Below are 72,089 nucleotides of genomic sequence, written 5' to 3'. Positions count from 1 at the left end.
TCAACTTCTCAAAACTAGTCTGACACTTGTCATTCCAGTCAAATCTGACATTCTTGTGTAACAACTTGGTCATTGGAGCAGCTATTAAGGAAAATCCCTTCACAAATCTTCTGTAATACCTAGCTAGCCCCAAGAAACTTCTGACCTCAGTTGTATTCCTGGGAGGCTTCCATTCCATCATTGCTTCTATTTTCTTGGGATCCACTCTAACCCATCAGCTGACACTACATGTCCAAGGAATGCAATCTCATTCAATCAGAAGTCACACTTGGACAACTTAGCATACAGCTTTTTTTCTCTCAGGGTTTGCAGAACAATTCTCAAATGCTCGTAATGTGCTTCCCTGGTCTTGGAATACACCAAAATATCATCAATAAAGACCACTACGAACCGATCGAGGTATGGATGGAAGATACAGTTCATAAGGTCCATGAATGCTGCTGGTGCATTTGTTAGGCCAAAGAGCATCACTAGGAACTCATAATGCCCATATCGGGTCCTGAATGCAGTCTTTGGCACATCTACATCCTTCACCCTCAACTGATGATACCCTGATTTGAGATCAATTTTAGAAAATACTCCTACTCCCTTCAACTGATCAAACAGATCATCAATTCCAAGCAACGGATACTTATTCTTCACTGTCACTTTATTTAACTGCCGGTAATCAATGCATAACCTCAAAGTCCCATCTTTCTTCTTTACAAACAGCACTGGAGCTCCCCATGGTGATACACTGGGGCGTATGAACCCCTTATCCAGTAACTGCTGTAATTGGATTTTCAATTCCTTCAATTCTGTGGGCGCCATCTTATAAGGAGCAATAGACATTGGTGCTGTACCTGGCAGTGTCTTAATAACAAATTCAACTTCCCTTTCTGGTGGCAAACCAGGCAATTTTTCAGGGAACACATCTGGGAAGTCTTTTACTGTGGATATGTTACACAGATCTGGCTTAGCCTGCCTAGTGTCCACTGCATGTGCTAGGTAGGCTTCACAGCCTTTTCTCATTAGTTTTCTTGCAACTGTCGCTGAGATGACATTGGATAAGAAATCTATCCTTTCCCCCACAACTGTGATCTCATTACCCCCAAGAGTTTTCAAAGAAATTCTCTTCAATTTACAATCAACCATTGCCTGATGACGGGAAAACCAGTCCATTCCCAAAATCACGTCAAACTCATGGAAAGGCAACTCAATCAGGTCTGCCAAGAATTCATACCCTTGAATCCTTAACGGGTAACCTTTGTACACTTTGTTCACCATTACACTGTGGCCCAATGGATTAGTGACCAGGATGTCTTGGTCACTCTCCCTTACTAGTATCCCCGTTTCTACAGGTAGGTTGATGCAGATGTATGAATGAGTGGATCCTGGATCCACCAATGCATGCACAGATGTAATGTAGAGGGAGAACATACCCCTGATGACGTCCGGGGCATCTTGCTCCTCCTGAGCTCTCATGGCATGGGCTCTGGCAGGTGGTCTACCCTCAAGCCTCTCTGCTGGCTCAGATGCAAGCCTCTGTGATGGTCCCACTGCCTCAGATTTGCCAGATTTCCTACCCCTTTGTAGTGCAGAGCAGTCTGCTCGCTTGTGTTGGAGCAACAGGTAGCGATTCTGCGTGGGCTTCCTCAACTGATGCTCTGTCGAGCCACACCTTAAGTAGGCACCGCCACTCTCCAACACTCCCGAAGATGCCGGGCTAGTCCTGAACCCCATCCTCGAGAGCGCCACCGATGGTGTGGGTGACCTCTCCTGTGGTGAAGCGTGGCTGGGCCCTCGGGTGCGACCCTGACTTTGTGGTTGTCCTGAACTTTATGCAAGTGGACCTTTGAACTTCTTCCCAGGTATAGGAGATGAACTAGACTGACCCGAGCCCCTCTTCTACTGTCTCTCTCTTCTGGTATGCTTACTTATTCTTACTTTTTCAACTTTTATTACAGCTTCCACTAACTTGGTGAAGTCTATGATTTCTGTAACACCCCTAAGTTCGGTAGTGCGTTCTGCTGTTCCGGTGACCAGTGCTGTCCGGACAGCTAGGATGCCTAGAACTACACTTCAATGTGAGTGAGGAGACATAAAATAATGAAATACAAGAAAAGAAAAAGCAAGAAAAACAAAGGAAAAATCATAGCAAAGAAATGTAACCAAGTTAAGCGAGCCGGGAAACCAAGCGATGGGTGACCGCACCGGGAAGTCACGGCGTGGACCGTTGACTGCCTCGGATCATGGGGAACCCTGGAAAACATTTTTAGGACTTAAATAGAACCTTATTTGAAGAATAAATATCATTAGAAAGATCAAAGAAAAATTAAATAATTAGTACAAAGAAAAGTGAGAAATCGAAAAACAGACAAAACCCGGTAATACCGAAAAATCGGAAATGCCACCTGAACAGGGGCATTATGGTCATTTGACATCCTGAAGTGTCTTTTGACCTAAATGTCCATTAAAAATAAATAATATTACACTTAGAAAATGAAATGAAAAATTAATTTGGTGGTACATAAAGTAAATAGCCAAAAATGGAGTGAAAAATGTGTAAGTAACACATTTAAGCAATATTATATAATTAAATGAGTAAGTGGACCACTAAAGGATTAAACTAAACATAAAATGTGGCTGATGTAAGTCCACTATACCCATCAGAATGTTCATCTTCCTCATTTCATAAACATTGCCGAATTGAAGAAAATGGGAACCACCATGGCCATTTTTCATGCAAGCTCATCTAACCACTCATTTCACTTCTAATCACTTGAGTTCCTTCATAAAAAATGGTCTACACATCACAAGGAAAATATTGATACCAAATTTGAGAAGTTTGGTGAAGGTTTAGCAAGTTACAATCAAAGGTAAGTTTACATTTTTGAGAATTCCTTTGCTAAACTTTATGTTCATGTTATGGGTGTTAGTTTTGTGAAGGAAATTTTAAAGTTTAAATAGTTATTGAGATAGCCATTTTTGGACAGCCATGGGGTCACGCATTTAATGATTTATTATGCATATAATTGATGAGAAATAATGTTGATCATGGTGATTTAATATCCTAGTGAATTATTTCACATATATATGGTGATTTATGCACTTGGATGGGAATTGGTAAATTGTAGGGCACTTTGATGTTTGACAGCTTGGGAACACTTGAGTAAATGTATGTATTCATGGAAGTGTAGGCAGAATATTGACCTAGAAGGATTGATGGATATGTATGTAGATTGATATTGTAAAGTGTATGTAAGATTTGTAATGGTTAGGTGTGTATGTAATGGTACTTAGAATTTGTAAATGTGAATTATATTTGGTGTGTTGAGGGTAATTGTAATCTGCCCAAAGTAATGTTAATGTAAAGTAGAATATGCTTTTGGTAATGTACCAAAACAGATTGGTAGGGAAGTGAACAAATTGCAAGGTAAATGTGTGTGATTGATGTGTGTTAAGCAAAGTAACCAAGGGCAGTGTACATTTTAGCCAATAAGTTTAAATGTGTAACCTCAATTGGTATGAGACCAATTGGAGGTGGAACTAGGCACAAAATGTGCCAACTTTCATTGAGAAAACATACCAAAATTCTGCTTGCAAGGTGACCTAAGAAAATGACCAATTCGGATTAGGTGCAATTAGGACCTGAAAAATGACCAATTGGGCAGCAGTGAGTGTTTAGGCCATAACTCACTCAAAACAGGTCCAATTGACCTGAAATTTTAACCATGAATAGTTAAGACCCATACCTACAAGTCTTATGAAGACACCAAAGCCCAGAAATGACCATAAGCAAGTCAAACAACTTGCACAAGTTCGGGTCCAAAAACTGGCCGAACCAGAGTTGACCAAATTGACCTAAAATTGACCTAAATTGGTGCCATTTGACCAGCAGTAGTATAATGACCATAACTTGGTCTACTTAACTCGGATTGACCTAAAATTTTGCACCGCGGTCCATAAGACCTAGATCTACAAGTTTGTAGTTTTGACCGAAGCCCGAAAACCAATGGAACTAGGCCGTCCGGCTAGGTCAAACCAGTATCCCGGAATCCGACAAATTGCAATAAAATGCAAGGAAACGCAGTATACATAGAAACGAGTTTGGTAAAACGTACCAAACCTAAAACCCTATCGAATATGACATATTAACGACACTAAAACCTAATTTACCTAAAACGCAACAAGGGTCGGTATATTAGGTGATTAAGTGAATAATTGAGTTCAGTGCATTATTTACCAAACACCATCGATAGAGACAGTTTAATTTAGTACTGAAACACTTCAAATTGTGTTTCTCAGTTAACAAGGACTCAGCAAAAGGGAAGGAAACACTGAGTCCAGACCAGGGGGACAGTCATCAGAGGTTTGTGCACAACGGCTATTTCTTTTGAAATTTTCAATTGAAATGAATTATGACTATTGTACATTATTGTTTTAAATTGTGTTTGTGCACAACAACTATTTCTCTTGAATTTTTCAATTGAAATAAATATTGACTATTTGTATGTTATTGTTTTAAATCGTGGAAATGTGTTTGATGGACACTTATTGATTGAAAAACATTGTGAATGGTTTGAAACTGTGAAAAATTGTTTGAATGATATTGATGGATACTTATTGATTGAAAAGCACTGTAAATGGTTTTTGTGGAAATTGAAGTGAATTACGAATTGTGTTGCCATTTTGTGAATGAAATTATAACTTTGGAAATTTATTGGATTCTTCGGATCATTTGAATAAAATGTTTGGAATTGTTTTGATTCACAATTGGCATGACATCACTTATGTTCCTCCTCCATTAATGGGGTGAGTGTGATTATTCCTCCCTCTTTGACTTATCAGTCTGGGGTGAGTATGATTATGTTCCTCCCTCTTTGACTTCCCAGTCTGAGGTGAGTGTGGATGAGTACTCATTATTCAGCTAGCTTCCTCCCTTATTGATTTCGATTATTGGGGTGAGTGTGTCTTGTCGTGGTGTACAACACGACATATATGGAAAAATTTGTGTCATGACCTAAATTGTGTTATTGATTGGCAACATTGTATTGTTCAGTTATTTGATCGAATTGTGTTATTGATTTGCAAAACGATATTATTCAGTTATTTGATCAAATTGTGTCATTGATTGGAAAAACTGTGTTATTCAGTAATTTGATCAAATTGTGTATGAATTGGCAATACGGTATTCTTAAGCTATTTGACTAAATTGTGTTATTATGAATTTTGATAATTTGTGAATTGGAGTTTAAATTCCTTATGACATTCATTGTCTTGAATTAAACTATGGTTTTAAGTATCCACTATTGATATGATTTATGAATTGTGATTTAAAATTGTATTTGGTTAATGTTGTGCACCACTGAGACATTGTCTCAAATGATAGCTTTATTCTTTATCGCGGTAGTAGAGAGATAGGCAGGCGCAGACTAGGTCGCTAGTACATCCAATGAGGATTACAGTATAACGAGTATACCAATATTTTGCATTTTATCTTGTAATGTATATTCCTTTGTATGGATATTTTGTTATTGGTTTTGAGCAGTTGTAAATCCAAATTGTACATTTGACTTGTAAAATAATTATGAGTGGTTTTGGCTTGTACAAATTGTATTATATTTCTCATATCTCAATCTTTGAAAAACCACTGTGGATTTGACTTGATAAATTGTTGTGTTGAGAAATGTATTAGAGTTGAGATTTGGAAAATAATTGAAGTGCTTCTTACAGGTTTTCTGAAGAACTGTTTTATCCAAAACACAGATGGCATTCTGCCAAAATTTTTACAGAAATTCCAAATAATTCAAATGTGTTAGTTCTATCACTTCATATCAAAAAGGTTTTTAACACCTGTAAATAGTGCTCACCACTGTAAAAGAAGTAAGAAAAGTTTTTAAAATCCCTTGTAGTATATTTAATGGGTTATCAGTAGACGGAGTTGGTAATTCATTAGGTATACTACGTGATCATGTTATGCCTTACAAAGGGGTAGGGTGTGACAATTTCCAAGGCAGTGATCATGATCTTTATATTATCATTTAATCCCTCTTCAAATCTATTACACCTTTTGGCTTCATTAGGGACTATCTCCCTTCCATAGCGGCTCAGTCTAACAAATTCCTTTTCATACCCGGCCACTGCTAGCTGTCTTTGCCTCAGGTTAATGAGCTCTCTTCTTCTCTCTTCCAGGTATACACTACCCACATATTTGTTCTTAAATTCTGAGTGGAAGAATTCCCAAGTTATTACTTCTGGTTGCACTTCACTAGACACCGTATCCCACCATTCATATGCATCATCTTGCAATAGAGATATGGCAGCTTCTAGGTTTTGCTCTAAAATGCAGTGGAGTTGTTTTAAAACCCTTCCTGTTCTGTTCAACCAATTTTCGGCTGCAACAAATCATCTTCTCTCTTGCCAAAGAAATCCACTACTCCATATTTTCTTAGTCTTTCTAAGTGTGATTTCTACTGTGGAGGTGGTGGTGGTGGTGGCATTACCCCAGCCATTTGTTTGAAGAATTCGGCCATTTGCTGAAACATGGCCTGTGGAGGCTGAGCAGGCTCTGCTGGAGCTGGTGGAGCAGGTTCTCCCCTACCCCCAGTTTCAGCTACTGCAGGTGGAGCATGACTCTCCACTTCCTCCTCAACTGCCCTTTGAGATGTAGGGTCCATATCCTATTTAACAAAGACAAATAGATCTGCATTAGTGTCACCTCGACTCTTACAAATGCAATGCATGGTGTGGACTCAATCTAGGCCCAGAAACGCCTAAACCGTGCTCTGATACCACTAAATGTGACACCCCTTACCCGTCTACAGTGTAGTCGAGCAAGATATGCCACACAGTGTGCCGGAACACCCTATTTTAATTCAATCAAATTTTATTCTTCCTAATTTATTTTTTTTTCATAGTTATGGAGTACAATTTGTGAAATATAATTCATTTCAGTCATTTATTGAAATCATAAATTTATCTGAGGTTCCACAAATTTTATAGAAAATCCGACAGAGTACTGGCTAAAAATGAAGGAAACAGTTCTTCGGAACCTGTGAAAAGCACTTCCAAAATTTTCAACCAATCCCAAACTCTATTTCATCATCAAAATCTCAATATTTTTCAACAACATTTCCATTTCTCAATCATTCATTTCTCATGGTATTCATATACAAGCAACAAATAAATACTCAATTTTCCATTCATAAACACAATTTTCACTATTTGCATTAACATCAAAATATATTACATGATTCTCAATTACACATGAGAAAATAAAAGTTAGTTACAAAATACCAAAATAAAACCTAGTGTCCTACCAATGCACTGAAGATTGTGAGGTGATACGGACACTATGCAGAGCTGCAGGACGTCTCACCCAGTCTGTGGTCTACTGGGCTCTCGGTCAGTATCTCCAGAACCTACGCGTGGCAAAAGCAATGCGCTAAGCAATAATGCTTAGTGGTGCCAATAATAATAAAAAGAAATAACAGGAAGTAAATATGCAGTGCATGTTTTGATGTCTTATGCAGATAATTTTTTTTTTTTTATCATTATTGGTAATCTTATTTATTATGCACTTGTTCTATTCATTATTTCATTAAATTTATTCACTTTCATTTTTTGGTGCCCAAGTAACCTATACTAGATGACTGGACTGGATAAACGGATAAACTGGCACTGAGTATCTAGTACCTCAGGCCGTCACACCATCGGTCATATATGCATCTCCTGGTGTGCAACAGAACAGCTAATAAGCTGTAATAACAATAGGTACAAAGCCAAGTATCAACATAATGTTAGAATGGCTAAAAGCCATGAAATCATAGAATGACATAATGCCATGTGCAGTACTGCTAACTGAACCCTATTGGCATGCCAAGCTATCCAAACCAATCTTGTTAGGTATACTAGGGCATTTCACACTTTTAAGTTTCACAATTTTTGGAATTTAAGTTTTAGTGTTACTATTCCATTCATTGGTCAACAAAAATGTTGACTTTTGCAAAGGCAATAGGTGCATTGGTTTTAATATCATCAACATACCACATTTTGCATTCAAAATTTGTTGGTATTGGTTGCCAATACCATTTCTAAGCTTAATGTTAGTTGGGCAGAATTTTCACTTTTTATGCCTTATTTTTACTGTTCCATTGGTCAATTTTGCAGTGGGAATTTAGCAAACTGATCAACATGAAGTTGTTCCTTATTTTGTCTAGTTGCATTTCCTTTTTTGAAACACTCCATTTGGAGTTTTGTAGCTCAAGTTATTGTCCAAAAACCACAACTGGCCGGATTGAAATTTTTCTGGACTGACCATATTTACAGTGCAGTGAATAGTGAATGAAACTCACTTGTTGGATAGGTTCTGGTCATAATTTTGGTTAGGTTTTTTCATGAAAGTTGTTGGTCTATATCTCATCTTGTTGCTGGTAAAATTTCAGATCAATTGGACCATTCTACACTGAGTTATGGCCAAATAACTAAATACTATTCATTTGGTCATTTTGCAGAAACAGACTGCAGGTCACCCAGATTAGGGCAAGCTTTTGGTCCACTTAGTTTGGTTTTATGGGCATGGTTTCTTCACCAAAGTTGTTTCATTATGTGTCTAGTTTCATGTACAATTGGCCTTGCAACAATTGAACCTATAAAATTCAAGTTATGGCTGCCCAAACCTGTTGGACTCATGTCCAATTCTGCAGGTCACCATGGGCAGCCACACCAACTACAATTCCTACTAATCAAACCACCTCATTTCTTGTTTACACATAACCAAATGGTCACTAATTGACCATTAAAACTCACTTTCATCATTACATGATCAAAGTCTCCATTTCATGGTCAAACCCTAACTCCAATTTCCAATTCATGGCACACACACACCAAACTCATACCAAATCACTTTATCCATCATCTATACTCATCAATAACATAATTAAGCCACTTAATTTCATCAAAAACCAACAATCCTTAAACTTTCTCATGGCTGAAAAATTTAGAGATTTCATTTACTTAAGTTTTTCTTTTAATTTCACATAATTTCTACTTGATTTAGCATGCTTACAAGATTAAAGAAAGAAAAGAAATTGTTTAGTGCACTAACCTTTTTGAGTTTCACTTAACCTTGATTAAACCTTCCTAATCTCTTCTTCTTTGGCTGCCAATAGCTTTTTCTAGGTGAAAGATCAAATTTTTGTGAAGGGACTTGGCAATTTTGGTGAACAAATGGAGAGGAAATTCAAGCTTTTAACCTTGAAAATGGTGGAACCTCTTCTCTCTCTCTCTCTCTCTCTCAATGTTTTTGGCTGCCCAAAGGTTGAAGATGCAGATTGGTTTTTCAATTTTTGGTCTCTTTTATCTCTTTTAATGAGTTTAACAAATTGTGATTGGTGGAGGAAATTTAAATGACATCATATGATGTCATAATTAGCATTTTCTTTCATTTTCTTTTCTTCTCTTTACTCATTTCCAATTTAATTTTTAGCAATATTTATTCACATTTTATGTCATAATAATTATTTACTTAACTGGACAAGTCAGCCAAAAATCATCTCTGAAGACGAAATGACCAAAATGCCCTACGTTTGGCTTAACAGACTAAAATTGTCTATACCGATTGAAAAATTTTTCTAAGCATTTTCTTGGCATTCTAATGCCATAAGAACCTCAATGACCCTTCTCTGGAGTCCCAAAAATTATTTTATAATTTTTCCCCTGGGTTTAGGGCTCCTAGTTGCGAGAACCCTAACTTCTCACTAGGTTACCCATCGTTAGGGCATCGGCTCATTTAACTTGGTTGTATTTTATTTCTAAAATTTTTCCTAAATTTTTCTTATTAATATTTGAGTTAATTATGGTTCCTCACTTTAGTTTAAATATTTTTCTGAACGTTCTAGCTATCCGGACCGACACTGGTCACCGGAACAGTAGAATGTACAGAGTTGCTACAGGGAGGGTGTTACAGAAATATTGTGTTGTTATTATAGTTTATGGTGCATATGAATGTTTGATAAAATGTTATTGAAACAAAGATTTTGTAACACTCTCACTGTAGTAATTCCGTACATTCTACTGTTCCAGTGGCCGGTGTCTATCCGGACAACTAGAACGTCTGAAAAAATATTTAGACTAGAGTGAGGAGTCATAAATAACTCAAATATTAATAAGAAAAATTTAAAAAAAATTTTAGAATAAAAATACAACCAAGTTAAATGAGCCGGTGCCCTAGCGATGGGTGACCCAGTGGGAAGTTGCGGTCTTCGCAACTAGAAGCCCTAAACCCATGAGAAAATTAATGAAATAATTTTTGGGACTCCAGAGAAGAGTTATTGAGGTTTCTATGGCATTAGAATGCCAAGAAAATGCTTAGAAAAAATTTTTAATCGGTACAGATAATTTTAGTCTGTTAAGCCAAACGGAGGGCATTTTGGTCATTTCGCCTTCAGAAATGATTTTTGGCACTTGTCTAGTTAATTAAATAATTATTATGATCTAAAATATAAATAAATATTGCTAAAAATTGAATTGAAAATGAGTAGAGAAAAGAAGAAAAGAAAATGAAAGAAAATACCTAATTATGACATCATATGATGTCATTAAAAACCTATCCACCAATCATACTTTGACAAGCACATATAAAAAGACAAAAAAAAGGAAATAAATAAAAAAATTCATTCATCTTCTTCATTTCTCAAAAGTGTGCCGAATCTCCAACAAAAAAAAAAAAACTCTCTTCCATTTCTGGTTCTTAAAAGCTTCAATTTCCATGCTTTTCTCACCCTAAAAGCCCTAACCACCTTTACTAAAAATTACACCCACACCAAGAAGAAGTGTTTGGCTGCCAAGAAATTTGAAGAAAGTGAAAAAAATTCTAAGGTTTCAATAAGCCAAGAGAGTGGTTAAAGAGGTTAGTGCACTAACCATACCCTTTATCTTTCCTAAGCATGAAAAGCATGCTTGATTAAGTTCCAATGGCATGAAAAGAAAAGAAAATTTGGAATATATTGAAGTTTCAATTTGTGGCAGCCCTAGGAAGTAAATGGATTTGATGGTTTTGATGATTTTGTTTTAGTTAGTAAAGTTGATTAATGAAGATTAAGGCATTAGAAATCAAATTGCATGGATGTATGATTGAGATTGAAATTATAAGTAAGGGTTTTGGCCTAACTTAGTTTTTGTATTATTTCTCAGAATTTGATGATGTTGAGATAATTTAATGACCATTAAAAGTGCCAAATATGTCAAATGAAGTTTGTGGAGTTGGCAGAATTGAATTTGGGAGTGTTGATTCGTATGCAGGAAATTTGGACCTTTAAGTCCAATGAATTGTTGGAACTATAAATGGAGTTGTATAGGTTTAATTGGTGCAAGACTAATTGGACATGAAACTAGACACATAATGGTACAACTTTAGTGAAGAAACTCTACCCAGAAAACCAAACCAAGTTGACCTAAAAATTACCCTAATCCGGGTGACCAACATGTTATCCCTAGAAAATGACCAAATGAATAGTATTTCTTCAAATAGTCATAACTCAGTGTAAAAAAGTTTAATTGATCTTAAATTTTACTACCAGAAATTTGAGACATAGCCCTAAAACATTCATGAAGAACACAAATCCAAATTCTGACCATAACCTAGTTAAATTACCAACCAAACTTAGGTCACCAAATATGGCAGAACCAAATTGCCCCTAAACTCTGGGTACAGGTCAATTCGGCCAGTTATGGTAAAATGACCATAACTTGAGTTACAAAACTCCAAATAGAGTGATTCAAAAAAACAAATGTAACTAGACACAATAAGGAACAACTTTTATGAAGACAATTTTGTCAAATTCCTACTGTACAAATGACCAATGAAACAGTAAACCTAGGGTATGAAATCTGAAAATTTTGAATAACATAAGATAAGCTTTGAAATTGTATTGGAAATCAATACCAACAAAAATAAAATGCAAAATGTGGTATCTTGGAGAACTTAGGTTCAATAAATTTATTATATATTAAAAAGTCAACAATTTGAGTGAATGGTAATGTGAATAGTAGTACAAAGACACAAAGTATAAGAACTAAATTGGTAGAGGAAATTAAGGTATGAAATTTGGAATCCATGAAATGTTCATGGATTACTTGGAATAGAAATAGTAATTTACCTAAATGACTTAATGAACATTTAAGTTATGTGAATATATAATTAAGATTTGTATTCCCATTACTAGTAGGTCTAATAAAACATGAGTGATACCACTTGAATATGAAATGAAATTAACCTAGAATGATTGTTGAGAATTATACTCCCAACACCAATGGAATTCATAATATATTTGCAATATAACTTAAAGTATGGAATGTAGTTTACATCAATAGATTGTTGAATGAATAAATGTGATAAAAGTGTCATTTGGGATTTAGGTTCCCATCAAGAGAGAAAGGAAAGATGTTTTGAATGTGAATTGTGATCAATATGAATGATGTAAGGAATGTATGAATATTATGATGAATGTATAAATTATGGAATTTATCATGAAATAATGAAGTCATAAAACACAATATATTAATATTTAATGATATTATGTGCCTTTGTATTGCCTAGACTTGTGTGTCAAATTGGATAGTTTGGCATACCAATAGGATATTGTTTAGCAGTACTGTGAAAGGCTTTATGCCTGTATTCATGGCTTTATGCCCGTATTATGTGTTATCATGGCTTTTTAGCCATATTGACTGCATACGTGGTTGACGTTCTGCGTCCCATAGCATGAGGGGTCGAGGCACCACGGTGTCCAATGTCAATAACCTGTTATCGAGTTTAGTCAGCCTGTTATAGGTTACTTGGGCAGTCTAATTTATTAAAATAAGTTATGAATATTAGCAATTAAAAATGCTAGAAAGTATATAAATGAGAAGAAGTTCCTAAATAAATTAGATTAGCTCCAAAAATTTGTTCCTTAGAATGATCTGAAATAAATTAAATTAGTTCTAAAAAATTTTAAACATTATGAAATGATTGTAAACAACTTAGAAAGTATCAAGGAAGTGATAAAAAGACTAGTAGAAGAATTATAACTTAAATAAGATTACAAATGTGATTTTCATAAGAATATATGTATAAGTATAAATTTTAGATTTATTTGTACATTATATAAATGATTATTGTAAACTTATGAAAGAATTGATTCTAGAGAGCAACATAAATGACAAAAAAAAATGTACTGTATGACAAATTTCATATGAACCCAGTAAAATTCTTGAATATAGAAAATATGCTCCAATTATTTTTATTTGTATACATTATTTCTTGTCATATTATTGCACCACTAGGCAGCAATTCTTAGCGCGATGGATTTGTTTCCTCGCATAGGTACTGAAGATAAAAACCAGTGGACATTAGACTGGAGAATTTAGAGTCCAGATCTACGGAAGTGTCAGAAGTGTATAACGTTGTCACCTCCTCAGCAATGCATGTAGATAGGGCCCATATAGATCATATTATGTATTTTGTACATTATAATTAGTTATTATTTGTAATGTAAACTATGAATTGTATGTTGAAATATAGAATATGGAACTGTAATTAATCTATAGATCATGTAAATTATAAAATTATGTAATTATTTTGTAAATTATGTAAATTAAGAAAATTTGAAAATTTTGCTTATGTAATTTGAAAATGTTTACATATGAATTGAGTATGAATAGATTGGTACAAATGAGTATGTGAATTACAAGAATTGAATGTGAGATGAATATGATGAGCATTAATGATATTTTTATTGTAAAATATTATTGAAAATTTCAAGCAGGTGAATAGTGAAATACGTCAACTGGTAATAAAATAGGGGAAACTCCGCTGGTTTCTCTGTAGAAAAATAATTGATATTAAAATATAACGAGATCAAATTATTAAAGGAATAAAGTAAGATAAGATAGGGTGCTTTGGCACCGAATATAGCACACTTTGCTCGGCTATACTGTAGTCGAGTGAGGGGTGTTACATTTATTGGTATCAAAGCACCGTTTAGGCATTCCTAGGCATAGAGAGATAGAAAGGGATAGTGTGCATAACATGCATTGCATTCATATGAGTCGAGGTAATACTAATGCAAATTTGTTTTCTTGGTTATTTTAGGTTAAGGTATGGACTCAGAATCGTAGAGGGCAGTAGAAGAAGAAGTATTAAGCCATATCCCGACTGGGAGTGATATTGGAAATCAGGGAGATCCTGCTCCACTAGTGCAAAAGGTGCCTGTACAACCCCAACAGGCCTTGTTTGAGCAAATGACTGAATTCTTTCGACAGATGACTGAGATTATTCCACCAATGCCTCAGCGAAAATCACCTCTAGGAAAAATTAGGAATTATGTAGTTGTAGATTTCAATGGTAGAAAGGAAGACGATTCTTCAGTGGCTGAGTATTGGTTAGAAAGGATTGAAAGAGTCCTGCAGCAGCTTCATTGCACACCAGAACAGAGTTTGGAGTTTGTAGTTTCATTGTTATAAGAAGCTGCTTATCGGTGGTGGGATGTTGTAACCAAAGTAGTACCACCAGCCAACGTAACTTTGAAATTCTTTCTAATAGAGTTCAGAAAGAAATATATTAGTTGTGTTCATGAAGAGGAACAGAAGAGGAGTGGTGATCAGCAAAAGAGGAAATTTGGATAGTCTAGTAATAAGAGGCCGAGAGAACAGTTAAGTCAGACATCTAATCAAAGTAGGAGATCTAGACCCAGGCTTATACCCAAAAGAGATTAACCAAAAACACTAGTGGTGAGTGCGCTAGGACTAGCAAGAAAATGTGGCCATTATAACAAGTGGCATAAAGGTGAATATAGGGGATTGACTAGAGCCTGTTATAGATGTGGGGCTATAAACCATTATCTAAAAGATTGTCCTAAGAGGAATTTACCACAGACCCAGACAGAGGTCATGGAAGGACCAAGTACAAAGTAACACCACTTCCAAATGTCACCCAAGTCGGAGAGGAGCAAGAAGCCCCAAATGTGAGTTTAAGGTAAATTATTCTTCCTTTATGATATGCCTAAGTGTATAATGATAGATTCGAAAAGACTAAATAGTACCATATATATAAAAGAAGTAGATAGAGGGAGCAATAGAAAGGTAAAGGAATTATCTCAGATACCTACACCTAATAAATTTTGAGGATGAAATTTTTGTTAGAAGGGAAGAATTGTAACACCCTCACTGTAGCAATTCTGTTTCTACTGTTCCAGTGACTGGTGTCAGTCCAGACAGCTAGAACGCCTGGAAAATATTTAGACTAGAGTGAGGAGTCATAAATAACTCAAATATTAATAAGAAAAATTTAAGAAAAATTTAAAAAATAAAATACAATCAGGTTAAATGAGCCGGTGCCCTAGCGATGGATAACCTAGTGGGAAGTTGCGGTTTTCACAACTAGAAGCCCTAAACCCAGGAGAAAATTCATGAAATAATTTTTGGGATTCTAGAGAAGAGTCATTGAGGTTTCTATGGCATTAGAATGCCAAGAAAATGCTTAGAAAAATTTTTAATCGGTACAGACAATTTTAGTTTGTTAAGCCAAACGGAGGGCATTTTGGTCATTTCGTCTTCAGAGATGATTTTTGGCCAACTTGTCCAGTTAAGTAAATAATTATTATGATCTAAAATATGAATAAATATTGCTAAAAATTGAATTGAAAATGAGTAGAGAAAAGAAGAAAAGAAAATGAAAGAAAATACCTAATTACGACATCATATGATGTCATCAAAAACCTATCCACCAATCATAGTTTGACAAGCACATATAAAAAGACAAAAAAAAAAAAGGAAATAAACCAAAAATTCATTCATCTTCCTCATTTCTCAAAAGTGTGCCGAATCTTTAACCAAAAATAAAAAACTCTCCTCCATTTTTGGTTCTTAAAAGCTTTAATTTCCATGTTTTTCTCACACTAAAAGCCCTTACCACCTTCACTAAAAATTACACCCACACCAAGAAGAAGTGTTTGGCTACCAAGAAATTTGAAGAAAGTGAAAAAAATTCTAAGGTTTCAACAAGCCAAGAGAGTGGTTAAAGTGGTTAGTGCACTAACCATACCCTTTATCTTTCCTAAGCATGAAAAGCATGCTTGATTAAGTTCAAATGGCATGAAAAGAAAAGAAAACTTGGAACATGTTGAAGTTTCAATTTGTGGCAGCCCTAGGAAGTAAATGAATTTGATGGTTTTGATGATTTTGTTTTAGTTAGTAAAGTTGATTAATGAAGTTTAAGGCATTAGAAATCAAATTGCATGGATGTATGATTGAGATTGAAATTATAAGTTAGGGTTTTGACCTAACCTAGGCTTTGTATTATTGCTTAGAATTTGATGATGTTGAGATGATTTAATGACCATTAAAAGTGCCAAATATGTCAAATCAAGTTTGTGGAGTTGAGAGAATTGAATTTGGGAGTGTTGATTCTTATGCAGGAAATTCGGACCTTAGAGTCCAATGTATTTTTTGAGATATAAATGGAGTTGTATAGGTTCAATTGGTACAAGGCCAATTGGACATGAAATTAGACACATAATGGTACAACTTTAGTGAAGAAACCCTGCCCAGAAAACCAAACTAAGTTAACCTAAAAATTACCCTAATCCGAGTGACCAACATGCTATTCCTGGAAAATAACCAAATGAATAGTATTTGTTCAAATGATCATAACGCAGTGTAGAAAAGTTCAATTGATCTTAAATTTTACCAGCAGAAAGCTGAGATATAGCCCTACAACTTTCATGAAGAACAAAAATCCAAATTCTAACCATAACCTAGTCAAATTGACAACCAAACTTAGGTTACCAAATCTGGCAAAACCAAATTGCCCAGAAATTCTGGGTACAGGTCAATCCAGCCAGTTATGGTAAAATGACCATAACTTGAGCTACAAAACTCTAAATGGAGTGATTCAAAAAAATAAATGTAACTAGACATAATAAGGAACAACTTTCATGAAGACAATTTTATCAAATTCCTACTGTACAAATGACCAATGGAACAGTAAACCTAGGGTATAAAATTTGAAAATTTTGAATAACATGAGATAAGCTTTGAAATGGTATTCGAAATCAATACTAACAAAAATAAAATGCAAAATGTGGTATCTTAGAGAACTTAGGTTCAATAAATTTATTATGTATTAAAAAGTCAACAATTTGAGTGAATAGTAATGTGAATAGTAGTACAAAGACACAAAGTGTAAGAACTAAATTGGTAGAGGAAATTAAGATATGAAATTTGGAATCCATGAAATATTCATAGATTACTTGGAATAGAAATAGTAATATACCTAAATGATTTAATGAACATTTAAGTTATGTGAATATATAATTAAGATTTGTATTCCCATTACTAGTAGGTCTAATAAAACATGAGTGATACCACTTGAATATGAAATGAAATTAACCTAGATGGATTGTTGAGAATTATACTCCCAACACCAATGGAGTTCATAATATATTAGCAATATAATTTGAAGTATAGAATGTAGTTTACATCAATAGATTGTTGAATGAATAAATGTGATAAAAGTGTCATTTGGGATTTAGGTTCCAATCAAGAGAGAAAGGAAAGATGTTTTGAATGTGAATTGTGATCAATATGAATGATGTAAGGAATGTATGAATATTATGATGAATGTATAAATTATGAAATTTTTCATGAAATTATGAAATTTTTCATGGAATAATGAAGTCATAAAACACAATATATTAATATTTAATGATATTATGTGCCTTTGTATTGCCTAGACATGTGTGTCAGATTAGATAATTTGGCATGCCAATAGGGTATTATTTAGCAGTACTGCGAAAGGCTTTATGCCTGTATTCATGGCTTTATGCCCATATTCATGGCTTTATGCCAACATTCATGGCTTTTATGCCCGATTATGTGTTATCATAGCTTTTTAGCCATACTGACTGCATACGTGGTTGATGTTCTGCGTCCCATGGTATAACGGCCTGAGGCACCGCGGTGTCTAGTGTCAACGACCTGTTATCCAGTTTAGTTAGCCTATCGTAGGTTACTTGGACAGTCTAATTTATTAAAATAAGTTATGAATATTAGCAATTAAAAATGCTAGAAAGTAAATAAATGAGAAGAAGTTCCGAAATAAATTAGATTAGCTCTAAAAATTTGTTCCTTAGAATGATCTGAAATAAATTAAATTAGTTCTAAAAAATTTTAAATATTACGAAATGATTGTAAACAACTTAGAAAGCATCAAGGATGTGATAAAAAGACTAGTAGAAGAATTATAACTTAAATAACATTACAAATGTGATTTTCAGAAGAATATAAGTATAAGTATAAATTTTAGATTTATTTGTATATTATATAAATGATTATTGTAAACTTATGAAAGAAGTGATTCTAGAGAGCAACATAAATGACAAAAAAAAAAATATAATACATAAATGACAAAAAAAGAATGTACTGTATAGCAAATTTCATATGAACCTAGTAAAATTCTTGAATATAGAAAATATGTTCCAATTATTTTTATTTGTATACATTATTTTTTATCATATTATTGCACCACTAAGCAACAATGCTTAGCGCAATCGATTTGTTTCCTCACGTAGGTACTGAAGATAAAAACCAGTGGACATTAGACTGGAGAATTTAGAGTCCAGATCTACGGAAGTGTCAGAAGTGTATAACGTTGTCACCTCCTCAGCAATGCATGTAGATAGGGCCCATATAGATCATATTATGTATTTTGTACATTATAATTAGTTATTATTTGTAATTTAAACTATGAATTGTATGTTGAAATATAAATTATGGAACTGTAATTAATTTATCAATCATGTAAATTATGAAATTATGTAATTATTTTTGTAATTTATTTAAATTAAGGAAATTTGAAAATTTTGCTTATGTAATTTGAAAATGTTTATATATGAATTGAGTATGAATAGATTGGTACAAATGAGTATGTGAATTACAAGAATTGAATGTGAGATGAATATGATGAGCATGAATAATATTTTTATTGTAAAATATTATTGAAAATTTCAAGCAGGTGAATAGTAAAATACGTCAACTAATTATAAAATAGGGGAAACTCTGCTGGTTTCTCTGTAGAAAAATAATTGATATTAAAATATAACGAGATCAAATTATTAAAGGAATAAAGTAAGATAAGATAGGGTGCTCTGGCACCGAATGTAGCACAGTTCGCTTAGCTATACTATAGTCGAGTGAGGGGTGTTATAGATTTTGTATAATTAAAAATGTTAACATTAGTTTTATAAATCATGGAAAATTTAAACCTTTCAAATTCCTTGCTATGATTTGATAAAGCATATTTTATATTGAGTTTTAAATTATTAGTTATGCACCACTGAGTTCACCGCTCAGCGATAACTTTGTGTGCTATCGCAGGTGAAAGAAGGGGTAGAGCAGCTGAGCGAGACTACTTGAAGCTATGACTTGAAGTCACGCTGGGACTATTTTCAGGTACATCATAATTATACCCTTGTACAATAGGTTTTGATGTAATCATGTAGCTATTTGTATGTAATTATATTTGAGCAGTTGTACAGAAACTTTGTAATATTATTTTTGGGACTTAAATCAAAGGTAAATTATTGTAATATTATTTCTTTTGAGGTTGATCGTTTGTAAATTTTATAATGCCAATTTCCTAAATTTCAATTGATGTCAATTTGTAATCAAATGTTTCTTGTATTGTAAATATAAAAGCCTTGTACTTTTTGGTTTGTGAATGAAAGAAAGAAAATTTTTGAATGATGATTTTTTAATTATGTTATATAATTGCCACAGGTGAATTTAACAGGTTTTAAAATTATGATTTAATAAAATTTCAGCCATAACCACGCGAATTTTCTATAAAATAACATAAAATAATTTCTCTGAATTATAGAACATCTAATTAATTTTTCAACTAATGTGTCCATACTTTTGCAATAATTTAACTTAAGAGTAAAATTGTTTTGCCAAAATCCCTTATAGTATATTTAATAGATTATCGGTAGGCGAAGTTCAATAATTTTTTAGGTATATTACGGGATCATGTCGCATCTTATAGAGTAGTAAGGTGTGACAGAACACAAGAGATTTTCCTATCTCAGTTAGATTACACCAAGGTTCAGCTGTGAGCACTTACCTTTTTACATTAGTTCTAAATGAATTAACGAAACATATACAAGAGAGTATCCCTTGGTGCATGATGTTTGCAAATGATATAATTCTAATAGATAAAACACGAGAATGAGTTAATAGAAAACTAGAGCTTTGGAGAAGTACTCTAAAGTCAAAGGGCTTTAAGATAAGTAGAACGAAGATAGAATATATGCATTACAAGTTTAGTGAAGGCCGAACTGGTGATAGGGAAGGAGTTAGTTTGGATAGAGTGGTATTGCCCCAAAGTAATCACTTTAAATATCTCGGCTCAATCCTTCAAGTAGATGGGCGATGTGAGGAGGATGTTAGTCATAGGATTAAAGCTGGATGGTTGAAGTAGAGACATGCCATGAGAGTTTTATGTGATCGCAAGATTTTCAATAAGTTTTTACCATATAGCCATACGATTGACCATATTATATGGTAGTGAGTGTTGAGCAATGAAAGAGCCATATGTGCCTAAGATGAGAGTTGCAGAGATGAGAATGTTAAGGTGGATGAGTGGCTATACTAGACTAGATAAAGTCCGTAATGAGAGTATTAGAGAAAGGTAGGAGTGGTGCCAATTGAGAATAAGTTGAAAGAAGAGAGATTGAGATGGTTTGGCCATGTGAAGCATAGACATACGAAGGCTCCAGTTAGATAAGTAGAGCACATTGGGTTAGAAGATAGAAAGAAAAGAAAGGGTAGACCTAAACTGACTTGGAGGAGAGTAATACAATATGACCTAAAAGCATTACACATTTCCGAAGATTTAACCCAAAATCGTTTACAGTTGAGAAAGAGAATCTATATAGCCGACCCCAATATTTTTAGGATAAAGGCTTAGTTGAGTTAAATAAATTTAATTAAAATAATTAAAATTATCGAATGATAAAAATAATTCAAATCTTTTCACTCATTATAATTTTAATAATCTTTTTAATTTTATTAATTTCTTCAATAATTTTTTAAATAATTTCATTAATTTTAGCAAATTTTGTATTTCATTAAAAGAGAAATATGGAACTTATTAATTAGCAAGAATGTTAGTGATTTCATATTTTCACTCATTGATTATTTAATTGATAAAATCGAAATAAATATAAAAAAATTAAGGATCGTGTTAATATTAAAAAGGTATACAAATAATTAAAATTTTTCATTATTAGATCCTTGTCATCTATAATATGAAGTGTGTCAATAACATTTTTTTTTTAAATTAATAACCAAATATATAGGATCTATAAATCAATAAAATATTAATATTTATATTTTAAGCATTTAAAATATTAAAAAATTCTCTTCAAATTTAAAATGATAAAGTCAATAATAAGAATGCGACAAAACATGCATGAATAACGATATTCTCTTAATTAATAAAAAAAGTTGAAAAAAATAATTTTGGGAGCTGAATTGAACAGAAACAAAATAATTAAGAATCACATTAAACATAGAATTATTACCATTGTAATTGAGCCTCGGTTTGTCTTATATACAGAAAATATTTTTTAAAGAAAATATTTTTTATTATTTAGTCGGAATATTAAATTAATGGTATATGTCTATTATATATATATATATAAGTGATTTTTATATTTTAATAAAATTATCAAAATTTAAAAAATAAAAAATAACTTTCTCTTTAAAAAAAAAGTCATTTTTCTTAAAAATGATTTAGTTTTCTGTTTTGATCGAAAAAATATTTTTAGTTAACTAATTTTCTTGAGTAGTCTAAACGCTAGAAAATAAGAAAAATAATTTTTAGGAAAATATTTTTCGTGAAACAAACGGAAACTTCATAAAATCACATTTTTATATAAATACAAAATTGATATTTTTATTTAAAAAGTCTTGTTTTTATTTATAATGTTAATTAATTTTCAACACAGTGAGTTATTTTTTTTTAACATATATATATATATATATATATATATATATATATTCCTACCTGAACTAACCCTATATGGACATAGTTGTAACCTTTGGCTTTGTGTTTATTTAAAGAAGCAGAAGTTAAAAGCTTGATGATCTCAATAGGTTTTGTGATTGGAATATCTCTTTCCTCAGTTTTGATGGTATAATCAGTTTTGGTAAGGAATAATAGCATAAATGATGGGTGGTAGAACTAGCCACAGATATAGATATAAAGGATTAAAGCAACAAGTAGTAAAAGCATAAAATATGGGCGGTAGAATCAGCCGCAGATATAGATATAAAGGATAAAATAGATAAAGATTGTAAGAAGATGATTTTATTGAAGTTTTGATACTGGACACTTACAAGGAGATAGAATAGGGAAAGGGAGAAGTATTCGAAAGTAAAACTTTTGAAAAATGAAGTAGAGAGCCTCTTCCTTTTATAGATGAAGGAAAGAGGTTTACAATGATTATAAGTTACTATTAGACATGTGAAAGTTAAAAAGATATATAAGTGGAGTGAAAAATGCCGAAAGTTGTTACAAGTGGAGTTCCTGTAACCATGTGATGACCAAAGTTGTCTTGATGATAGCCTAAAAAGTTGGCTTTGAACTGTAGGCATGTGAAAAGTTATTGATGCTTTAAGGCAGATAATATTCCAAAGCAGTCATTCTCGTTATCATTATCAAGACTGATGACATCAGAAGATGAGCTAGCTTGGCTTGGAGTTTTTGAAGTGGAGGACCTGTTACTCAGCAGTTGTTGCATGATAGTAAAATATTCTTCTTCAGACTTGGCCTGGGTTTAGGGCAAAAAGGTCATAGGGTTTTGGGCAGAAGTTGAAGGAAGTTATCTTTGTTCCTTAGGCTGTTTGAGTAGCCATTGTTCCGCAACTTCTAAGGAGGCCTTTTAATGTTTTTGAAATTGGACCACCATCTAATTTTGAACTTGCGAATTAGAACAGGCCCTTGGAGAAGTTAATCAGTTTTGTAACCATAGTCCCATGAAAGAACTCATGGCATAAAGAACTTTGAAGCAAATAGTATGAGGGGATGAAATATGTCTTTTTCAGTTGTAGGCTTATAGCGAGCCTTGAAAATTGTATACCCTTGATTGATTCCAAAGGGAAATATTTTAGGGATGGCTCCCATCCAGTTCCACCATTGGGCGAACCATCTGGGAAAGTGAAATTTGGAGACGGTCTGGAAGAAAAATAGCCAAGTGTGACAGTTGCTGGGGTTTTGGATTAGGAAAGCATTTATCCAAGCTTGGTGGTAATCCTAGTATGTGAAAGTTATAGTAGAAGGGAGGCTTTGGCCAAATTTAGCTTGAAATTTCTTTGGAGCAGATAAGTCTTATCCCCAATTGGCAGGGTGAATAACTTTGAGTATAGTGCAGATGGAATAGTTTGAGACAGGGGAGTTTTCTAAGAAGTGTTTAATTTTGACTGACCTAGTTTCAATCAAGATACTTTGGTAGTAAGTTGGATCTTTAGACTTATCCCACGGCTTGTAGTGCTAAGAATAAAAGAACTTAGCTGCACATAAACGAGGGTTAGAATCATAAAATCCATCCTCAATAGTTAAAATACTTTGATAAGAATCCTTTAAAATCTAGTTAAATGTTGAACCAGAGTTTTGAGAAAAGTTTTGTGAAACCACTGGTTCGTTTGATTTTAAAGTCAAATTCATTAAAGGAACAAGTTTAGGAGTTGAAACAGTTTGAGAAAGTTGTTTTTGAGAGAGAGTTTTTTTGATTTTGAACAATAATCTCTCTCTTAGCTTCTTGAGAACATGCTTGAGTTAAAAGTTTTTTGGGTTGTCCTTCTGGGAGTGAATCTTTGAGGGACTGGCAAAGTTGCGAGTGATTAATGAGGCGTGCAAGCCAAACTTACAAGTCATTTGGAGAAAGTTGTTCTAGAGGAGTTTGGGAAGTTGAAGGTTGGTCAAATTGATCTATTTCTTTCTGGAATAAAGCATTCCATGAGATAATAGGGCTTTGGGAAGTCATTTTAGGTTGGCTTATCGTAAGTTATTGAAAGGAAGCTTGGGGTTTGGGTGAAGTTTTCTTTGAGGTAGAAGCTGAAGCTTTTTCTTTTATTGATTCTTTAGTCTTCTTTCTTGGGATCATTGTGAGGAGTCTGCAAGAATTCACGAGTTAGGAAGTCAGGGATAGAATTCATATCTCCTCTAATATATTCGATATCAAAGTCAAAAATACTTAAAAAAGCTTGCTAACAAGCAAAGATTTGTTTGGAAGTAATGTATTGAACATCCTTTTTCAAAACCTCTTTTGCAGATTTGCAGTCAATTCGAAGCAAAAATTTTTGATTAAGCAAATCACTTTGAAATTTATGAATGCAGATGACTATAGATAAAATTTCTTTTTTAATAGTGGAATAATTTTTCTGGGTTTCATCCCAATGTCCAGAAGCATACTAAATTATAACTTCTTTGTTATTTTGAAGTTGCTTTAGAATTCCTCCATATCCAAGATCAGAGGCATCAGTTTCAACAATTTTAAAAGCAAATGGATCAGCAAGATGTAAGCAAGAAATTTGCTATATTTGGGTTTTGATTTTCTGAACAAGGGAAGTGTGTTCCTGTGTCCAGGGCTTAGGGCTCTTTTTGAGTCTTTCATGAAGTGGTTGAAGCAATCTATTTAAATTTGGAAAGAAATCTAAGACATAGTTTAAACATCCTAGACATCTTTGAAGTTGAGTTTTCTCAATAATTTTGTCAGGAAATTTATTAGTGAAAGCAAGTTATCTTTCTATTGGTGAGATTGTACCATTGGAGATGTAGTGTCCTAAGAACCTAATCCTAGTCTGGAAAAGACTAATTTTGGACTTAAAAACTGCTAATCCATTTCTTTTGGCAACAAGGATAAAAGTTCTTAGATGCTTGAAATGTTGCTCAATGGAAGACAAAAAGATTAAGACATCATCAATGTAAACAATGCAAAATGCAGAGTATGGATTAAAAATGTCATTCATGATGCGTTGAAATTCAGATGGGGCATTTTTCAAACCAAATGGCATGACATTCCATTCATATTGGCCAAACGGGACGGTGAAAGCAGTTTTGTAATGATCTTTGGGGGCTATCTGTATTTGTCAAAAGCCTAATTTCATATCAAACTTTGAAAAGATTTTTGCAGCAAAAAGTTTTTGAAGAAGATCTTTTTTGTTTGGAATCGGGTAACGAATCCATTTCAAAGCTTTGTTAAGAGGCTTATAGTTAATAAGCAAATCTTTAATTTTGTTTCTACAGTGGTCTTCAAGTTCTTTATTCATTTGAATTAGTCGGGCTTTAGTAGGAATTTGAGATTCTTAAAAATCATTTTCATAGGAGAGATCAACAACATGTTGTTTTCTTTCTCAAAAAGCATTCGGAAGATCAGAACAAACAGTATTTTCTATTTGTCGTTGAAGAAGAGAAATCCTTTTCTTTAAAATAGGATGTTGAAGTTGATTTTGAATCCTTTGGATTGAAACAGTTTTTCTTAGGTTTTGAAGTTCTATTTCTTTTGACAAAATCAGATAGTTGAGTTGATTTTCATAAACAGAGCAGGCTTTAATAATATGCAAGTTATGAGTTTGGGGTTTTTCAATAAAAGGGAAAACAATATTCTTTTCTTTAAGTTTAGCAGAAATATGATCATAATTAACAGCATAAGGAGTAATAAGATTTATGAATGGAGTGCCAAGTATGACAATATGATGAATATTATGCACAAGCAAAAATGAAATTTTAATTTGCAAACCGTTGTTCAAAACGTATGCATTAGTTTTTGAATCAATTTTGAGATAAGAGTTGTTGGTGGCCTTGAGCTTTTCAGTAGTTGCTTCTCAAAATCCTTTTAGAATTATTTCTTCCTTGATACAATTAAGGCCAGCACCTATATCAAAGAGAATAATAGTATCCAATTGAAAATCATCAGAAATCTTTAAAGTTATTTTGACCAAATATTTTTGGGAAGTGACTTGTTTTAAAATTGAAAGAAAATTATCTGGAACATCTTGTAAATTGGCTAGTTGTGGTGTTTCAGTTTCAGGTTCTATATCATCTTCATCTTCTTCAGAAAATTTCTTAAGAAGAAGTTGAATGACAACAGAGTCTTCCTTCTGTTTGGTTTGGAGTTGCTTGAGTTCAGACTTAATGGTTTTGATTTCAGTCTGGAGTTCTTGAATGGTGGAAGCAGAGGTTTTTGTTTTAGAAGTTTTGACCATTTGTAAGATGGCTGTGAGGTCATATGGGTTATTGGCTTTAGATGGTACAAAGGTAGAAGGGGTTTCAGAAGATGATGCTTCAAAAGAGTTTTGAAGCCTAGTTAGATATTCTTTCTGAAGTTGAGGGTCTTGGATGTGTTGAATAACATCAAGCATAAACCTTTGATCTCTGGTAAGCATATTCAGTTGCTTTTCGGATTCATCAGAAGTAGAAGAGTCAGAGAGAACTTCATCAAGCTGGAAGGGCTGATTATCTTCTGAAGAAATTGAAACAGTTTCTTCAGAATTAGAGGACTCAAGCAAAAGGGCTTCAAGTTTATACAAAGTTTATTCTTCAAGTTGGAGCTCATGGATTCTCCTGTTGAGCTTACAATATCTTGCAATGTGACCTTTCTTGCCACATCTGTAGCAAGTAACATCTTTTCTAGGAGTAGAGTTGAGATCATAGGTCTTTTGAGAAGGTTTTTGGTACTTTCTATTGTAAGACTTTCCTTTAGAAGGTCTGTCTTGGTAGTAAGCAGTTTTTTGTTTGGAGAAGTGTTTTTTGCGCTTACAGTGTCTTCTGGTTTGACAGTCTGTGCATGGTTTGAAAGTTGAAGAGGAAGATGGCTTTTGGTTGGAAATATCGAATTGTTGGCATAAGGTTCCAAGTTCTTTTTTGGTTTTATGGAGCATTTGAGTTGTTTCTATAGCTTAAGATCTTGGCAAATCTTCAAGCCTTCTTTCTGGATGAAGTTGATGAGTTCTTCATAAGTGAGCTGATCATAAGGAATTTTTTCACTATTCTGCTCTTTTATCTTATTTCGAACCTTTTCACCAAGGAGAGGGGGGAGGCCAGCAAGGAATTTCACCTTCCAAAATGGTAGATTAGAGTTTTCTCGAAGCATAACTCTAGTAAGGAAAGTATCCTTATACCATTTGAAGTCACTAAGTTTTTTGCTCTGAAGATTTGAAAGAAGCTCGGTATTCTTGTCTTTGAGATGTGAAGGATCTCTGACAAAGTGAAGTGTCAAAGCTAAGATGAGGGTGGCAACAACATTTTGAATAGGTCTGCCATTTTCATCAAGTATTGGATCTTGATCTTCATCGAGTTCAACAAACTTTAGAATCTCAAGTTTCTGCTGGGGAGTGAGATAATAATCCCACTATCCTTTCAGTCGACCTGAGAATCCTGCTATGAGAAGTTCTGCAATAGCCTAATTAGTGGTACCTTTCTGGGTTCGATAGGCATTTGAAGCCATTGTCATTTGTTGGAAAATGTTGAGAACATTGTATTCTGACATTCCATCTATGTTCTATTCATAGACAGAAGAAGCATTGTAGCAGCTTTGGGAGAGGGCACTCGGCTTATCTTCCAGATTGATATCTGGAGCAGTGGCTCGTGGATAATAAAGCTGTTGAGGATTCTACCAATGAAATTTATATATTCTTAGAAGAGCTTGTTTTGGGAAGGCATTCTCATCGTCAGAGGGTTGTTCCATTACATTGATAGAGGCTTCAGAAGCATCTAGAATGACGATATTGGACTTTGAAGAAGTTGATGGAAGTTGGTTCAGGCGATCCTGAATAGCTGGAAGAAATTCTTCTTTGTTCTTTTGTTGAAGGCTAGCTAGAGAGCTTTTTGAAACTTCAAAGGGCTTAAAGGCTGGAGCTTTTATCTTTATTTCTATGGAGGAGATGATGGTAGTTGGGTGCTGAATCTGCTTTTGGAGATCATTTAACTGTTTTCCAACAGTATGAAGATGACTATTGGTCTAGTTACTCTGCTGGATGATATTTTCAAGATCCCTATCAGTGTTTTTCTCACTCTTAAGTTTGAAAGGGGAAGCTGTAAGGGTGGTTTTGAGGTGTTTGATTTAAAGTTCTCGGAGAGGCGGATGGACAGATTGAATCCATTCACCTTTTGAAGTTTTCCAGGAAATTGTTTAAGAAAATAGGTTTAAGGTTTTATAAGCAAAAGGATATTCCAAATGATTTTCAGAAGCATAATTTTCAAACCAATCAAAGAAGAAAATATGCGTTTGATGCTCATGAAGGAATGCATAAAATCTCTCTTGGATCTCCTGCCTTTGATCCATAAAGTTTTGGAAAAACCAAAGTTTTTTCTCATTATTATGAGAGGCATTAAAATCTTTTTGAAGATAAGCTTTGTTAATCTAAAAATCTTTTTGAAGAACATTCAGTTCAGATTCTCTATTCTCAGTCACAGAAGAGAAGGTTGGAGATGTAGGTCTGGGTAGTTCTTCAGGAGTGGAATAGACAGGTCGTGGTATGGTAGTTAAAAAGTCTACAGTTTGCATTGAAGTTGTCACACCTTACCCCTCTGTAAGGCATAACATGATCCCGTAGTATACCTAATGAATTATCAACTCCGTCTACTGATAACCCATTAAATACACTACAAGGGATTTTAAAAACTTTTCTTACTTCTTTTACAGTGGTGAGCACTATTTACAGGTGTTAAAAACCTTTTTGAACTGAAGTGATAGAACTAACACATTTGAATTATTTGGAATTTCTGTAAAAATTTTGGCAGAGTGCCATCTGTATTTTGGATAAAACAGTTCTTCAGAAGACCTGTAAAAAGCACTTCAATATATTTCCAAATCTCAACTCCAACATATTTCTCAGCACAACATATTTCTCAACTCAAATCCATAGTGATTTTTCAAAGACTGAGATACAAGAAATATAATACAATTTTTACAAGTTAAAATAACTCATAATTTATTTTACAACTTTAATGTACAATTTTAATTTACAACTGCTCAAAACCAAAATACTATGTACATACAGTGGTCATACATTACAGTACAAAATGCAAAATGTGGTATACTCATTATACCCGATAATCTCTCGCTGGATGTACTAGCAGCCTAGTCTGCTGCCCAGTCTGTCTGTCTACCTGCAACAGCAATAAAAAGCTATCGCTGAGACAATGTCTCAGTGGTGCACAACAATAACCAAATACAACTTTAAATCACAATTCATAAGTTAAATAAATAGTGGATACTTAAAACCATAGTTAAATTCAAGACAATAATGTCATAAGGAATTTAACACAATATCACAATAAATCTCTGTAATCAAAACATAGTTAAATTCAAAAGATAGTGAATGTCAATAAGAATTTAAACTCCATTTCACAATCTTACAATACGTATCAATAAATCACACACAACTTGAAATCATGTTTCAAAGTTCAATTCATCCCAAAAGCCGATGGCTAATGAGGTATTCAATTCGTCCCAAAAGTCAATGACTAATAAGGAATAACATAGCTAGCCAGCAAAAATATGAGTACTCATTCTATTCGTCCTCAACAGGCACACACCTCAACACTTCAGCCAGAGAGGGAATTTTATTCATCCCACTAGACAAGCTAGCGAGGAATACAATCAATGTACATGATAGCTGTGGTTTCAAACCATTTACAGTGCTTTTCAATCAATAAGTATCCATCAAATATCATTCAAACAATTTTTCACAGTTTCACAATTTAAAATAATAATATACAAATAGTCATAATTTATTTCAATTGAAAATAATTCAAAAGAAATAGCTGTTGTGCACAAATCTCTGATAACTGTCTCCTGGTCTGGACTCAGTGTTTCCTTCCCTTTTCCTGAGTCTTTGCTAACTGAGAAACACAATTTGAAGTGTTTCAGTATTCATTTAAACTGTCTCTAACGATAATGCTTGATAAGTAATTCACTGAATTCTAATATTTGCTTAGTCAACCTAATATGTCGACCCTTGATGCATTCTAGGTAAATTAGGTTTTAATGTTATTAATATGTCACATTCGATAGTATTTTTAGGGTTGGTACATGTTACCAAATTCATTTCTATGTATTTTGCGTTTTCTTGCAATTTGCTGGGTTCCGAGATACTAGTTTGACCTAGCCGGACGACCTAGTTCCCTCAGTTTTCGGGTTTCGGTCAAAACTACAAACTTGTAGATCTATGTCTTATGGAACGCGGGGCAAAATTTCAGGTCATTCTGAGTTATGTAGACCAAGTTATGGTCATTTTACTATTGCTGGTCAAATTGCATCAAAATTGGTCATTTTAGGTCACTTTAGGTCATTTTAGGTTCGGCCAGTTTTTGGACCCGAATATGTGCAAGCTGTTTGACTTGTTTATGGTCATTTCTTGGCTTTGGTGTCTTCATAAGACTTGTAGATATGGGTCTTAACTATTCATGGTTAAAATTTCAGGTCAATTGGACCTGTTTTGAGTGAGTTATGGCCTAAACGCTAACTACTGCCCAAATGGTCAATTTTCAGGCCTTATTTGCACTTAATCCAGATTTGGTCATTTTTCAAGCTACCTTGCAAGCAGAATTTTGGCATGCTTCCTTCATGAAAGTTGGCACATTTTTTGCCAAGTTTCACCTCCAATTGGTCTCATACCAATTGGAGCCACACACTTAAAGTTATAGGCCTAAAACACAAACTGCCTTATTGCATTTCTTTCATACACATCAAGGATCATTGTTAACACTTACCAAACTCAACATTCAAGCCAATTCTGGTTGTATCATGACCTAAACATAATTCACAACACATTATAGGTCATTTTGGAAGCTTACAATTGCATTCAATGTGCACCAACAAGTGCAGAATTTTTCAATCCAATTTACAACAATTCAATCACCTATTCATGCTCATTTACATGTCCCACTTCACACCACCATACATACACTAAAACTGCCATAACAACCAACACATTTTAACATCATTATTCCATAAACCAAGCATGAATTCCAGCATTCTTCAAGAGTTAGCAAACTGCCACAATGGTACACTTACATTCCATTACTTTCCAAGCTTTAGATTTCATTTTACATTTACATATACTAAGTATACATCACCCAAGCAATTTCCTACACAATATACATTTAATCAATCATTTAATTCACCATTTACAAGCAAAAATAAACTGCCTTCAAGGTGTTTCCATGGCTGCCAAAAGTACACATTCACATTCAACATCAAACCTCAAAAATTTCTTCATAAATCAAACACCCATAACATCCTTACAAACTTTAACAAAGCAACAATCAAAAACTCAAACTTACCTATGGATGAGACTTCTTAAATCTTCACCAAAACTTCTTAAAATTGCTATCAAACTCTTCCTTGTGATGTGGGGATAAATTTCAATGAAGCAACCTTGGTGTTTGGAGGTGAAATGGAGAGGATGATGAAGCTCCTTCAAATTTCGGCAATGGAGGTTTCTAAAGCTTTCATTTCGGCAATGGTGGTCTTCAAAGGTTGAAGATGAAGTTTTAGTGGAGCAATCTGCCCACTTAATGCATTTTATAGTCCTTAGTGGTCCACTCACATAAAATCAATCATATTTTATGTTTAAATATGTTAATTACCTAATTTGAACCCTATTTTTGCTATTTATATTAGGTACCCCTAATTTAATTTTTCATTATATTTTCCAAGTGTAATATTATTTATTTTCAATGGAAATTTAGGTCAAAATACAACTCGGGGTGTCAAATGACCACAATGCCCCTATTCGGGTTGCATTCCTGTTTTTTCGGTAACACCGGGTTTTGTCCGTTTTTCGATTTCTCACTTTTCTTTGTTCTAATTATTTAATTTTTCTTTGATATTTCTAATGATATTTGTATTTCAATAGGTGTCTATTTAAGTCCTAAAGATATTTTCCAGGGTTCCCCACGGTCCAGGGCTAGCCAACGGTCCACGCCGTGACTTCCCGGTGTGGTCACCCATCGCTAGGGTTCTCGGCTCGTTTAACTTGGTTACATTTCTTTGCTATTATTTTTCCTTTATTTTTCTTGTATTTTCTTTTCTTTTATTTCATTATTTTATGTCTCCTCACTCATATCGAAGTGTAGTTCTAGGCATTCTAGCTGTCCGGACAACACTGGCCACCGGAACAGTAGAATGCACTACCGAACATAGGGGTGTTACAAGTTGTTCTTGGTATGTCAGAAGTTAAGTGTCTAGGTAGATCTAGGATTTGAGTAAAGTGTTCTATAATTGTTGGATAATTAATTACAGAGGGTTGTTCTGGTTAAAGGTAGATCAATGACAGTAAGTAGTTGTGAGATTCTTCCTAGGTCTATAGTTCTAGAGGAAGAGGTAGCATCAAAAGATCTTCTGGAAGTTAGGGGTTTTCTAGCAAAAGAGAGTTTTATTTTTCCGCCAGGGAACTGGCCAATTTCTTTAAGCTGGGTATTTGGGCTAGGTGGAGGCAGTGGTTGTGGTCTTGTGGCTCCTTCTAGGATCCAGTCTTCAGGTAGTGAGACTTCATTTCATTTGATGGCTTTGGGAATAACAGCATTGGCTCTGGTAAGATTAGTTTGAAGGAGGAGGGTTTCTCCTTTCTGACTGTGAATTAGAACTTTAGAAGCAAAAGCAATCATCATGGCTTTGTAATGAACTTTAAAAATCAAAGCAATAGGAATAGATCTAGGAAGCATTTTATAATTGTGAGTTTTAATTTGCAAAATAAGACTATTAAGCAAATTTCTATCATTTAAAGAATCAGTTAAGTTTGGATAACATTCAAAAGAAATTGGACCAATGCAAAGACTAGACTCAACAGAACTAAGCAAAGAATCTTGGAAGTAATAGAAGTGAGCGTCTCTAAGAACGGCTAAGATGGAAGTGTTTAGACCTTTTTTTGTTAAGGGCTTGATTCCTACCTGAACTAACCCTATATGGACATAACTGTAACCTTTGGTTTTGTGTTTGTTTAAAGAAGCAGAAGTTAAAAGCTTGATGATCTCAAAAGGCTTTGTGATTGGAATATCTCTTTCCTCAGTTTTGATGGTATAATCAGTTTTGGTAAGGAAGTTAAACTTGCTTTGTTTATAGATCTAATCTTTCTGAACTTTAGGAAGTTCCCAATTATCTATTACTTTTTCAAAGTCTTCAATAATTAATTCTTCACTGTTGACTATCTTCTCTTCAATTCCAGAGGTAGAAGAATTGGAAATAGATTGATTTCTGCAAAATATATCCATGAGTTGAATAGTCTAATTAATACATTCCCTACAGTAGGATATCTGGATTTATAGCCAAACCACTAGGACTTACGACCAGCAACCTCAAAAGGACTCAGGAATGCACTAACCAAACAACTAAAACTCACAAAGATATTAGGCAATAATCACTCTATCCCCCCAGGCTCTGATACCAAAGGGATGCAGGATCATCAGAGGGTTGTTCCATTACATTGACAGAGGCTTCAGGAGTGTCTGGAATGACGACATTGGACTTTGAAGAAGTTGATGGAAGTTGGTTCAGGCGATCCTGAATAGCTTGAAGAAATTCTTCTTTGTTCTTTTGTTGAAGGCTAGCCAGAGAGCTTTTTGAAACTTCAAAAGGCTTAAAGGCTAGAGCTTTCATCTTTGTTTCTGTGGAGGAGATGATGGTAGTTGGGTGCTGAATCTACTTTTGGAGATCATTTAACTATTTTCTAATATTATGAAGATAACTATTGGTCCAATTGCTCTGCTGGATGATATTTTCAAGATCTCTCTCAGTGTTTTTCTCACTCTCAAGTTTGAAAGGGGAAGCTGTAAGGGTGATTTTGAAGTGTTTGATTTGAAGTTCTCGGAGAGGTGGATAGACAGATTGAATCCATTCACCTTTTGAAGTTTGCCAGGAAATTGTTTAAGAAAGTGGGTTTAATGTTTTAGAAGCAAAAGGATATTCCAGGTGATTTTCAGAAGCATAATTTTCAAACCAATCAAAAAAGAAAATATGCGTTTGATGCTTATGAAGGAATGCATAAAATCTCTCTTGGATCTCCTGCCTTTGATCCATAAAGTTTTGGAAAAACCAAAGTTTTTTCTCATGATTATGAGGGGCATAAAAATCTTTTTAAAGATAAGCTTTGTTAATCTGAAAATCTTTTTAAAGAACTTTCAGTTCAGATTTTATATTCTCAGTCACAGAAGAAAAGGTTGGAGATGTAGGTCTGGGTTGTTCTCCAGGAGTGGAATAGACAGGTCGTGGTATGGTAGTTGAAAAGTCTACAATTTGCATTAAAGCTATTCTTGGTATGACAGAAGTTGAGTGTCTAGGTAGATTTGGGATTCGAGTAAAATGTTCTGTAGTTGTTGGATAATTAATTACAAAGGGTGTTCTGGCTTGAGGTAGATGTAGGTAGTTGTGAGATTCTTCCTAGGTCTATAGTTCCAGAGGAAGAGGTAGCATTAAAAGATCTTTTGGAAGTTGGGGGTTTTCTAGCAAAAGAGAGTTTTACTTTTCCGTCAGGGAACTGGGTGATTTCTTTAAGCTAAGAACAACTAAGATGGAACTGTTTAGACCTTCTTTTGTTAAGGGCTTGATTCCTACCTGAACTAACCTTTTATGCTATTATAACTCGCTTCTATGACTTCCAAGATTCTTTGCTTAGTTCTGTTGAGTCTAGTCTTTGCATTGGTCCAATTTCTTTTGAATGTTATCCAAACTTAATTATTTCTTTAAATGATAGAAATTTGCTTGATAATCTTATTTTGCAAATTAAAACTCATAATTATAAAATGCTTCCTGGATCTATTCCTGTTGCATTGATTTTTAAAGTTCATTACAAAGCCATGATGACTATTTTTGCTTCTAAAGTTCTAATTCACAGTCAGAAAGGAGAAACCCTCCTCCTTCAAACTGATCTTACTAGAGCCAATGTTGTTATTCCCAAAAAGCCATCAAATGGAATGAAGTCTTTCTACCTAAAGATTGGATCCTAAAGGAGCCACAAGACCACAACCGTTGCCTCCACCAAGCCCAAATACCCATGTCACACCCTACCCCTCTGTAAGGCATAATATGATCCCATATTATATCTAATGAATTACTAAACTTCGTCTACTGATAACCCATTAAATACAATACAAGGGATTTTAAACCTTTTCTCATTTCTTTTTACAATGGTGAGCACTTTTGACAGGTCTTAAAATATTTTTAACTGAAATGAAACCAAATAACAAATCTGAGTATCAGTAATTTCTATAAAAATTTAGGCAGAGTGTTATCTATATTTTGAATAAAACAGTTCTTCAAAAACCTGTAAAAAGCACTTTCAATATATATTTGTTCAATCCCAAAATCCAATAATAGTTCAACACAATAATTTCTCAACTCAATTCAAAATCAATTTTCCAGTATTTCTAAAAGCTGATATAAGAGAAATATGTCATAATATTTTTACAAGCCAAAATAATTTATAATTTTAGTTTACAACTATTCAAGACCAAGTACAATATATACATACATTGCACATACATTATTACAAAAACTACAAAAAATGGTATACTCAATATATCCGACGAAATCTCAAAATGTAGCACAAGCAGCCTACTCTGCTGCTCTGTCCGTCTGTCTACCTGCGGCAGCAATGAAAAAGCTATCGCTGAGCCAAGTCTTAGTGGTGCACAACATTAAGAAAATACATTTTAAAACAATAAACCATAAATCATATAAACTGTGAATACTTAAAATCATAGTTAAATTCAAAAGACAGATAATGTCATAAAGAATTTAAACTCCATTTCGCAATATCACAATAAATATCAATAAATCACACACATAGCTTAATCATGATTTCATAGTCCAATTCATCCCAAAAGCCAATGGCTAGTGAGGAATAACATAGCTAGCTAGCAATAATATTAGTCCTCATCCTATTCGTCCTCAACTGACACACACCTTAACACTTCAGTCAGAGAGGGAATTCAAAGCCAATTCGTCTCACTAGACAAGCTAGTAAGGAATTCAATCAAATATACATGATAGCTGTGGTTTCAAACTATTTTCAATATTTTTCAAGCAATAAGTATCCATCAAATTTCCATTCAAACAATTTTCCACAATTTAAAACAATAACATACAAATTGTCATAATTTATTTCAATTGAAAAATTCAAAAGAAATAACTGTTGTGCACAAACCTCTAAAGTGTAACCTCTTGTCCCTGACTCAGTGTTTCCTTCCCCTTCCCTGTTGCTAACTGAAACACACAATTTAAATTATTTTAGTACTCATTTAAACTGTCTCTGACAATAAGGTTCAATAATTTATTTATTTAATTCTATTGTTTTCCTTAGTCAACCTATAATATTGAACTTTGATTCACTCTAGGTGAATTAGGTTTAATGTTACCAATATGTCACAATTTACAATTCAATATGCTGTCAATATAATGCAATTTACCCTTTTCACAAGTAGGCATTCATTGCCAAATTACTTCAAGCATCATTTTATGTAATTGTTAAATTCTCAATTTTTGTGTGCTAGATTGGTCTAACTTAAAGTCCTATTTCTCCTAGTTTTTAGCTTATGGTCAAAGAAGTAAAATTGTAGCTTTATGTCTTATTGCACTCTGGGCAAAATTTCAGGTCATTCTGAGTTGTATAGACCAAGATATGGTCAATTTACTAAAGCTAGATAGATTGCACCTTTAGTGCAAAATTTGGTCAATTTTAGGTCACTTTTAGTTCTGGCAGTTTTGGTACCCGAATTTTTGCAAGCTATTTGACTTGGTTCTGGCCATTTCTGGGCTTTGGTGTATTCATAAGAATTGTAGCTCTATGTCTAATATATTCATGGTAAAAATTTTAGGTCTTTTGGATCTGTTTTAAGTGAGTTATGGCCAAAACACTAACTGCTGCGCAAATGGTCAATTTTCAGGTTTTCAAGTCACTAATCCGGATTTGGTCATTTCTCAAGTCACTTTCTGGATAGAATTTAGGTAGAATTTCTTCATGAAAGTTGGCACATTTTGTGCCTAGTTTCACCTCCAACTGGCCTCATAGCAATTGGAGCCACACACTTAGGGTTATAGGCCCATTTGCACACTGCCCTTTACATGCCTTTTAAACACCAAATCAACACACATTCACCAACTATCTCCTCACTTCTCCATACCATTCTGCATTTGGCACTAACCATAACCATTCAATTCTTTACATTATTGGTCAACTTGGACAGAATATAACAACTTCAAAATACACCAAATGCAGTCACAATTCACAAAGTTCAAACCCAATAATATATATACGTAAATACTTCTAATTATCACACATACTTCCATCATCAAATTACATACCTATCACTACTATTCCACACACATAGGCTGCCATTTTTTTGTACAATACTTCAACAACAGTTCATGAATTTGAACATTATCAATTTCCATTATGAGGCTGCCAAAGTAACATCCCTCCATATCAACTTTCATTTTTACTTTTCAAGCTCACCATTCAAACTTTATACATTAGAATCAACTTCAATACATATAAGCACTTAATTTAACATCCCAAACTACCATTTACATGCAAAAATAAGCTATACATGATGAAGTTCTATGGTTGCCAAAATGGAGCAGTACCTTAATTCATCAAAACTCAAAACTTCTTCCATAAATCAAACAACCCCAACCTCAACTCAAAGTTTAAGAAAGAAAGGATGAAGAATGTTGGCCACTTACCTCTTATGGACTTCCTCAAAACTCCACCAAATTCCTCCTTTCTTGTTCCCTAAGTGCTGTCCAAGGTGTGGTGGTCAAGTTTAATGAAGGGAGCTTAACCATTGGGAGCTTCGGTCATGGATGCATGGAGCTCACCATGGGACGGCAATGGTGGTTTGGAAGGGATTTTGAATTTGGCAAGGAGAGGACTTGACGAAGAAATGGTGTTGCAGAATGTTAGTGGGACAATTTTGGGTTTTTAATACTTTAGATACTCCATAGTGGTCCACTAAGTTATTAGAAAATTTAAGTTAAGGTTAAGCTTTCATTAATTCAACATTATACCCCATATTTTTCCTTATTTATACAACATATAAAATTTCATTTTTCGTGCCACTTTAAAACTTTAATATCATTTATTTTTAATGGACATTTAGGTCAAAAGCCAACTCTAGGTGTCAATTGACCATAATGCCCCTATTCGGATTATATTTCCGATTCTTCGGTAACACCGAGTTTTGTCGTTTTCTCGATTTCTCGTTTTTCCTTATACTAATTATTTTTTTTTAATTTTTCTAATGACATTTATACTTCAATAAGTCTTTAATTATATCTCAAAACTAAATTTCGAGGGTTCCCTGCAATCCTGGGGTCAGCTATTGCCTGCGCCGTAACTTTCCTGTGCGATCACTCATCGCTGCGGTGCTTACTCGTTTAACTTAGTTTCATTTCATTGCTATTATTTTTCCTTTGTTTTTCTTGTATTTTCCTTTCTTGTATTTCATTATTTTATGTCTCCTCACTAACATTTAAATGTAGTTCTAGGCATCCTAGCTATTCGGACCGACACTGGTCACCGGAACAGTAGAACGCACTACGAATATAAGGATGTTACAATTCTCCCCCCCTTAAAATAAATTTCGTCTCGAAATTTTACCTGGCATCAGTTTCTGAACAGCTGTGGGTGTTGTCTCCTCATGTCCTCTTCACGTTCCCAAATAACTTCCTGGCCTGAATGATGGTTTCACAGCACTTTAACTAGGTGTATCTGTTTATTCCTCAGCTGCTTCACCTCATATGCCAGAATTTCTATGGGTTCTTCCTCATATGAGAGGTTTGGATTTACCTCAATCTCTTCAACTGATAGAATATGAGATGAGTCAGATCTGTACCTCCTTAACATGGACACATGGAAGACACTGTGTATCCTTTCTAGCTCTGGAGTTAATGCTAACCGATATGCCAAAGGACCCACTCTTTCCAGAACCTCATATGGTCCGATGAAATGAGGACTCAGTTTCCCCTTTCTGCCAAATCTCATAATCCTCTTCCAAGGAAAAACTTTAAGGAATACCTTATCACCCACTGGATATTCAATATCTCTTCTCTTCAGATTAACATAGGACTTCTGACAGTCTGATGCAACCTTGAGTCGATCTCTGATCAATCTGATCTTTTCCTCTGTCTGTTGAATAATTTCTGGTCCAATCATCTTCTTTTCACCTACTTCATTTCAACATAGAGGAGTTCTGTACTTTCTGCCATACAAAGCTTTATATGGAGGCATCCCAATGCTTGATTGGTAGCTGTTGTTATAAGCAAACTCAATTAAAGGCAAGTGTATATCCCAACTACCTTCAAACTCAATCACACAAGCCCGTAGCATATCCTCCAATATCTGAATTACCCTCTCAGACTGGCCATCTTTCTGTGGGTGGAATGCTGTGCTGAAGTTCAATCGAGTTTCTAGGGCTCTCTGAATATTACCCCAAAATTTAGAAGTGAACCTAGGATCTCTGTCTGATACAATCGATACTGGCACTCCATGCAGTTTTACAATCTCAATTATGTGCAATCTCTCCAAACTATATTCCATCCGTACTGGCAAAAAGTGAGCAGACTTGGTCAGTCTGTCAACTATAACCCATACTGCATCATGACTATTCTGTGTCCTCAGAAGTCCCATCACAAAATCTATAGTTATTTATTCCCAGTACCCATTTCCACTATGGTACTGGCAATGGATGTAACAAACCTGCTGGTACTTGATGTTCTGCCTTCATTTGCTAACAAGTTAGTCATTTGGAGACAAAATCAACTACATCCCTTTTCATACCCATCCACTAGTAATGCTCTTTCAGCCCTCTGTACATTTTAGTTCCACCAGGGTGCATAGCAAAAGGAGACTCATGTGCTTCCTTCATAATGATCTGTCTCAATTTCACATCATTAGGAACGCACATTCTGCCCTAATGTACGAATAAACCATCATCTCTCACAGAGAATTCAGGTTTCTTGCCCTGATGGATTTTTTTTAGTAGCTTCTGATATTTTTCATCATTCTGAGTAGCCATTCTGATCTGATCAATCAACACTGGTTGTACATGCCATGCAACTACTGTCTGTCCCTCATCATCAATCTCCAAACTGGCATTCTGTGCTTTCAATTCATGTACCATGGACAAAGGAGAAACTCTGAGACTTGCCATAGTCTTGAGACTTAAGGCATCAACCACCACATTTGATTTCCCTGGATGATAGTCTATTAAGCAATCATAGTCTTTAATCAGTTCTAACCATCTCCTCTACCTCAAGTTCAATTCCTTCTGGGTGCCCAAGTACTTCAAGCTCTTGTGATCTGTGTAAATGTAGCATTTCTCTCCATATAAATAGTGTCTCCAGATCTTCAGAGCAAAAATAATAGCTGCATGCTTCAAATCATGTGTTGGTTAATTCCTCTCATGTAGTTTCAGCTGGCTTGATGCATAAGCAATGACATTCCAATCTTGCATCAGTACACAGCCTAACTCATTTTGAGAAGCATCACTATAAACTGTGTATTCTTTACTCGGTGTAAGTAAAGTAAGGACTGGAGCTTTAGTCAAACACCTCTTTAACTCATCAAAACTCTGCTGGCATTTATCCGTCCACTGAAATTTTACATCCTTTCGAAGCAGTTTGGTCAGTGGAGAAGCTAACATAGAAAACCCTTTCACAAACCGACGGTAGTATCCAGCTAAACCTAGAAAACTACGAATTTCTGTGATATTCCTAGGTGGCTTCCAATTAAGGATACCTTCTACCTTACTGGAATCTACCTTGATCCCTTCAGCTGACACAACATGTCCCAAGAAAGAGAATCATTTCAGCCAAAATTCACATTTCGACAATTTGGCATATAGTTGTTTCTCCTTTAAAGTCTGCAGTACAATCCGCAGATGTCTGTCATGCTCCTCTGCATTCCTCGAATATATTAAAATATCATCAATAAACACCACCACAAATTGGTCAAGATATGGTCTGAAGATAGTGTTCATCAGATCCATAAAAGCAGCTGGAGCATTAGTTAACCCGAATGGCATTACTAGAAACTCATAGTGGCCATATCGAGTTCTGAAAGCAGTTTTTGGAATATTCTACTCTTGCACTTTCAACTGATAATAACCAGATCACAAATCAATTTTGGAGAATACAGCTACACCCTTCAACTGATCAAACAGATCATCGATACGAGGCAATGGATATCTGTTCTTTACTGTTACCTTATTCAACTGCCGGTAGTCAATACATAAGTGGAGAGTGCCATCTTTCTTCTTAACAAACAATACTAGTGCTCCCCAAGGAGACACACTAGGGCAGACGAAGCCCTAGAGGTAATCCTGAAAATTCATCAGGAAACACATCTGAAAAGTCATATACTGTAGGGATGTCCCTCAATGCTGGACTCCCCACTTGGGTGTCTACCACATGTGCCAAGTATGCTTCACAACCCTTTTTGATCATTTTACTGGCTAGTGCAGCTAAAATGATGTTTGATGGCAATAGCAGCCTCTCCCCATGTATTACCATATCACTATACTGAGGGAGACCAAAAGTGACTGTCTTCAGTCTATAGTCAATCATGGTGTGATGCCTGGCTAACCAATCCATGCCCAAGATGATATCATAATCTCTGAAGGGCATTTCAATCAGATCAGACAGAAAAGTATGTCCTTGGATCACTAAAGGACAATCCCTATACATTTTATTGACCTTGACCTCTTGTCATAGCAGACTTATTACTAGCACCTCAAAGTCCATTTTCACACACGGAACAACAATGCAATCAATGATGCTAGTACTCACATAGGAGTGGGTAGAACCCGGATCAAATAAAACAAACACATCTTGATTAAAAGTTGAGAAGGTACTAGCCACAATGTCAGATGTCTCAGCCTCTTCTCTCTATCTCATTGCGTAGACTCTAACTGGAGCACTGCCTTGCTCTGATTGATTCATTGTGCCTTGGCTGCTTGCTAGACTACCTCTACCCCTGCCTCTACCTCTGCTAGGTAGTTATGAATCTCTGGTGGTAGGATTCTGAACTTACCCTTCAGCAATAGTAGGAGGTGGCCTAACTCTACGGGCACTGGTGCAATCTTTGGCAAAGTGTCCTGTGCCTCCACAGTTATAACAGGCTCCTGTGGCCTTGTAGCATACCCCACCATGGTTTCTTCCATAAGTTTCACATTGGCAGGGAGGGTAGGAACTTCTAGTAGTCTGCTGACCAGATGGAGGAGGTCTTTGTCCTGAAAATCTTTCCCTATCGAACTTTTTACTACCCCTGCTGTGTCCCCCAAAGTTCTTTCTCTTTCCTGTAGGACCACTGGAACTCTGATCCACTGACTTTCCCTCTTTCTCTTTTTCTATCTTCTTTGATTTCTTTTTCTCTAGGGCCGCTTTTGACTCAATTCTTTCTAATTCAAGTGCTTGAGAAATAAGCTCAAAGAAGTTAGTATGTTTGAATCCAAACACCTGTAATCTAATACTAGGCTTCAAGCCGGTTTCAAACCTTTTACATCTTTTCCTGCTAGTAGAAAGGAGACTTCCAGTATAGTGGCTCAGGCAGGAAAACTCCCTTTCATATTTTGCCACTGATCTACTTCCCTGTTTCAGACTTAAGAACTCATGTAGCTTCTAGTCCACATTGGCATCTGGGACATTTTTGTCTGAACTCTTGCAAAAAGTCATCCCAGGTTAGTACTGGAGGTTCCACCAAAGTATGAGGAATGGTTTTTGTGACACCCCTTACCCGTCTACAGTATATCCGAGTAAGTTATGTCACACGGTGTACCGGAACACTCTATTTTTTCTTAATTAATTTTTATCATAGTTTTGAATATAACTTGTGAAATATAATTCATTTAAGTCATTTATTGACATTATAATTTATTTGAGGTTCCGAAAATTTTATAGAAAATCCGGAAGAGTACCGGCTAAAAATGGAGAAAACAGTTCTTCGGAACCTGTGAAAAACACTTCCAAAATCATTTCCAAACAATCCCAACTCCATTTTATCAACAAAGTCTTAATATGATTTTCAACAACCTTTCCATTACTCAAACATTCATTTCTCATGATACTCATGTACAAGCAATAAATAAATACTCAAATTTTTACATTCATAAACACAATTTTCATTATTTACATGGACATCAAAATACATTACATAAGTTCAATTACATATGAGAAAATAAAAATTAGTTACAAAATACCAAAATGAAACCTAGTGTCCTACCAATGCACTGAAGATGGTGAGGTGACACGGACACTATGCAGAGCTGCAGGATGGTCTCACCCAGTCTGCGGTCTACTGGGCTCTCGATCAATATCTCCAGAACCTACGCGTGGCAAAAGCAACGCGCTAAGCAAATATGCTTAGTGGTGCCAATAATAAAATAAAAAGAAATAACAGTAATAAATATGCATTGAATGTATCGATGTTTTACTTGTTTTGTACTCGTTATAATCATTTATTTTGTTAACTTTATCCACTTTCATTCTTTTGGTTGCCCAAGTAACCTATCTTGAGCGATCGGATGGATAAGCGGGTAACCGCCTTTGGGTATCAAGTACCTCGGGCCGTCACACCATCGGTCACATATGTATCTCCCGGTGTGCAACAGAACAGCTAACAAACTGTAAATAATATGAGGCACGAGGCCAAGTCTCAACACAATGTCAAAATGGCTAAAAGCCATAAAATCACAGAATGGCATAATGCCATGTGCAGTATGCTAACTGAACCCTATTGCCATGCCAAACTATCCAAACAAATCTTGTTAGGTATACTAGGGCATTTGATACTTTAGAATTCTTCAATTTTTGAATTTCAAGTTTTGATGTTACTATTCACTTCATTAGTCAACAAAAATGTTGACTTTTGCAGAGAAAATAGGTACATTGGTTTTGACACTCCCAACATACCACATTTTGCATTCAAAACTTGTTGGCATTAATCACCAATACCATTTCTAAGCTTAAACTAAGGGAGCAGAATTTTTCAGTTTTCATACCTAAACTTTACTATTCTATTAGTTGCTGTTGCAGTGAGAATTTGAGAAAATGATAAACATGAAAGTTGTTCCTTATTTTGTCTAGTTGAATTTCTTTTTTTGAATCACTCCATTGGAGTTTTGTAGCTCCAGTTATGGTCCAAAAACCACAGCTGGCCGGATTGAAAAATTGCAGAACTGACCATATCTACAGTGCAGTGAATAGTGACTGCAACTGCCTTGTTGGATAGGTTCTGGTCATAATTTGGGGTAGGTTTCTTCATAAAAGTTGTTTGTATATATCTTAACTTGTTGCTGTAAAACTTTCAGGTCAATTGGGCCATTCTACAATGAGTTCTGGCCAAATGAACAATTACTGTTCATTTGGTCATTCTGCAGAATCTGGTTGTAGGACATCCGGATTGGGGCCAGTTTTTGGTCCACTTGCTTTGGTCTTTTGGGCATGGTTTCTTCACCAAAATTGTGCCATTATATGTCTAGTTTCATGTCCAATTGGCCAAACACCAATTTAACCTACACAGCCAGAGTTATGGCAGTCCAAACAGGCTGGAATCACAGCCTCACCTGCTGCCCTCACTAGGCAGCATACCAATTCATTTTGTAATACCCTAATTCACTTCAAATTATGGTCAACTTACCTCAAATGGTCACTAATTGACCATTAGAATGTTCACTCACCATTCATGAGCAAAGTCCAAGTTTCACCCCCAAAACCCTAATTCCCATTATGAATTTACACAAGATACCTTAATTACCTCACTAATTCATTATCCACATATATATATTCTTTAATCATGATCTCTAGTCCACTCTAAGTCCATCAAAAACAATCAATCTTATCCCTTCCTTAGGGCTGCCGAAATTCATAGTGTACATACACATGAATTTTATTCATTTAATCCACAAATCCTTACTCATTTTAAGTCTCTAACATGGAATAAGAGAGATTTATGTATAGATAGGCACTAACCTCTTGTAGGGTAGAATTTTTTCAAGCTTAACTTCACTTTCTTTCCTTTTCTAGGCTACCAAACACTTCCCCAAGAGGTATAGACAAGTTTTAATGAAAGATGTCTAGGGTTTTGTAGTGAAAATTCATGGGAAAATTGAAGTGATGAAAGAAATTTTAATGGAGGGAAATGGAAGAGAGGGTCACGGCTTGAAGAGGAAGAAGAAACCAGAAATTGGTTTCTCAATTTGTCATTTTTCCTTTTTTAAAGAATTTTTGTTGTGTTGTTGAATGTTGATTAGTGGAGGGCATTTAAATGACATCATAGTGATGTCATAATTAAGGATTTAAGTCATTTTCTTTTTCTTTCTTTTCTATTCATTTTTAATTTAATTTTTAGCAATATTTATTCATATTTTAGATCATAATAATTATTTAATTAACTGGACAAGTCGGCCAAAAATCGTCTCTGAAGGCGAAATGACCAAAATGCCCTCCGTTTGGCTTAACGGGTCAAAATTGTCTGTACCGATTGAAAAGTTTTTCTAAATATTTTCTTGGCATTCTAATGTCATAGGAACCTCAATGGCCCTTTTCTGGAGTCCCAAAAATTATTTTATGAATTTTTCCCCGGGTCTAGGGCTCCTAGTTGCGAGAACCGCAACTTCCCTCTGGGTTACCCATCGCTTGGGCACCGGCTCATTTGACTTAGTTGTATTTTATTTCTAAAATTTTTACTAAATTTTTCTTATTAATATTTGAGTTAATTATGGTCCCTCACTTTAGTTTAAATATTTTTCCGATCGTTCTAGCTGTCCGGACCAACACTGGTCCCGGGCGATGAGAATGTCTGAGTTGCTCTGAGGAGGGTGATACAACTCTTCCTCTAATTTAAATTTCGTCCTCGAAATTTACGTCTAAACAGTTGAGGGAACTGTTGCCTCATCGTTTCTTCACTTTCCCAAGTTGCCTTCTCGGTGTTGTGGTGCCTCCAAAGCACTTTCACCAGTGGAATCTGCTTATTTCTCAACTCTTTCACTTCCCAAGCCAGGATCCGTAGAGGTTCTTCTTCATATGTCAAATCCGGCTGTATTTCAATTTCTTCCCTGGAGATGACATGTGAAGGATCTGAGCGGTATCTTCTGAGCATGGACACGTGGAACACATTGTGGATCTTGTCTAGCTCTGGTGGTAAAGCTAGCCTATAGGCCACTGGACCCACACGTTCAATGACATCATATGGGCCAATGAACCTAGGGCTTAACTTACCTTTTCTTCCAAACCTCAATACCTTCTTCCACGGTGACACCTTGAGGAACACTTTGTTGCCAACCACATATTCTATTTCTTTTCTCTTCAGGTCGGCATAAGATTTACATGCATGCGAGGCAACCTTCAGATTGGCTTTGATTAGTTTCACTTTCTCCTCGATCTGTTTCACGGATCCGCCCCACCGATTTGTCTTCACCCAATTCATCCGGCACTGGAGTTCTACATTTCCTCCCATACAGTGCTTCATACGGGGCCATTTGGATACTAGCTTGGTAGTTATTGTTGTATGCAAATTCTGCCAGTGGGAGGTATCTATCCCAACTTCCCTCTAACTCAATGACACAACCCCTCAGCATATCCTCAAGGACCTGGATTACTCTTTCGGATTGCCCATCCGTCTGAGGATGGAATGCTGTGCTGAAGTGGAGTTGTGTACCCAAGGACTCATGCAACTTCTTCCAAAATCTCGATGAAAACCTTGGGTCTCGATCAGATATGATGGAAAGTGGAATTCCATGCAGTCTAACTATCTCAGCGATATACAATCGCTAACTTCTCCGGTGAGTAGTCGGTCTAATCGGCGAAAGTGTGCTGACTTAGTCAATCTATCTACTATCACCCATACTGCATCATGTTTCTTCTGGGTGAGAGGTAGACCACTTACAAAATCCATGGTAACCCGATCCCATTTCCATTCAGGTATGCGTATAGGCTGTAGCAAACCCGATGGAACTTGATGTTCTGCCTTGACTTGCTAACATGTCAAACATTTAGTCACATAGTCAGCTATGTCCTTCTTCATACCAAGCCACCAATACTGAAGCTTCAAATCATGATACATCTTTGTACTTCCTGAGTGCATAGCATATACACTGATGTGTGGAATATTGGCCTTCAATTCCCCATCATCTGGTACACACAGTCTTCCTTTGTAGTACAGACACCCATCTGCTTTCACCTCATAGTCAGTTGCTTTTCCCTCTGAGATTTTGCTCATACTAGCCATTAACTTTTCATCTGCCTTTTGCCCATCTAAAATCTGTTGTAGCAGGTTTGGCCTCACTTGCAACTCAGCCAAAATAGCTCCATCTCAAACCAAAGATAGACGGGCATTCAATGATCTCAAAGCTGTCATGGATTTTCTGCTCAAAGCATCAGCAACTACATTTGCCTTCCCAGGATGGTAGTCAATTACACAATCATAGTCCTTCAGGAACTCAATCCATCGTCTCTGTCTAAGGTTGAGCTCCTTCTGGGTTGGCAAGTATTTTAGGCTTTTGTGGTCTGTGTAAATGTAGCACTTTTCACCATACAAGTAATGCCTCCATATTTTCAGTGCGAAGATAATTGCTGTAAGCTCTAGATCATGGGTAGGGTAATTCTGTTCATGTGGCCTTAGCTGCCTAGAAGCATAAGTGACCACTTTTCCCTCTTGCATTAATACACACCCTAACCCATTATGAGAGGCATCACTATAGACCACAAAGTCCTTTCGACGACCTTTGGTGTGTTGCTGCTGGTGCCTCTGTCAACATAGCCTTCAACTTTTCAAAACTGGTCTGACACTTGTCATTCCAGTCAAATCTGACATTCTTGTGTAACAACTTGGTCATTGGAGCAGCTATTAAGGAAAATCCCTTTACAAATCTCCTGTAATACCCAGCTAGCCCCAAGAAGCTTCTGACCTCAGTTGTATTTCTGGGAGGCTTCCATTCCATCACTGCTTCTATTTTCTTGGGATCCACCCTAATCCCATCAACTGACACTATGTGTCCAAGGAATGCAATTTTATTTAACCAAAAGTCACACTTTGACAACTTAGCACACAGCTTCTTTTCTCTCAGGGTTTGCAAAATAATCCTCAAATGCTCATCATGTTCTTCCCTGGTCTTGGAGTACACCAGAATATCATCAATAAAGACCACTATGAACCGATCTAGGTATGGATGGAAGATACGGTTCATAAGGTCCATAAATGCTGCTGGTGCATTTGTTAGGCCAAAGGGCATCACCAGAAACTCATAATGCCCATACCGGGTCCTGAATGCAGTCTTTGGCACATCTACATCCTTCACCCTCAACTGATGATACCCTGATCTGAGATCAATCTTAGAAAATACTCCTGCTCCCTTCAACTGATCAAACAGATCATCAATTCTAGGCAACGGATATTTGTTCTTCACAGTCACTTTATTCAACTGCCGGTAATCAATGCAAAGCCTCAAAGTCCCATCCTTCTTCTTCACAAACAGCACTGGAGCTCCCCATGGTGACACACTGGGGCGTATGAACCCCTTATCAAGCAACTCTTGCAACTGAGTTTTTAACTCCCTCAATTCAGTGGGTGCCATCCTATAAGGAGTAATGGAAATGGGTGCTGTACCCGGCAGTGTCTCAATAGCAAATTCAACTTCTCTTTCTGGTGGCAAACCTGGCAACTCTTTAGGAAATACCTCTAGGAAGTCTCTTACTGTGGGTATATCACTCAGGTTTGGCTTAGCTTGCCTAGTATCCACCACATGTGCTAGGTAGGCTTCACAGCCTTTTCTCATCATTTTTCTTGCAACTGTGGCTGAGATGACATTGGACAAGAAATCTGTCCTTTCCCCCACAACTGTAATCTCATTACCCTCAGAAGTTTTCAAAGAAATCCTCTTCAGTTTACAATCAACTATTGCCTGATGACGTGACAACCAATCCATTCCCAAAATCACGTCAAACTCGTGGAAGGGCAACTCAATCAGGTCTACCAAAAATTCATACCCCTGAATCCTTAACGGGCAACCCTTGTATACTTTGTTCACCACTACATTGTGGCCCAATGGATTAGTGGCCAGAATGTCTTGGTCACTCTCCCCTACTAGTATCCCCCTTTCTACGGGTAGGTTGATGCAGATGTATGAATGAGTGGATCCTGGATCCACTAATGCATGCACAGATGTATTGTAGAGGGAGAACGTACCCCTTATGACGTCCGGGGCATCTTGCTCCTCCTGAGCTCTCATGGCATAAGCTCTAGCAGGTGGTGCATTATCGAGGCCTCTCTGCGCTCAGATCTGAGCCTGCGAGATGATCCCACGCCTCATTTGCAGTTTCCTACCCCTTTGTGGTCGGGAGGCGGTGCATGCGCTTTGCGTTGGAGCAGCTGTAGTGGTTCTGCGTGGACAGTTCTTCAACTGATGCTCTGTTGACCCACACCTTAAGCAGGCACCAGTCACTCTCCAACACTCTCCCTTATGCCATTTCGAACAATGTGGACATGCAGAAGATGCTGGGGTTGGTCCCCTGAACCCCATCCCTGGAGAGCTGCCCACTGATGGTGTGGACTGACCTCTCCTAGGGGTAAACTGTGGCCTAGGCCCTTGAGACTGACCCTGACCTTGTGGTTGACCTGAACTCTGTGCAGGTGGACCCTTGAACTTCTTCCCAAATGCAGGAGATGAACTAGATTGATCTGGGCCCCTCTTCTGCTGTCTTTCCCTTCTAGTCTTCTCACTGATTCTTACTTTTTCAACCTTTATTGCAGCTTCCACTAACTTAGTGAAGTCGGTAATTCCCAAGGCAGTGATCATGATCTTTATGTTGTCATTTAGTCCCTCTTCAAATCTCTTACACCTTTCAGCCTCATTAGGGACTATCTCCCTTCCGTAGCGGCTCAATCTAACAAATTCCTTTTCATACTCGGCAACTGACAGCTGTCTCTGCCTCAGATTAATGAACTCTATTCTTCTCTCTTCCAGGTATACACTACCCACATATTTCTTCTTAAATTCAGAGAGGAAGAAGTCCCAAGTTATAACTTCTGGCTGCACTTCACTGGATACCGTGTCCCACCATTCATATGCATCATCTTGCAACAAAGATATGGCAGCTTCTAAATTTTGCTCTGGAGTGCAGTGGAGTTGTTTTAAAACTCTGCCTGTTTTGTTCAACCAATTCTCGGCTGCAACAGAATCATCTTCTCTCTTGCCAAAGAAGTCCACTGCTCCAAACTTTCTCAATTTTTCCAGGTGTGATTTTGGTTGTGGAGGTGGTGGTGGTGGTGGCATTACCCCATCCATTTGTCTGAAGAATTCGGCCATTTGCTGGAACATGGCCTGTGGAGGCTGAGCAGGCTCTGCTTGAGCTAGCGGAGTAGGTTCTCCCATACCCCCAGTCTCAGCTGCTGCAGGTGGAGCATGACTCTCCACTTCCTCCTCAACTGCCCTCTTAGATGTAAGGTCCATATCCTATTCAAAATAAGAAAGACAAACAGATCTGCATTAGTGTCACCTCGACTCTTACAAATGCAATACATGGTATGGACTCAATCTAGACCCAGAAACGCCTAAACCGTGCTCTGATACCACTAAGTGTGACACCCCTTACCCGTCTGCAGTATATCCGAGTAAGTTATGTCACACGGTGTATCGGAACACTCTATTTTTTCTTAATTAATTTTTATCATAGTTTTGAATATAACTTGTGAAATATAATTCATTTAAGTCATTTATTGACATTATAATTTATTTGAGGTTCCGAAAATTTTATAGAAAATCCAGTGATCTGGCTAAAAATGGAGAAAGCAGTTCTTGAACACTGTGAAAAACACTTCCAAAATCATTTCCAAACAATCCCAACTCCATTTTATCAACAAAGTCTTAATATGATTTTCAACAACCTTTCCATTACTCAAACATTCATTTCTCATGATACTCATATACAAGCAATAAATAAATACTCAAATTTTTACATTCATAAACACAATTTTCATTATTTACATGGACATCAAAATACATTACATAAGTTCAATTACATATGATAAAATAAAAATTAGTTACAAAATACCAAAATGAAACCTAGTGTCCTACCAATGCACTGAAGATGGTGAGGTGACACGAACACTATGCAGAGCTGCAGGATGGTCTCACCCAGTCTGTGGTCTACTGGGCTCTCGATCAGTATCTCCAGAACCTACGCGTGGCAAAAGCAACGCGCTAAGCAAATATGCTTAGTGGTGCCAATAATAAAATAAAAAGAAATAACAGTAATAAATATGCATTGAATGTATCGATGTTTTACTTGTTTTGTACTCGTTATAATCATTTATTTCGTTAACTTTATCCACTTTCATTCTTTTGGTTGCCCAAGTAACCTATACTGAACGACTGGATTGGATAAATGGGTAAACTGGCACTGGGTATCAAGTACCTCGGGCCTTCACACCATCGGTCACATATGTATCTCCCGGTGTGCAACAGAACAGCTAACAAGCTGTAAATAATATGAGGCACGAGGCCAAGTCTCAACACAATGTCAAAAAGGCTAAAAGCCATAAAATCACAGAATAGCATAATGCCATGTGCAGTACTGCTAACTGAACCCTATTGGCATGCCAAACTATCCAAACCAATCTTGTTAGGTATACTAGGGCATTTGATACTTTAGAATTCTTCAATTTTTGAATTTCAAGTTTTGATGTTACTATTCACTTCATTAGTCAACAAAAATGTTGACTTTTGCATTGAAAATAGGTACATTGCTTTTGACACTCCCAACATACCACATTTTGCATTCAAAACTTGTTGGCATTAATCACCAATACCATTTCTAAGCTTAAACTAAGGGAGTAGAATTTTTCAGTTTTCATACCTAAATTTTACTGTTACATTAGTTGCTGTTTCAGTGAGAATTTGAGAAAATGATAAACATGAAAGTTGTTCCTTATTTTGTCTAGTTGAATTTCTTTTTTTGAATCACTCCATTTGGAGTTTTGTAGCTCTAGTTATGGTCCAAAAACCACAGCTGGCCGGATTGAAAAATTGCAGAACTGACCATATCTACAGTGCAGTGAACAGTGACTGCAACTACCTTGTTGGATAGGTTCTGGTCATAATTTGGGGTAGGTTTCTTCATGAAAGTTGTTTTTCTATATCTTAACTTGTTTCTGTAAAAATTTCAGGTCAATTGGGCCATTCTACAATGAGTTATGGCCAAATGAACAATTACTGTTCATTTGGTCATTCTGCAGAATCTGGTTGCAGGACATTCGGATTGGGGCCAGTTTTTGGTCCACTTGCTTTGGTCTTTTAGGTATGGTTTCTTCACCAAAATTGTGCCATTATATGTCTAGTTTCATGTCCAATTGGCCAAATACCAATTGAACCTACACAGCCAGAGTTATGGCAGTCCAAACAGGCTGGACTCACAGCCTCACCTGCTGCCCTCACTAGGCAGCATACCAATTCATTTTGTAATACCCTAATTCACTTCAAATTATGGTCAAATTACCTCAAATGGTCACTAATTGACCATTAGAATGTTCACTCACAATTTCATGAGCAAAGTCCAAGTTTCACCCCCAAAACCCTAATTCCCATTATGAATTTACACAAGATACCTTAATTACCTCACTAATTCATTATCCACATATATATATATTATTTAATCATGATCTCTAGTCCACTCTAAGTCCATAAAAAACAATCAATCTTATCCCTTCCTTAGGGCTGCCGAAATTCATAGTGTACATACACATGAATTTTATTCATTTAATCCACAAATCCTTACTCATTTTAAGTCTCTAACATGGAATAAGAGAGATTCATGTATAGATAGGCACTAACCTCTTGTAGGGCAGAATTTTCTCAAGCTTAAACTTCACTTTCTTTCCTTTTCTAGGCTGCCAAACATTTCCCCAAGAGGTATAGACAAGTTTTAATGAAAGATGTCTAGGGTTTTGTAGTGAAAATTCATTGGAAAATGGAAGTGATGAAAGAAATTTTAATGGAGGGAGATGGAAGAGAGGGTCACGGCTTGAAGAGGAAGAAGAAACCAGAAATTGGTTTCTTAATTTGTCATTTTTCCCTTTTTAAAGAATTTTTGTTGTGTTGTTGAATGCTGATTAGTGGAGGGCATTTAAATGACATCATAGTGATGTCATAATTAAGGATTTAAGTCATTTTCTTTTTCTTTCTTTTCTATTCATTTTTAATTTAATTTTTAGCAATATTTATTCATATTTTAGATCATAATAATTATTTACTTAACTGGACAAGTCGGCCAAAAATCGTCTCTGAAGGCGAAATGACCAAAATGCCCTCTGTTTGGCTTAACGGGTCAAAATTATGCATGCAGATTGAAAAATTTTTCTAAATATTTTCTTGGCATTCTAATGCCATAGGAACCTCAATGACCCTTTTCTGGAGTCCCAAAAATTATTTTATGAATTTTTCCCCGGGTCTAGGGTTCCTAGTTGCGAGAACCGTAACTTCCCTCTGGGTTACCCATCGCTTGGGCACCGGCTCATTTGACTTAGTTGTATTTTATTTCTAAAATTTTTACTAAATTTTTCTTATTAATATTTGAGTTAATTATGGTTCCTCACTTTAGTTTAAATATTTTTCCGATCGTTCTAGCTGTCCAGACCAACACTGGTCACCGGAATAGTAGAATGTACGGAGTTGCTACAGGGAGGGTGTTATAGTTTTCCACCAGTCATATGCATCTCCCTATAGTAGTGACACTGAATACTTAAATTTGAGCTCCTCTGTATAATGTAGTTTCTTGAATACCCTATCCATTCTCTCTAATCATTGTTTTGCCTCTAGAGGATCTACTATCCCTTAAACTTAGTGGCTCCATATTTAATCAAGCTTGTCATACTGCCTAGCTGAAGACTGTGGTTGTACCACTGGTGTCTGCAGTGGGGCTTGAGTAGGCATGTTACCAGCCATCTGTTAGAATATTGCAGCCATCTGTTAGAATATTGCAGCCATCTGCTGACCAAATTGAGCAGGAAACTGTGGTACTGAGGGGGTTGGTGAGCTGATCCACTCACATTGTGTAGGTTTGGGGCATCCTCTTGTGCCTCAGCCTCTATTGATTGATCGACTGAATGATCCCCTTCTTCTATAGTCAATTTGAGGATCTTAGACCTCCTGAACAAATAACACAAGGAGATTTCCTCCTGTTAGTGCATATTTATAATGTAATGTACTGTATCTATTAAACAATGACATTGAGCAGTTGTACTATGAAGAAAGAATATTCAGATTACAAGTCAAAATAGAATTTAAAAACTAGCTCCGATACCACTAAAACGTGTCACACCCTACTCCTCCATAAGGCATAACATGATCCCGTAGTATACCTAATGAATTACCAAACTTCGTCTACTGATAACTTGTTAAATACACTACAAGGGATTTTAAGCCTTTTCTTATTTCTTTTTACAGTGGTGAACACTTTTGACAGGTGTTAAAATATTTTTAACTGAAGTGAAACCAAATAACAAATCTGAGTATCAGTAATTTCTATAAAAATTTTGGTAGAGTGCCATCTATATTTTGAATAAAACAGTTCTTCAAAAACCTGTAAAAAGCACTTCCAATTTATATTTCTTCAATCCCAAACTCCAATAATAATTCAACACAATAAATTTCTCAACTCAATTAAACATCAATTTTCTAGTGTTTCTAAAAGTTGAGATAAGAGAAATATGTCATAATATTTTTATAAGCCAAAATAATTTATAATTTCAGTTTAAAACTGCTCAAGAAGAAGTACAATATATACATAAAGTACACATACATTACAACAAAAACTATAAAATATGGTATACTCAATATACCCAGCAAAATCTCAAAATGTAGCATAAACAGCCTACTCTGCTGCTCTATCCATCTGTCTACCTGCGACAGCAATGAAAAAGCTATCGCTGAGCCAATGTCTCAGTGGTGCACAACATTAAGAAAATACAATTTAAAACCATAAACCATAAATCATATAAACTGTGGATACTTAAAATTATAGTTAAACTCAAAAGACAAAGAATGTCATAAAGAATTTAAACTCCATTTCACAATATCACAATAAATATCAATAAATCACACACACAGTTTAATCATGATTCCATAGTCCAATTCGTCCCAAAAGCCGATGCCTAGTGAGGAATAACATAACTAGCTAGCAATAATATGAGTTCTCATTCTATTCATCCTCAACTGACACACACCTTAACACTTTAGTCAGAGAGGGAATTCAAAGCCAATTCGTCCCACTAGATAAGCTAGCGAGGAATTCAATCAAATATACATGATAGCTGTGGTTTCAAACCATTTGCAATATTTTTCAAGCAATAAGTATCCATCAAATTTCCATTCAAACAATTTTCCACAATTTAAAATAATAACATACAAATTGTCATAATTTATTTCATTTGAAAAATTCAAAAGAAATAACTGTTGTGCACAAACCTCTGAAGTGTAACCTCTTGGCCCTGACTCAGTGTTTCCTTCCCCTTCCCTAAGTCTTTGCTAACTGAAACACACAATTTAAAATGTTTCAGTACTCATTTAAACTGTCTCTGACAATAAAGTTCAATAATTAATTTATTTAATTCTATTGTTTTCCTTAGTTAACTTATAATGTTGACCTTTGATGTACTCTAGGTGAATTAGGTTTAATGTTATCAATATATCAAAAATTACAATTCAATATGCTGTCAATATAATGCAATTTACCCTTTTCACAAGTTGGCATTCATTGCCAAATTACTTCAAGCATCATTTTATGTAATTGTTAAATTCTCAATTTTTGTGTGCTAGATTGGTCTAGCTTAAAGTCCTATTTCTCTTGATTTTTAGCTTCTGGTCAAAGAAGCAAAATTGTAGCTCTATGTCTTATTGCACTCTGGGAAAAATTTCAGGTCATTCTGAGTTGTATAGACCAAGATATGCTCAATTTACTAAAGCTGGACAGATTACACCTTTAGTGCAAAATTTGGTTAATTTTAGGTCACTTTTAGTTCTGGCAGTTTTGGTACCCGAAATTTTGTAAGCTATTTGACTTGGTTCTGGCTATTTATGGGCTTTGGTGTCTTCATAAGAATTGTAGCTCTATGTCTAATCTATTCTTGGTAAAATTTCAGGTCATTTGGACCTGTTTTGAGTGAGTTATGGCCAAAATACTAACTGTTGCCCAAATGGTAAATTTTCAGGTTTTCAAGTCACTAATCTGGATTTGGTCATTTCTCAAGTCACTTTTTGGATAGAATTTAGGTAGACTTTCTTCATGAATGTTGGCACATTTTGTGCCTAGTTTCACCTCCAATTGGCCTCACACCAATTGGAGCCACACACTTAGGGTTATAGGCCCATTTGCACACTGCCCTCTACATGCCTCTTAAACACCAAATCAACACACATTCACCAACTATCTCCTCACTTCTCCATACCATTCTGCATTTGACACTAACTATAACCATTCAATTCTTTACATAATAGGTCAACTTGGACAGAATATAACAACTTCAAAATACACCAAATGCAGTCACAATTCACAAAGTTCAAGCCCAACAATATATACACATAAATACTTCTAATTATCACACATACTTCCATCATCAAATTACATACCTATCACTACTATTCCACACACATAGGCTGCCATTTTTTTGTACAATACTTCAACAACATTTCATGAATTTGAACATTATCAATTTCTATTATGAGGCTGCAAAAGTAACATCCCTAGATATCAACTTCCACTTTTACTTTTCAAGCTCACCATTCAAACTTTATACATGGGAATCAACTTCAATACATATAATCAGTTAATTTAACATCCCAAACTACCATTTCCATAAAAAATAAGCTGTACATGATGAAGTTTCATGGCTGCTGAAATGGAGCAGCACCTTAATTCATCAAAACTCAAAACTTCTTCCATAAATCAAACAACCCCAACCTCAACTCAAAGTTTAACAAGGAAAGGATGAAGAATGGCCACTTACCTCTTATGGACTTCCTCAAAACTCCACCAAATTCCTTCTTTCTTGTTCCCTATGTGCTGCCCAAGGTGTGCTGGTCAAGTTTAATGAAGGGAGCTTAACCATTGGGAGCTTCGGTCATGGATGCATGGAGCTCACCATGGGACGACAATGGTGGTTTGGAAGGGATTTTCAATTCGGCAAGGAGAGGACTTGAGGAAGAATTGTGTTGCAGAATGTTAGTGGGACAATTTTGGTTTTTTTAATGTTTTAGATACTCCATAGTGGTCCATTAAGTTATTAGAAAATTTAAGTTAATGTTAAGCTTTCATTAATTCAACATTATACCCCATATTTTTCCTTATTTATACAACACATAAAATTTCATTTTTCATGGCATTTTCAAACTTTAATATCATTTATTTTTAATGGATATTTAGGTCAAAAACCAACTCTAGGTGTCAATTGACCACAATACCCCTATTCGGGTTGTATTCTCGATTTTTCGGTAACACCGAGTTTTGTCATTTTCTCGATTTCTTATTTTTCCTTGTACTAATTAATTAATTTTTCTTTGATTTTTCTAATAACATTTATATTTTAATAAGTCTTTAATTATATCTCTAAACTAAATTCCGAGAGTTCCCTGTAGTCCTGGGGTCGGCTATTGCCTACGCCGTAACTTCCCCGTGCGATTACCCATCGCTGCAGTGCTTGCTTGTTTAACTTAGTTTCATTTCATTGCTATTATTTTTCCTTTAGTTTTCTTGTATTTTCCTTTCTTGTATTTCATTATTTTATGTCTCCTCACTAATATTTAAATGTAGTTATAGGCATCCTAGCTGTCTAGACCGATACTGGTCATCGAAACAGTAGAACGCACTACCGAACATAGGGGTGTTACAACCCAGCTTAAAGAAATCGCCCAGTTCCCTGACGGAAAAGTAAAACTCTCTTTTGCTAGAAAACCCCCAACTTCCAGAAGATCTTTTGATGCTACCTCTTCCTCTGGAACTATAGACCTAGGAAGAGTCTCACAACTACCTACTGTCATTGATCTACCTCTAGCCAGAACACCCTCTGTAATTAATTATCCAACAACTACAGAACACTTTACTCGAATCCCAGATCTACCTAGACACCGAATCCCAGATCTACCTAGACACTGAACTTCTGACATACCAAGAACAACTTCAATGCAAATTGTAGACTTTTCAACTACCACACCACGACCTGTCTGTTCCACTCCTGAAGAATAACCCAGACCTACATCTCCAACCTTCTCTTCTATGACTGAGAATATAGAATTTGAATTGAATGTTCTTCAAAAAGATTTTTAGATTAACAAAGCTTATCTTCAAAAAGATTTTTATGCCCCTCATAATCATGAGAAAAAACTTTGGTTTTTCCAAAACTTTATGGATCAAAGGCAGGAGATCCGAGAGAGATTTTATACATTCCTTCATGAGCATCAAACACATATTTTCTTCTTTGATTGGTTTGAAAATTATTCTTCTGAAAATCATCTGGAATATCCTTTTGCTTCTAAAACCTTAAACCCACTTTCTGAAACAATTTCCTTGCAAACATCAAAAGGTGAATGGATTCAATCTGTCCATCCACCTCTCTGAGAACTTCAAATCAAACACTTCAAAACCACCCTTACAGCTTCCCCTTTCAAACTTAAGAGTGAGAAAAACACTGAGAGAGATCTTGAAAATATCATCTAGCAGAGCAACTGGACCAATAGTCATCTTCATACTATTGGAAAATAGTTAAATGATCTCCAAAAGCATATTCAGTGCCCAACTACCATCATCTCCTCCACAGAAACAAAGATGAAAGCTCCAGCCTTTAAGCCTTTTGAAGTTTCAAAAAGCTCTCTGGCTAGCCTTTAACAAAAGAGCAAAGAAGAATTTCTTCAAGCTATTTAGGATCGCCTGAACCAACTTCCATCAACTTTTTCAAAGTCCAATGTCATCATTCTAGACACTCCTAAAGCCTCTGTCAATGTAATGGAACAACCCTCTGATGATGAGAATGCCTTCCAAGAAGAAGCTCTTCCAAGAATATATAAAGTTCATTGGCAGAATCCTCAACAGCTTTATTATCCATGAGCCACTACTCCAGATATCAATCTGGAAGATAAGCCGAGTGCCCTCTCCCAAAGCCTCTACAATGCTTCTTCTGTCTATGAATGGAACATAGATGGAATGTCAGAATACAAAGTTCTCAACATTTTCCAACAAATGACAATTACCGCAAATGCCTATCGAACCCAAACAGGCACCACTGATCAGGCTATTGCAGAACTTCTCATAGCAGGATTCTCAGGTCAACTAAAAGGATGGTGGGATTATTATCTCACTCCCTAACAGAAACTTGAGATTCTAAAGTCTATTGAACTCGATGAAGATTAAGATCCAATACTTGATGAAAATGGCAGACCTATTCAAAATGTTGTTGCCACCCTCATCTTAGCTTTGACACTTCACTTTGTCGGAGATCCTTTGCATCTCAAAGACAAGAATGCCGAGCTTCTTTCAAATCTTCGGTGTAAAAAGCTTAGTGACATCAAATGGTATAAGGATACTTTCCTTACCAGAGTTATGCTTCGAGAAGACTCTAATCTACCATTTTAGAAGGAGAAATTCCTTGTTAGCCTCCCCCCTCTCCTTAGTGAAAAGGTTCGAAATAAGATCAAAGAGCAGAACAACGAAAAAATTCCTTATGATCAGCTCACTTATGGAGAACTCATCAGCTTCATCCAGAAAGAAGGCTTGATGATTTTCCAAGATCTTAAGCTACAGAAACAACTAAAATGGGAACTCCATAAAACTAAAAAAGAACTTGGAACCTTCTGCCAACAATTCGATATTTCCTACCAAAAGCCATCTTCCTCTTCAACTTTCAAACCATGCATAGATTGTCAAACCAGAAGACACCACAAGCACAAAAAAACACTTTTCCAAACACAAAACCACTTACTACCAAGACTGTCATACCTTACCCCTCTGTAAGGCATAACATGATCCCATAGAATACCTAATGAACTATCGAACTTCACCTACCGATAACTCATTAAGTACCCTACAAGGGATTTTAAAATCATTTTCTTACATTTTGGAAGTTGTGAGCATTTTAGTAGGAATTAAAAACATTTAATTGAAGTTTCAAAACTAGTAAAAATTTTTGTCCATTTTTATTTATCTGCAAATTTTAGAAAAATTTTGGCAGAGTGCCGTCTGTATTTTGAGAAAATAGTTCTTCAAAAACCTGTAAAAACACTTTCAATAATTATTTTCATAACTCCCAACCCAAATCAACTCAAGTCAACACAATTTAATTTAATTCCACAACTCAACCAAAAATTTGTCATCTCAAAATACTTCACAAATTCATTCACATTGCATATAATACTTAATTTACAAATACAGATCTTAATTTATAAAAAGAAAATTCAAAATAACAATATTACAATTTACTGCACAACTGCTCAACTTTACGTTAATACATATGACATTAAAATATTTATATCAAATAACTACAAGGGTATAAATAAATACCCGTACAAAAAGATCAGTAAAGTTCCAACAATCGGTAGCTCACTCTACTGCTTTTTCCTTATCTCTATCAGTGACAGCAAAGAAAGCTATCGCTGAGTATAAAAATACTCAGTGGTGCACAATAAAATACAAAATACATAATATAAAACATTTATAAACAATTCATAATTCAAAAATCTTACAATCACATTTCACAATTTTTCAAATCACATTGATAGTAAATTATAATTTTCAAAGCTTAATATAACACAAATTTGATTAAACAATTTAATAATCATAGTGTTGCCAATCAATAACACAACTTAGGCCATGGCACAAAATTTCCAAATATGCCATGTTGTACACCACGACAAGGCAAACTCACCCCACTAATCGAAATCAATGAGAGAGGTGGCTAGCTAGCTAATGAGTACTCATCCAAACTTACCCCTCAGACTGGGAAGCCAGAGAGGGAGGAAAGTGATCAAATATCAAACTCAACCCCACAAGTGGAGGAGGAACATATTAATATTGTCATACCAAGTATGAATAAAAAAACAATTTAAATCAAGTTATTCAAATATTTCATACAATTCACAAATCATATTTTATTTCAAACTTTTTATTTACAAAGTAGGCAACACACTATTTTTCAAATAATATTTTCAAAGCCATAATAATCAAAATTATTCACAATATTTATTTCAAGAATCGTCAAGTAAAAATAAAGAATTTTAAGTTTGTTGTGCACAAACCGGATGTGAGTCACCTTTAGGCCTTGACTCAGTTTGCCCTATCCTTTTTTAGGTCTTTTTCAGCTGAAACACGAAATTTATAGTGTTTCATGTTGAGGTTACTATTCATGGTACTATTTAAGTCAAAATATTGACTTTCTTATGCTTAATAGGTATGGGAAATCCAATTATACCCATATACCACATTTTGATTACCTAACTTGTTAGTTTTGGTCATTTTCTCAAAACTTAAGTCTTTTAGGCAAACTTTTAAATTTTCAGTTTTGGTGACCTATTTTGCACTGTTCCATTGGTTATGTTGCTGTTAGAATTTGGCTAAGTTTTCTTCAAAGGAGTTGTTCCTTATTGTCTTAAATTTATTTCTCTTTTTGAATCACTCCATTTGGAGTTTTGTAGCTCAAGTTATAGCCATTTGAACATAGCTGGCCGGAATGGCCTAACCCAGATTTTCTAGGCACCAAAACTGGTTCTGGCAGTTTTAGGTCACTAATGTTGGGTGGCTAAATAACTTGGTTAAGGGCATAATTTGGGTTTATATTCTTCATGAAAGTTGTAGGTCTATATCTCAGCTTTTTACTAGTAAAATTTCAGGTCATTTGGACCTGCGTAACCCAAGTTATGGCCAAATGAACAAACACTGTTCATTTGGTCATTTTGTACAAGTCAAAACACCCATTTCCGGATTTGGTCAATTTGTTCACTATGCTATGGTCACTTTTTGGGCATGATTCCTAAATGAAAAATGTGTCATTTTGTGTCTAGTTTCATTCCCAATTAGTCTCACACCAATTGGGTTGGTAAATTTTTAGTTTTGGTCCCTGAAAAGGACCTTAGTCCTGCTACCTATAGCATGTCCCTAAGCAATCCGAATTTAAACCTAATTCTAACACTTCCAACACACCTCAATTGGTCACAAATGACCATTTTTCAGCTCAAACAAGGTCAAACACACCATTTGACCAATTCTCCAATTTTTTTCCTCTAAAACCCTAGGTCCAAACCCTAATTCACATATTTGTTACATTTTATTAATTCAACACATATAAACATACTTTCTCAACTCATTGAAGCTCATATACACTTTTAATTCAATCAAAACACATCATATTCTCGTAAATCTATGGCTGGCCGAAATCACACATAGTCCTCTAAAGATGTTTTCTTTTCATTTTAAATATATTTCTAGGTTTATTCAACTATAAACACAATAATTCAACTAAAAATACAAAGTTTAGATTACTAACCTCACTTTCAATTTCAAATCTTCAAATCTTCCACTCTTCTTCCAAACTTTCTTGATCAATCTTCTTTTCTAGTTACTCAAACAAGGTTTAATCTAAGGAGCTTGCAATTTCTATGGCTAATTTTTTGTTTCTTCAAGCTCAAAAATGAGCTTTCATGGAGGATTTTGAGAGGGAGAGAAGAGAGAGATGGGAGACGGCAATGAAGGAAGACAACTCTTTTTTTTTTTCCTTTATAAATTTTTAACTTAATTACTGCATAATTATCCCATAATTTTTTTAATATTTAATGATTAAGTTTATTACATCATGCATGATGTAATAACTTTTTTACTTTTTCTTTTTTTTTTTTTCTATTTATTTTTTCATTAGTTATTTAATTTAATTCCCGATTCTGAAATTTTTTTTTTCTCCGATTTTATTTGACAGTCAGGTCAGGAGTCAGCTCTAGGGGTTAATTAACTAAATTGCCCCTCGTCGGTTCAATCTAATTTGCAAATAATTCAATATTTCTTCCGGATCCCTAACCTAATTATTTGACCTGCTTAATAATTCTTTTTCGTAATTTTCTCTTTTCCACTGTGTTTGCAATAGTCCTAAGGACCGCAGCGTCACATTTTACGGTTCGAAATTTAAATTTAAATCGACCTAGTAGTCCTTCCCGAGAAGGTCACCCATCGCTGTGACTCTTGGCTCATTTAACTTCTCATGTTCTGTTCTTCTTATTTATACTTAACTAATTGACAATTACTAATTATTTGCGTTCAGGGCTTAACTAGGTGTCTTATACGTGGTTCTACTTCTCTTACTTGTCCGGACAGACACTGGTCACCGGAATAGTAAAATATACTAGGCTATGCCAATAGGGGTGTTACAAAGACAGACCTTCCAAAGGAAAGTCTTACAATAGAAAGCACCAAAAACCTTCTCAAAAGCCTTATGATCCCAACTCTACTCCCAGAAAAGATGTTACTTGCTATAGATGTGGCAAGAAAGGTCACATTGCAAGATATTGCAAGCTCAACAGGAGAATCCATGAGCTCCAACTTGAAGAAGAAACTTTGTATAAACATGAAGCCCTTTTGCTTAAGTCCTCTAATTCTGAAGAAATTGTTTCAATTTCTTCAGAAGATAATCAGGCCCTCCTGCTTGATGAAGTTCTCTCTGACTCTTCTACTTCTAATGAATCCGAAAAGCAACAAAATATGTTTACCAGAGATCAAAGGTTTATGCTTGATGTTATTCAACACATCTAAGACCCTCAACTACAAAAAGAATATCTCACTAAGCTTCAACACTCTTTTGAAGCATCATCTTCTGAAACCCCTTCTACCTCTGTACCATCTAAAGACAGTAACCCATATGACCTCACAGCCATCTTACAAAAGGTCAAAACTTCCAAAACAAAAACCTCTGCTTCCACCATTCAAGAACTCTAGACTGAAATCAAAACCTTTAAGTTTGAACTCAAGCAACTCCAAACCAAATAGAAGGAAGACTCTGTTGTCATTCAACTTCTTCTTAAGAAATTTTCTGAAGAAGAAGAAGACGATCTAGAACCTGAAACTGAAACACCACAATTAGCCAATCTACAAGATGTTCTAGATAATTTTCTTTCAATTTTAAAACAAGTCACTTCCCAAAAATATTTGGTCAAATTAACTTTAAAAATTTCTGATGATTTTCGATTGGATAGTATTGCTCTCTTTGATACAGGTGCTGACCTTAATTGTATCAAGGAAGAAATAATTCCAAAAGGATTTCGAGAAGCAACTACTGAAAAGCTCAAGGCCACTAACAACTCTTATCTCAAAATTGATTCAAAAACTGATGCACACGTTTTGAACAACAGTTTGCAAATTAAAACTTCATTTTTGCATGTGTATAATATTCACCATATGGTCATACTTGGCACTCCATTCTTAAATCTTATTACTCCTTATGCTATTAATTATGATCATATTTCTGCTAAACTTAAAGAAAAGAAGATTGTTTTCCCTTTTATTGAAAAACCCCAAACTCGTAACTTGCATATTATTAAAGCCTGCTCTCTTTATGAAAATCAACTCAACTGTCTGATTTTGTCAAAAGAAATAGAACTTCAAAACTAAAGAAAAACTGTTTCAATCCAAAGGACTCAAAATCAACTTCAACATCCTATTTTAAAGAAAAGGATTTCTCTTCCTCAACAATAAATAGAAAATACTGTTTGTTCTGATATTCTGAATGCTTTTTAGGAAAGAAAACATGTTATTGATCTCCCCTATGAAAATGATTTTCAAGAATCTCAAATTCCTACTAAAGCCTGACCAATTCAAATGAATAAAGAACTTGAAGACCACTGTAGAAACAAAATTAAAGATTTGCTTTCTAAAAATTTAATTTCTGCTTCTAGGTCCCCCTGGAGTTGTGCTGCTTTTTATGTTAACAAATCTTCCGAAATTGAAAGAGGAGTCCCTCGACTTGTTATTAACTATAAGCCTCTTAACAAAGCTTTGAAATGGATTCATTACCCAATTCCAAACAAAAGATCTTCTTAAAAAACTTTTTGCTGCAAAAATCTTTTCAAAGTTTGATATGAAATCAGGTTTTTGGCAAATACAGATAGCTCCCAAAGATCATTACAAAACTGCTTTCACCGTCCCGTTTGGCCAATATGAATGGAATGTCATGCCATTTGGTTTGAAAAATGCCCCATCTAAATTTCAACACATCATGAATGACATTTTTAATCCATACTCTACATTTTTCATTGTTTACATTGATGATGTCTTAATCTTTTCGTCTTCCATTGAGCAACATTTCAAGCATATAAGAACTTTTATCCTTGCTGCCAAAAGAAATGGATTAGTAGTTTCTAAGTCCAAAATTAGTCTTTTCTAGACTAGGATTAGGTTCTTAGGACACTACATCTCCAATGGTACAATCTCACCAATAGAAAGATCACTTACTTTCACTAATAAATTTCCTAACAAAATTATTGAGAAAACTCAACTTCAAAGATTTCTATAGTGTTTAAACTGTCTTAGATTTCTTTCCAAACATAAATAGATTGCTTCAACCACTTCATGAAAGATTCAAAAAGAATCCTAAGCCCTGGACACAGGAACACACTTCCCTTGTTCAGAAAATCCAAACCCAAATAAAGCAAATTCCTCGCTTACATCTTGTTGATCTATTTGCTTTTAAAATTATTGAAACTGTTGCCTCTGATCTTGGATATGGAGGATGTCGCACCTTACCCCTCTGTAAGGCATAACATGATCCCGTAGTATACCTAATGAATTACCGTACTTCGCCTACCGATAACTCATTAAATATGCTACAAAGGATTTTAATACAATTTTCTTACTTTTTGAAAGTGGTGAGCATTTTTAGTAGGAATTTAAAACATTTAATTAAGGTTTGAAAATCATATACAATTTTTGTCTATTTTCATTTTTTTGCAAATTTTAGAAAAATTTCAGCAGAGTGTTGGCAGTATTTGAGAAAATCGAAAAATTTTCACCTGTGGAAAACACTTCCACATATACACTTCATCAAATCACAACCACCATTTCAACTCAAATCATCACAATTTCTCCCAAACTCCATAATTCAAAGTAATTCTCAATTTAAATATTTTCACAATACACAGTCATTGAGGAAAAACTAATTTACATACATCAGTCAATTTTCACAATAGAAAATCCAAAACAATATTATTACAAAATCTGTGCAAACTGCTCAAGACCAATTTACACATGTACATACAGTTACATACATCAAACTAAATATTACAATTAGGGTATAAAATTTATAACCGACAAAATTTCCAAAAGTAGCACAGCAGTCCTTAGCAGCTCACTCAGCTGCTCTAACAGTCTCTTTACCTGCGACAACAATAAAAAGCTATCGCTGAGTACTAAGACTCAGTGGTACACAACATACTAAAATAATATTTTATGCATAATTCAAATCACATTTATTCAAATATGGTACTAAAAATGAAAAACAAATATAAAACATAATTTATAAACTTTTAGTTCAAACAGTTATATTTCGAAAATCTCAAAACAGATTTCATAAAAACACACAGTTATATCATGCCATCAGAACAATGTTCATCTCAATAGCCGAAGGCTTATAAGGAATCTCAAGGCTAGCTAGCTCAATCTATGGGTACCCATTCAATTTCTTCCTCTACTGGCACACACTTCAACACTTCAGCCAGAGATGGAATCAAAATTCAAAACTAATTCCTCCCACTAGTCATACTAGTGAGGCATTCAAATATATGGTCATGATACTGTGATTTCAAAACTGTCTTAGCAATTTACTAAACATTTATTTCCAAATCAAACACATACAATTAAACTTTACAACAAGTTAGGTCAACACAATTTGTTCATTTCAATCACAAAGTTGCAATCAAAATAAATCATAATTCATTTTATACAATTGCAAAAGAAATTTAAAGACATTTTATGTTGTGCACAAACCTTATGTGAGCTGGCTCTAAGCCTTGACTCGATACCTGGGGTTCTTTCCTGATATTCTTTTCAACTGAAACACATAATTTTATAGTGTTTCAGTATCACAATTTATAATAAATCCACTAAAGAATTTCACAATTACTTATTTCGAGTCCTAATATGCTTAAATTAATGTTCTTAAAATTTTGCCTTCCGGGGCTACTATTCACGACACTATTCAAGTTAATTTGTTGACTTTCTTATGCTTAATAGGTATAAGGATTTCAATTTCACCCACATACTACATTTTAGTTACCAATTTTGTTGGTTTTAGTTGCTCCCTAGATTTTTAGGTTTCCTAGGCACAATTTCAAATTTTCCAAATTTGGTGTCCTATTTTATACTGTTCTCTTGGTCATGTTGCTGTTAGGATTTGGCAAAGTTTTCTTCATAGAAGTTGTTTCTTATTGTCTTAACTTTAATTCCCTTTCTGAATCACTCCATTTGGTGTTTTTTAGCCCAAGATATGACTATTTGAATTGGGCTGGCCGGATTTGGTGTTACTTAGAATTCTGGGCATTTTCTAGATATTAGCAGTTTTGGTGTGCTAATAGCAGGCAACTTTTCGGATAGGTTATGGTCAAACTTTGGGCTTATTTTCTTCATGAAAGTTGTAGAGCTATGTCTCAGCTTTCCATCGGTATAAGATTCAGATCATTTGGACCTTTCTAGACTAAGTTATGGTCATTTAAGTGACTACTGTTCATTTAGTCATTTTTGTATAGTGGCAGTGCATTACACTTGAGTTTGACCTAATTGTTCACTATGTTCTGGTCATTTTTTGGGCATGATTCCTAGATGAAAAATGGTCCATTTTGTGTCTAGTTTCTTTCCCAATTAACCTCATACCAATTGGGTTAGTAAATTTGCAGTTTTGGTCCCTAAAAGGGACCTAGGTCAAGCTATCAGCATACTGACCCTAACCAATCCAAATTGAAACTTGGTTCTAGCAATTCACACACACCACAAATGGTCCCAATTGGCCATTTCTCAACTCAATTATGGTCAATTGCATCAATTGACCAATTCTCAACTTTTTCTCCAATTTTTCAAAATGCTAAAATCCTAATACACATTTGTGTAATTCAATGCAATCAAAGTGTACATCTAATATCTATACGCCTAATTCACCTTAAACAACCATTTAATTTTACCAATTTCATACACTTCAAACCCTACCTAAGGCTAGCCGAAATTCTTCTTTGATCCCATAAAAATTTTCTTTTGTTTTTAATTGAAAATCTAAGTTAATTGAGTCATAAACACAACAAATAAACTTTAATTTCCAAGTAAAAGTGCTTACTCCACTAAAATTTTCAATTCTTCCCTTCCTTCAATTTCTCCCTTTCTTTCCTTCTTCAATCACTTTCTCAAGTGAGGTTAACAAGGTTTAATGAAATAATTTGGGGCAAAGTAAAGTTAAGTAAGGATTTTAAAGCTTGAACTTAAGCTTTCATGGAGGTGAAGCTATGAAGAAGAAGGAGGAGAGGGGCGGCCGAATTCCTTGAAGAAGAAAGGAAATGATTTTCATTTTAATTGTTTTATGTATTTATGTTTTATTTAAATAAGAATTGACTTGGTCAATTATGTAGGGAAAAATCATTTATGATGTCACAATAGTGATGTAAGCATGATGTAAATAAAGTTTTCTTTTTTTTTATTTTTCAATTATTTTTCCTTATTTCTTTAATTTAATTCCCAATTCTAAAAATTTCTTTTCTTCGATTTTATTGAATAGTTAGGTCAGGAGTCAGCTCTAAGGGTGAATTGACTAAATTGCCCCTCGCTAGTTCAATCCGGTTTGCAAGTTATTCAATATTTCTTCTGGATCTCTGACCTAACTATTTGACCTGCTTAACAATTCTTTTCTATGATTTTCTCCTTTTCACTGTGTTTGGAATAGTTCTAAGGACCACGGCGTCACATTTTCTAGTTCGAAATTTGAGTTAAGGCTGACCTCGCAATCACTTCACGGGAAGGTCACCCATTGCTGTGACTCCAGGCTCATTTAACTTTTTATGTTCTGTTTTTCTTATTTATAGTTAATTATCTGGCAATTACTAATTATTTGCGTTCAGGGCTTATCTAGGTGTCTTAGACATTATTCTAATTCTCTTAATTTTCCGGACCGACACAGGTCACTGGAACAGTAAAATGTACCAAGCTATGCAAATAGGAGTGTTATAGAGGAATTCTAAAGTAACTTAAAAATAACAAAAAAGTTATAGTTCAGTATGTTTCTGGACTTAGGATGAAACCCAGAAAAATTATTCCACTATTAAAAAAGAAATTTCATCTATAGTCATCTGCATTCAAAAATTTCAAAGTGATTTGCTTAATCAAAAATTTTTTCTTCAAATAGACTGTAAATCTGCAAAAGAGGTTTTCAAAAAGGATGTTCAAAACATTGCTTCCAAACAAATCTTTGCTCGTTGGCAAGCTATTTTAAGTATTTTTGACTTTGATATCGAATATATTAGAGGAGATATGAATTCTATCCCTGACTTCCTAACTCGTGAATTCTTGTAGACTCCTCACAATGATCCCAAGAAAGAAGACTGAAGAATCAACAAAAGAAAAAGCTTCAGCTTCTACCTCAAAGAAAACTTCACCCAAACCCCAAGCTTCCTCTTAACAACTTACAATAAGCCAACCTAAGATGACTTCCCAAAGCCCTATTGTCTTATGGAATGCTTTATTCCAGAAAGAAATAGATCAACTTAACTAACCTTCAACTTCCCAAACTCCTCCAGAACAACTTTCTCCAAATGACTTGCAAGTTTGGCTTGCAGGCCTCATTAATCACCCGCAACTTTGCCAGTCCCTCAGAGATTCGCTCCCAGAAGGACAACCCAAAAAACTTTTAACTCCAGCATGCTCTCAAGAAGTTGAGAGAGAGATTATTGTTCAAAATAAAAAAAAACTCTCTCTCAAAAACAACTTTCTCAAATTGTTTCAACTCCTAAACGTGTTCCTTCAATGGATTTGACTTTAAAATCAAACGAACTAGTGGTTTCACAAAACTTTTCTCAAAACTCTGGTTCAGTATTTAACTAGATTTTAAAGGATTCTTATCAAAGTATTTTAACTATTGAGGATGGATTTTATGATTCTAACCCTTGTTTATGTGCAGCTAAGTTCTTTGGTTCTTGACACTACAAGTCGTTGGATAAGTCTAAAGATCCAGCTTACTACCAAAGTATCTTGATTGAAACTGGGTCGGTCAAAATTAAACATTTCCCAAAAAACTCCCCTGTCCCAAACTATTCCACCTACACTATACTCAAAGTTATCCACCCTGCCAATTGGGGACAAGACTTATCAGCCCTAAAGAAATTTCAAGCTAGATTTGGCCAAAGCCTCCCTTCTACTATAACTTTCACATACTGGGATTACCACCAAGCTTGGATAAATGCTTTCCTAATCCAAGACCCCAGCAACTGTCACACTTTGCCATTTTTCTTCCAGATCGTCTCCAGATTTCACTTTCCCAAATGGTTCGCCCAATGGTGGAACTGGATGGGAGCCATCCCTGAAATATTGCCCTCTGAAATCAATCAAGGGTATACACCTTTCAAGGCTCACTATAAGCCTACAACTGAAGAAGACATATTTCATCCCCTCATACTATTTGCTTCAAAGTTCTTTATGCTATGGGTTCTTTCATGGGACTATGGTTACAAAACTGATCAACTTCTCCAAGGGCCAGTTCTAATTCACAAGTTCAAAATTAGATGGTGGTCCAAATTTCAAACACATCAAAAGGCCTCATTAGAAGCTATGGAACAAAGGCTACTCAAATAGCCTAAGGAACAAAGATAACTTCCTTCAACGTCTGCCCAAAACTCTATGACTTTTTTGGCCCAAAAATCAAATGCTCAAGCCCTCTTGGCCCAAGCCAAGTCTAAAGAAGAATATTTTACTATCGTGCAATAACTGCTGAGTAATAGGTCCTCCACTTCAAAAACTCCAAGCCAAGCTAGCTCATTTTCCGATGTCGTCAGTCTCAGTAATGACAACGAGGATGACTGCTTTGAAATATTATCTGCCTTAAAGCACCAATAGCTCTTCACATGTCTACAGTTCAAAGTCAACTTTTTGGGCTATTATTAAGATAACTTTGGTCATCACATGGCTATAAGAACTCCACTTGCAACAACTTTCAGCATTTTCCACTCCACTTATATATCTTTTTGACATTTCACATGTGTAATAGTAGCTTATAATTATTGTAAACCTCTTTCCTTCATCTATAAAAGGAAGAGGCTCTCCACTTCATTTTTTTAAGTTTTCCTTTCAAGTTTTTCTTTTGGATACTTCTCCCTTTCCCTATTCTATCTCCTTGTAAGTGTCCGGTATCAAAGCTTCAATAAAACTATCTTCTTACAATCTTTATCTGTTTTATCCCTCATATCTATATCTATGGCTGGTTCTACCTCTCATATTTTATGCTTTTATAACTTGTTGCTTTAATCCTTTATATCTATATCTGTGGCTGGTTCTACCTCCCATCTTTTATGCTATTATAACTTGTTGCTTTATTGCATCTTCATTTTCATTTTACTGCATCCTTAAATTATTTATTGTTCTTTCTTCTTCTTCTTTATATTAATTCTATCTTTGTTGGATATCCCTTTGATCCTAATATACCATTTTGGAAGGAGAAATTCGTTGCTGGCCTCCCCCCTCTCCTTGGTGAAAAGATTTGAAATAAGATCAAAGAGCAGAACAATGAAAAAATTCCTTATGATCAGCTCACTTATGGAGAACTCATCAGCTTCATCAAGAAAGAAGGCTTGAAGATTTGCCAAGATCTTAAGCTACAGAAACAACTCAAATGGGAGCTCCTTAAAACCAAAAAAGAACTTGGAACCTTCTGCCAACACTTCGATATTTCCTACCGAAAGCCATCTTCCTCTTCAACTTTCAAACCATGCACAGACTGTCAAACCAGAAGACACCGCAAGCACAAAAAACACT

Source organism: Hevea brasiliensis, chromosome 11 (assembly GCF_030052815.1).
Source record: "Hevea brasiliensis isolate MT/VB/25A 57/8 chromosome 11, ASM3005281v1, whole genome shotgun sequence".
Taxonomy (NCBI): Eukaryota; Viridiplantae; Streptophyta; class Magnoliopsida; order Malpighiales; family Euphorbiaceae; genus Hevea; species Hevea brasiliensis.
Note: the sequence above shows the minus strand (reverse complement) of the source record.